General features: G+C 39.9%; 1 protein-coding gene and 1 long non-coding RNA gene across 10 annotated transcripts; one reads left to right on the forward strand and one right to left on the reverse strand.

Annotated features, from left to right (window-relative positions):
• The first annotated feature begins 38,085 nt into the window (after positions 1–38,085).
• LOC148027615 (uncharacterized) lies at positions 38,086–44,821 on the forward strand. Of its 9 annotated transcripts, none has more exons than XR_015692614.1 (4): positions 38,086–38,219; positions 38,344–38,820; positions 38,894–39,144; positions 39,363–44,821. It is a non-coding gene; the product is annotated as an uncharacterized LOC148027615 (long non-coding RNA). The 9 variants fall into 9 exon arrangements; XR_015692613.1 differs by lacking the exon at positions 38,086–38,219 and having other exon boundaries at positions 38,511–38,820; positions 38,894–39,449; positions 42,503–42,625; positions 42,772–44,821; XR_015692616.1 differs by lacking the exon at positions 38,086–38,219 and having other exon boundaries at positions 38,511–38,820; positions 39,363–39,518; positions 42,499–44,821.
• LOC148027616 (uncharacterized) lies at positions 38,511–44,301 on the reverse strand. Its single transcript, XM_087689323.1, has 7 exons — positions 43,573–44,301; positions 43,316–43,478; positions 43,156–43,232; positions 42,993–43,032; positions 39,069–39,132; positions 38,918–38,987; positions 38,511–38,836 (listed from the first exon to the last, which is right to left on the reverse strand). The coding sequence occupies exons 1-7, from the start codon at positions 44,299–44,301 to the stop codon at positions 38,516–38,518; spliced, it is 1,464 nt and encodes a 487-aa protein (XP_087545449.1). The 3' UTR covers positions 38,511–38,515.
• Positions 44,822–72,089: the final 27,268 nt, after the last annotated feature.

Genomic DNA, 72,089 nt, shown 5'->3' on the forward strand with positions numbered 1-72,089 from the left:
TTTCCGCGCGTGCAGGTCGACAACCTCCTCTTGTCCTCACGCGAAGTTTTGTGGGGGGGGAGCCCCCAAAGGGCACCCCCCACTTACTATGTCTTTTCATTCCACAAATTTTGGCCTTTCTTGCGGGCGGTCGGCCGGTTTTGGGCAATCTTGAGCATCCGGCATCGAAACTGAGTTCTGGAAATTTCTGTGAGTTCGTCTCGGACCCTCGAACAGGCCTGCGGCTTTACTAACTGGCACGGGCACACGGAAAAATTATGAAAATTCACGGAGTGTCGCATGGGCGCCCGTCAAGCACTTAATGCTTAAAATCGTCCTAGGTCGAGCTGCCGCCTTCGTGGTTGAGCATTTTCCCCCGCATTTCCATATTTTTCTCCTATTTTTAGGCATGTTCCGGGGCCTAAAATCCATCCTTCAGGGAGACTTGGGGAGGAGTGGATGTGGCTGAAAGAGAGCAGAAACCCACCTTGTGGGGCACAGAAGATGCCATGTTCTAGCAAGATAAAGTTTTTGAAGTGCCTAGATATGTGCCTGCCTATGAGTGCCAACCCACATGGAGAAGGTGCATCTGTGACGTAAATATGAACACTTAGCTAGCATTTTGTAATACCATGCCCTTCAAGCGGAACAACCCAATGTTCATGCAGTACCCTCAAAGAGTAGGAGTGGATTTTGACCCCAATGTCCACGGCCGATACGACTTCCCTATAATCTACAATGCTAATTGTACTAAGTCTGAAGAGGCCCTCATCTTCACACCCAAAGATTTGGAGGACTCTATAGTCCGTTTTGTAAATGAATTTTCCTCGTGCCCCGACCCTCCTTTCATTAGCACATGTAATTACCTTAGACTACTTAGAATACTACTTAGGCAAGATCCCAATCCACATGAACATGGCCTTCCAACCCTCTATTTTGATCCCAATGCCATAGACAACTACGCCATGACTTGATTGATGATGCAACCTGCTCTTCTCCCTTCATTTTGCTCTTCCCTCCTTGAAGATATGAATGATAGCCGCTTTATGCGTTGCAATCATCCATTTCTTTCTATGACCACTCTGCAAGTCCGCCTGAACCTCAAAGGGTACTTGCAGAGTAGGCAATTCTTGAATAAATCTCATAGACTCCCATCTCCACCTCAATCTAATGACAAAGACTAACTTCTGTCATGACTATGTAACTCAAAAAAAAAAAAAAAAAAGAGAGAAAGAAAGAAAGAAAAGGCAAGAAAGTACAAAAAAAAATTATAAAAAAGAAAAACAAAGAGAATGGAAATGGAAGGAGAAATCACATGAAGACGCAGCGAGCTGCACTACAGAGACCACAGTCACTGCATCTAGGGGTTCTTAAGTTAGGTACATCTGGTGGCCTCGGTCGGCCGGCTCTCTAACCCTCTAGCCCTTTTTGATCCCCCACTATACGTGCTTAGGGCACCTCAAGGGCAGGACATACCTAGGGAGGTAACACTTGCCTACGGTTAGACCTGTCTCCCTAAGCCGCAACCATCGCACCTCACTTTCGCACACACGGGGTCCTCAATTATGGGACATCACCCAGGCTTGCAGTCCCAACTCCCCGTTTCACCAACACAAGCACAATGCACTACACAGTGAGGTAAATGCTCTCGCTAGGTAGAGCACGCCTTCTCTTTTCAAGTACTCTTGGATGCTGCAACCGCCAACATCGGAGTCCCTGCCATCCACTCAACATACCCGCGGTCTCCAACAACACAATCAGTGCCAAGCTCCTCAACCACTACCAATAAACACAAGGCCCCATCATCCACTTAGGCAACCACTCTTCGAAGCGCCAGACCCTCAACAACAAAGCCCCGCAAGTGCCATGGGACTAGCACTCGTCTAGCAAGGGAGTAATGTTAACCTCAACTTGAGATGGAAGCAAAAGAAGTCAAATGCAAATGAAAGTGAAGAAGCACGATGGAGAACGAGCAAAGGTGCAAGGTGGCCTCTAAAATCAAGTTAAAGGCAAAAGTGCATTTTTAAGTGAAAGGCGCTCCGAAACTTTTGTAAAAGAGCGCCAGGCTCCCTTGTATGAAAATTGTAAAAGGATAGTAGACGAGCATAGGCTAAAAAAATAGGCCAAGTAGAAGGGAATGGAAAAGAGGACCTTGCCACAATGACCAGTCATGTAAAAAAAAAAGGGGATGGGTGCCCATGGGATTTTAGGGCATATATATAAAGTTCAAAAAGTGAATGAGAGCTCATTCTTTGGTGTGTGGCAACAAGAAACTCTTTTTCTTTTCTTCTCTTTACTTGCTTGTGTGTACTTGAGAGAGAGTGTGTGTGAGAGTGTGAGGGTGAGGGATCAAGGAGGTGAAGCTCTCCACCATCCCCTCTCTTTTTCTTCTCTTCTCTTCTCTTCTCTTGTCTCGCACATAGCTATGGAGGATGGAGCTTGGAGGTGGAGGCTTGAGGATGCTTAAGATTGCATCAAGAATCGTGGAGCTACCAGTGTGCTTGAGGGAGGAGGCAACGCATTTGAGCATCAAGATAAGCTCACTACATCCCAGTAGGATCAAAGGCACATCAGCTAGGTGAGAGATTGCCATAGGTGCTCGCTTGAAATGCTTGAACAATAAATGGTCCGTAGGTCTTAGCGGTTGAGCTTATGTTTGCCTTTACAAAGAGTAAGTCATCGAAGTTGTAGGATATTGTGGAATGTCTTATGGATTTCAGGGAGCCAAAGGAAATTTTGGCTTAAGGAAGTGACATTGAATGTATATTTAAAATTGATACAACTTCCATCCCTTCTTGGTATGTAGCTATAATGCACTATCTATGTACAGGGGATTTGGAGCTGCTTTATCAAAGTCTAAAAAGAGAAAGATTAAGCAACAGGCACTACGCTTTTCGATTATAGCGCGAGTCTTGTATTGGAGAGGAGTAGGTGAGATTTATCACTATTGTGTAGTACCCGATGAGGTATCATTCATTCTTGAGGAGTGCCATGACTCAGTATTTATGTGGGGGACATTTCGTGGGACAGCTTACTACCCATAAAGCTCTTTGTGCTGGATATTGATGGCCATCGATTTTCCAAGATGCTTTCAATTATGTTAAGCATTGTGATGTTTGTCAAAGACACGATGCCAGGGAAAATCATAAGCAACCTCTAAACCCTATTTTGGTTACGTTACCCTTTGAAAAATGGGGTATCAATTTTGTTGGACCAATATACCCTTCATCAACTATGCGTAAGCGATATATTATTATAGTGACTGACTACTTTACAAAGTGGTCTGAAGCTTGAGCGATAGTGAAGGATAATGCTAAGGAGACTGCCAGTTTTATCATGGAGCTGATTGTTTGTCGTTTTGGTCCACCTAAGAAGATAGTATCTAATCGAGGGACACACTTCTTGAACAAGGCTATAGTAGCCTTGATGGAAGCTTTGAAGATTAAGCACAATAAAACTACCCCATATAATCCTCAAGCCAATGGCCAAGTTGAGAGTACAAATAAATAGCTTGTCGAAATCTTATCCAAGATAGAATTGAAAAGTAAGCGCAATTGGGATAAGAAATTGTATGTGGCAGTGTGGACTTACAATATGACATTCATTAAGAGAGCTACAAAGGCCACACCCCATTTAAGATGGTATATGGGAAAATGTGTGTTTTGCCATTGGAAATAGAGCTACCCACTATGCGTTTTGCCCTCAATCACATTCATTGGGAGAGGTGAAAGCATTACATGAAAGCTATACTTCTCTTGCATATCTTAATGAGGTTGCAGGCTTTACTACATCAAGAATTAGGGAAGAAGAGAATGAAAACCCTTCATAATCTTTGGGCTAAGAAGTATAAATTCGTGAAAGGGCAATTGGTGATGTATTATGATGCTCGGCATGAGCTATTTCTTGGTAAATTATAACCCAAATGGGATGGGCCATACAACATTGTACGTATAGGAAAGAACGGCTCTATAGTCCTTTTAGCAAATTTGCATGGGGTAGAGTTTAAAACTAAAGTTAACTTTAATAAGCTGAAGCCTTACTATTTGTAAGGGCTAATGTTGGGCTTGGTGCTTGTGCAAGTCCTTCATGATTCAGCTTTAACTTGTAGTAGATACCAAGACGATCGGATAGGACGAATCATTCCTTATCTTGAGCATCCATATTTAGAGCAACGTTACTACCAAGGTCGAGTGATCTGGTGGAGTAAAGGTTATTAAGTTATTGAGTGGCAAGACAGATCTTTCACATGGGAGCTGCCACCATTGTCATAGAATTTTGACTAGCGTTCCTATCAAGTTCGGCGAGAAAGGAGGGATTATTATACATGTTATACATACTCTCTCTCAGCTTGATTTTGATCATCATAAGTACAATTGAGCTGATTAATATGGTGTGGCCTATCACTAAAAACTAGGTCTATACTTTGTATTTTGACGGAGCTTCTAGAGGACCCACTAAACATGAGAGCATTGGGGTGGTCATTAAAGATCCCCGATGTCGGGTTGTCGTGAAGATGGGAATATATTTAGGAATTCTTTTACTAATAATATGGTAGAATATATAGCCTTGATCACAGAGTTGAATATAGCCCGATGTAGTGGTATCCACCGATTATTAGTGAAAGGCGACTCGCAGTTATCAGTTGAATGGGACCTATAGTGTGTAAGATCCCATCTTACAAATGTACCTTCGTACAACCTTGGATATATTGCATATTTTTGAGATAGTGACTTGTCAACTAGTTCCTCGACAAAGTGGAATCGCTTTGCGAATTCCCTGGCTAATTGTGCTTTCGTTGAAGATGTCTTTTTTAAGTATGGTCCGGGGGAGCTCTTACAATTACCTTCTAACATTAGCCCTAGACTACTTTGGGCTCTTCTTGCTGACACGTCCTATTTTGGCTGCCAATGGTTAGTTTGGATTATGAATTAGGTAGCAATTGAGCACCTCCTTGTTTTGTCATGGATGCATAGGATTGTTTATCATCATATTCATCAGACACCCCTTGCTATTTATGCAAGAGATTTAGCTAATAACCTAATGCATTTAGTATAGAGCCTAAGGAGCCCTTATCCTTGGTTGATAATCTTTTGCTTTAGTAGAGTGATGTTAGGACCAAGGATTTATTTCAACTGTCTGTTGCTTGATGAGTGATAGTGAAGTGGATTATCTCATAAGGCCAAGAGGGCCAATTTGTTGGTTGTGAACTGTTATATTCCTTGAGGCCAAGAGGGGTAGTTTGTTGGTTGTGAGCTGTTATATTCCTTAAGACCAAGAGTGCCGTCGCCTTTCCGAGTTTTTTCCTTAAGCTGATAGTGTTATATATATGTATGTGGGGGTTATTTTCTTTTCATTTGTTGGGGACCAACAATCAAGGCATGAAGTCCCAGGGTTTGGTTAGATATATGTGGGGGAGATTTGAGTAGTTGTCTACCTCCTGTCATGACATTGTCAAGCATTAAAGACTTATTTTAGAAGGCCATCTTAGTGGCCCTATTCTACTAGCTTGCTAGGCAGCTGTTTTAGGAGTCCCTACTAGTGTGAGGTAGTTAGCAAAGCCTGCCAAAGTATATTATAATTGAAAGATAAAACAATACAAAGGTGTGTAAAAAGGGGTTCTAACCCCTTAAACTAGAACAGAAAAGAAAGGAAAAACTTGTGTCTTCTTAGGGCTAGCAGCTAGCCGAAATAAAGAAATAAGGATGGTTGGAGTGAAAATAAAAGTGAGTGGGACAGAAAAGGATTAAATGCCGTCTCACAAAAGCTTGGTAGGTTATTGGGTACCGAGTCAGGAGCTGAGGCCGATGTCTTACGCTCAGCTCCCTCCTTTTTACATGATGCCCAAGTATGGAAATTTGGCAAGAAAGTGTGTTAAATGAAAATATATGATGACCAGGCTATAGGAATCCTCACCTAGTAGGAGCTCATGGTCACGTTGTCCTAGTTAGGTATGTAGTTCAGGCCACCACTAGGATGACCTCTTTGGCGGTTCTTTTAGCCAGTCTATGTTGGAGCAGTTGGTTAGCGACTTGCTCTAGATCTCTGGATCCCTATCAGATTATATTGGGTCTATCCCTTGGTGGATTTTCATGCCTTGATTTTGTCAAGGGGTAGGGTGAGAGATGTTCTTGTGCTTTGTTGAGTATTTTGTTTTGTGGCAGCTTGATGCTTTTTCTGGTTGTTGTTTGTGCAGATCAATTCGTGCAGGCAACATCACCCTATCCCATGGTCGCTAATGAGAGCTAAGTTTTAGATCCATTTTTTGAAGCAGGAAAGAACAAAACCAATTTTTCATGCAAAATGAAACGGTTGTGGATCGATGAGCTAGAGTTTTCCTAGATGGAGTTCAATGCTAGGAACCCAATGCAAGTCTCGGTTCGTCAATCAGAGTCTGTTTGACTCCCCATTATTTAATCCCTGCAAGGTTTTCACCACGTTATGAAGCAGCTATGTGATCCGGGAGCCAAAAAGTGCATAACGGTGGCCAAGTTTACAGATTTCGATGACACGAAGCCCCGACCGTCTAGGCGGATCTCGAATCGGAGTTCGTTGGGCCTCCGTTTAACAAAAAAACCACTTTGGCCAAGCATGAACACAAGAAACTTGGACTCATTTAAATCTTAAGCTTAATTAAGCTTATGAGAAATGAAGAGGTGCATTTCATGAAACGTGGGGGGGAGGGGGCACCGTTTTTTTTTTATTTTTTGCACTCCCAAAATCATTAAAATTTTTATTTTCTTGGTTGTTGATGATGAGGGGAATGCTCAAGGTAGTAGAATCCTCAATTTTCTCACCCTCTATCACAAAAAATGAATTAACAACAATTGACGTATTTCTCTCTCCTCTCTCCTCTCTCCTCTTATTGTATATAATCATGGATTAGTGTTTGAGAGAAGGGGATGGACAGAGAGGGAAGATTTCGATCATGAGATGATGCAGGAGTGCAAAGGGATGTAAATTGAGGTTGGATGGATCGTCAACGGACATTGAAGAGCATTAGCAGGCCTCCAATTTCAAAATATGTACGTCATAAGGCACGATTTCATTGTGAGTAAGTCATCAATTTCATCGTTTTATGATAACTTTTGGTTGAAAATGATTGGAAATGATTGTATTTGATTGCCAATATTTTGATTTATCAACCATGTTAAAGAAATAACAAAAATTTAGTCGTATAATAATTTTATGCTAAACATGCAAAACTTGAGACTATGCAGTTTAAGAGGAATTATGTGTTTTTTTGGGTTTTTTGTCATGTGTATGCTATTCCTATGGGTTGAAACATGATAAGAAAATCATTCTCAATAACATCAATCAATCTAAATCAAAAAATCAATAAATATTAGTAATTTTCTATAAAAAATAGAAAAAAATAAGGAAAATTTGAAAAGATAGGTTTTTTGCATCCGAAAAATAAGAAAAAACAAGAGTTATGTTTGGAATATATAGTAGAGCTGAATGATGAGGTTTAGCCTCAGTTCATCCCTATCTCTTTGTTAAATTGGGTTATTATCGCTTTCATAAAAGAAAAATATATGAAAAATATGCCTTAAACCTACCAATGAATGCAAAGCTCTAAATGGTAGGGGAAAGGGGATTGTTGAGTGTCTAAAATACATTGAATTCTGATGTTTTATGATGTATTTCATATAGGGTTCATTGTTATCTAAAATTAAAAGAGTCTAGTAGCACGAGAAAACTCGGTTCTAGCCCTAAGCAACGTAGCAATCACAGATTAGAAGAGAAGCATGAAAAGAATTATTTTTGCACTTCCACAATGTTGATTATTAATGAGTAAACTTGTTTGAGCATGGTAGTCATACACAATTGCATTGCACGCACCATATGGTATAATATCGTGGATGCATAGCACCTGCTTGTATGAGCAATGACCTACGTGGAGACCTACGTGGAGAGTGCGAGGTATCCCAAGCTATAGGGTTAGATATTCGATTCTTTGGGGGATATTCGGTGAGGTTTATCTATTATCCCCTGGATCAATCAATTGAAAGAGTGGAGTTTATTTCGGATATGTTCTATATGTTTACTACACATCTTCTTGGGGCCAATCCTCGAGGTGTAAGAGAGCCATAATGGAGCTACGGTGATTAGTCGATGGGTGCTCCCTTTGTGTGTACGTATGTGGTGTATAACACCAGCATGTTTAGGGACTCCCTCTAAGGAGTGGTGGGAAAGAATTATTCGTTGGACTACAAATCGTACAAACACAAAGTCCTTAGATGCTCCTGGCTACGAGGCTATGTGGGATGGTTTTAGGTAAGTAGTAGAGTCCCTGCTAGTGCCATCATAGAGCTAGTGTCGCGCACGTTTTAGGTCCCAACAACAAATAAAAAGTTTTTAATGTGGATGTAGAGTAAGAAGACTCTTGTTTCTCATCTATGCTACATGGAAAGATTGTTTGCTCAACTTGCAATAATGAGTGAAGATGTTTGTGTTAGATATGATCAATGCCCCACCCTCATTAGGTGCTACCAATGATCCATGGTGCTCAAAGTTGTAAGGCCCCCATTATGAGGAGAAGCCAAATGTGAGCTCGGACATTGGTTGAGTCCTGACTTGTATATCAGATGAGGTCTATGTGACCGGATGGCAAAAAGGTGACCATTGTGGGTCTAATCTTTGGGTTAGACAGAGTGGTTAAGCTAGTAGTAACTCGAGGCGCATTGCATCGAGTTGCGGTATAAGGGGCAGTGGCCCCCCTGGCAGGGGTCCGGGGGCAGCGCCCCCGGCCCGATGGTAAAGGGAATATTCCGTGGCCGACTAGTGGAGGCTCATATGGTAGGTCGGTCAGCAGGCCCGGCGGTCAGCAGGCCGACCTAACGGCCTTCACGGGCTATAAAAGCTAAACCCCTTCACAGCCATCTCTCACTCATCTTTCACCCAGTCAGAGTTGTTGTTCCACCTAACCTTAAGCTCTTCACCTATCTTCTGTCTAGATCGCCATCTAAGCTTCACACAGTGGAAGCGCACGGGTGGACAGAGCCATCTTTGTATCAGTTGTTTGGAGTTAAAGAATTTACTGATTCTTCTCTTATCTGTTGTGTACTCTCTATCTCTTTCTCAGATTCTGTTTGCTGCGCCGTGTAATATTTTACAGTTTGCATCCAAGTGTTACTGAGGAGTTTATCAAAAGCATATGAATATGTTTCAGCCACCTTGATCAACATGCCAAAGAAGCCAAAGTTTGTGGACATCAAATCCTCTCTCCTTGAAGCGGAAGAGAAGATTAAGAACAAAGAAGAAGCAATCAAGGACAAAGACAAAGAGAAGAAGGACATAGTTTGTGATTCTTATCACAAAGTTGAGCCTATCGAGAAGATTTCTTTGCTAGAAGAAGATCACAAAGAGCTAGCATTGCAATTGTTCAAGAAGATGAAGACCATGAAGAAGAAGAAGAAGAAGAAGAAGATGATGATGATGATGATGATGATGATGATGATGATGACACTCAAGAGTAAAAGGACAAGCCTCATTAGTCCTTTTATACCCACTATTCAGATTGGCTTTTTTAGAGCATTGTATGTACTTGCCCTTATGTTCTTATCATAAGCCTTGTACTCTTCATATGTAACCTATGCACTATAGCCTCTACACACTTAGTGAGGCCTTGTAAGATAGCCTCTAGCTTATATAGTTGTTTTTTCCATGTCTACACTTAGCAAGGTTCTACTCGTGAATATGCAATCACACCCATATGTGCATCTTTGTATGGAACAACTAGGCAAGGAACATGTAGTGTAATCTAAGAAGAACTGCCTTGTATCCCATAGGTATAGTGAGGAGAAATGGAACAATCCTGTAACTATAAAAGAGTGTACTTGATAATCATTTGAATGAAAATGCCATTGTACTTCATACTTTCAATTCTTGTCATGTCTACTCAAGAATGTTTTTATGAGTCCAAGAAAGTTAATATTGGAATCTAATTCACTTGAGTAACAGTTAGTGTGTCTAGTCCATATCAACATGTTTCTTATATTTTACTTCCAACCTCCATAGCTAACCTTGCTCAAGATCCGTGTTTCTAAACATGGTATCACATCCATTGTGAGTATGGTTCAGCTCAGCTCTGTGCTCCCCTAGCTCCCCACAACCTCTGGTCATCTTAGCTCTAGCTAATGCCTTCATCTCTCACTCCATTTTCACTCTACCTCTCTGGACTGCCATAGCCAGCCAACACCCTACTCTGTTGGATCTCTTGGATCTTTGAATAGAAGTCATATCACTTCATGATTTCTTATTGGGGAACCTTCCTCTACTCTTAGAAATATACTTGTTCATGGTCATACATTCAATGCTCTACATATTGTCCATGATTCATCCTTTGGTTATAGGGTATTTAAAGCTTGTTATATAAGCTCTCTCTCAACCAAATCTTGTGGCAAATGATCGCTATTATGAGCTGCTATAATGGAAAAACCTGTTCCATATCCACAAATCCTAAAGGCAGCCATAGCCATTCTCACTAAAGCTCAAAAATCTCTTCATTCTCTCACTTCCCTTAGCTCAACCAAGTCACTGCCACTCTGATTTGTTGTACTACTCAATTTCCAACCAAGCTATCAGGAAGAAGAGGATTCAACTCAAAGATTCAAGCATCAAGAATCAACATCAAGCTTCAAACATAGTATCTCTTGATACTCAAATAGTGTTGATTAACACTAATGCTCTTGTATCCTTTGACGCAATCAGTCTCCGCTCTCTTACTGATCTAAACACATTCATTGTTGATGATCCTTGGTCATATCATGACAAACAAGAAGTTTTGAATGTGTATGCAAAGTAAGATGACTCTTGTTACTCATTTATGCTACATGGAAAGATTGTTTGCTCAACTTGCAAGAATGAGTGAATATGTTTGCATCCAAGTGCTACTTAGGAGTTTATCAAAAGAATATGAAGATGTGTCAGCCACCTTGATCAACATGCCAAAGTTGAAGTTGATGGACATCAAAAGCCTCTCTTCTTGAAGTGGAAGAGAAGATCAAGAACAAAGAAGAAGAAATCAAGGACAAAGACAAAGAGAAGAAGGACATAGTTTGTGATTCTTGTCACAATTTGGGCATATTGAGAAGATTTGCTTCACTAGAAGAAGATCACAAAGAGCTGATATTGCAACTATTCAAGAAGAGGAAGACCATGAAGAAGAAGAAGAAGAAGAAGAAGAAGAAGAAGAAGAAGAATAATAATAATAATAATAATAATAATAATAACAACCACAACAACAACAACAACAACAACAACAACAACAACAACAACAACAACAACAACAACAACAACAATAATAATAATAATAAGACACTCAAGAGCAAAAGGACAAGCCTCATCAGTCCTTCTATACCTACTATTCGGACTAGCTTTTTTAAAGCATTGTATGTATTTGCCCTAATGTTCTTATCATAAGCCTTGTACTCCTCATGTAACGTATGAACTACAGCCTTTGCACACTTTAGTGAGGCCTTATGAGACAGCCACTAGCTTTATAAGGTTGTTTTTTCCATGTCTACACTTAACAAGGTTCCACCCATGATAGCCTCTGTATACTCTGTGTTTTTATGGTTGTGATTGAGGAGGGGTGTTGAGAAATATGCAATCACACCCATATGTGCCTCTTTGTATGGAACAGTTAGGCAAGGAACATGCAACGTAATCTAGGAAGAACTGCCTTGTATCCCATAGGCATAGCGAGAAAAAGTGGAACCATCCTGCAACTATAAAAGAGTGTACTTGACAATCATTTGAATGAAAATGCCATTGTACTTCGTACTTTAAATTCTTGTCATGTCTACTCAAGAATGTGTTTATGAGTCCAAGTCAATTAATATTGGAATCTAATTCACTTGAGTAATAGTTAGCGTGTCTAGTCCATATCAACATGTTTCTTATATTTTACTTCCAACCTCCATTGCCAACCTTGCTCAAGATCCATGTTTCTAAACATGGTATTGCATCCATGGTGAGTATGGTTCAGCTCAGTCATTGCTCCTCCAGATCCCCACAACCTCTCTGGTCAACTTAGCTCTAGCTAATGACTTCATCTCTCACTCCATTTTCACTCTACCTCTCTTGATTGCCATAGCCATCTAGCACCCTGCTCTGTTGGAGCTCTTGGATCTCTCAATAGAAGCCATATCACTTCTCAATTTCTTCTAGGGAAACCTTACTCTACTCAAGACGCTCCCTCTTGTTACTTCAATTGATGACATTAAGCCTCTCTAACTCCAACATTGTGTGGTTTTTCCTTTCACTCTTAGAAATATGCTTGTTCATGGTCGTACCCTTAATGTTGTGCATACTGTCCATGATCCATCCTCTAGTTATAAGGTATTTAAAGCTTGTTATATAAGCTCTCTCTCAACAAATCTTGTGGCAAATGATCGCTATTATGAGCTACTACAATGAAAAAACATGTTACCTATCTAGAAACCCTAAAGGCATCTAGAGCCATTCTCAGTAAAGCTCAAAAATGTATTCATTCTCTGTATATGGTTGTTTTTTCCATGTCTACACTTAGCAAGGTTGTACTCATGACAGCCTCTGTATACTCAGTCTTTTTATGGTTATGATCGAGGATGGGTGTTGAGAAATATGTGATCACACCCATATGTGCCTCTTTGTATGGAACAGCTAGGCAAGGAACATGCAGCTCAATCTAGAAAGAACTACCTTGAATCCCATAGGCATAGTGAGGAAAAGTGGAACCATCTTGCAACTATAAAAGAGTGTACTTGACAATCATTTGAATGAGAATACCATTGTACTTTGTACTTTCAATTATTGTCATGTCTACTCAAGAATGTGTTCAATTAATCTTGGAACCTAATTCACTTGAGTAATAGTCAGTGTGTCTAGTCCATATTACCATGCTTCTTGTCTTTGACTTCCAACCTCCATAGCTAACCTTGCTCAAGATCCATGTTTCTCAACATGGTATCATATCCATGGTGAGGATGGTTCAGCTCAGCTCAGTGCTCCTCCAGCTCCCCACAACTTCTAGTTAGCTTAGCTCGAGCTAATGACTTCATCTCTCACTCCATTTTCACTCTATCTCTCTTGATTGCTATATCCAACTAGCACCCTACTTTGTTGGAGCTCTTGGATCTCTCAATAGAAGACATACCACTTCATGATTTCTTCTTAGGAAACATTCCTCTACTTAGAGAGTCCCTCTTGTTACTTCAAACGACAACATTGAGCCTCCCTAACTCCAACATTGTGTGGTTTTTCCTTTCACTGTTAGAAATGCACTTGTTCATGGTCATACATTCAATGCTATGCATACAGTCCATGATTTATCCTGTGGTTATAGGGCATTTGAAGATTGTTATATAAGGTCTCTCTCAACCAAATCTTGTGGAAAATGACATTGTTATGAGCTACTACAATGGAAAAACCAGTTGCATGTCCAGAAACCCTAAAGGTAGCCACAACCTTTGTCACTAAAGCTAAAAAATTTCTTCATTCTCTCACTTCCCTTGGCTCAACCAAGTCACTGCCACTTTGATATGTTGTACCACTCAGTTTCCAACCAAGCTATCACCAAGAAGAGGATTCAATCAACTTGAAGCTTCAAGCATTAAGAAACAACATCAAGCTTCAAGCATAGTATCTCCTAATACTTATATAGTGTTGATTGACACTAATGCTCTTGTGCCCTTTAACATAATTAGTCAAAGCTCTCTTAGTAATCTAAACACATTCATTGTTGTTGATTCTTGGTCATATCAATGACAAACAAGAAGTTTTTAATGTGGATGCAAAGTAAGATGACTCTTATTACTCACTTATGCTACATGAAAATATTGTTTGCTCAACTTGCAAGAATGAGTGAAGATGTTTGCATCCAAGTGCTACTGAGGAGTTTATAAAAAGAATATGAAGATGTTTTGGCCACCTTGATCAACATGCCAAAGCTGAAGCTCGTGGACATCCAAGCCTCTCTCCTTGAAATAGAAGAGAAGATAAAGAACAAAGAAGAAGCAAGTAAGGACAAAGACAAAGACGGGCATAGTTTATGATTCTTGTTACAAAGATGGGCATATTGAGAAGATTTGCTTTGCTAGAAGAAGATCATAAAGAGCTGACATCGCAACTGTTCAAGAAGATGAAGACCATGAAAAAGAAGAAGAAGAAGAAGAAGACACTCAAGAGTAGAGGGACAAGTTTCATTAGTCCTTCTATTCCCACTATTTAGACCAACCTTTTAAGAGCATTCTATGTACTTGCCTTAATGTTCTTATCATAAGCCTTGTACTCCTCATGTAACCTATGCACTACAGCCTCTACACACTTAGTGAGGCCTTGTGACAGCCTCCTGATTTATATGGTTGTTTTTTCCATGTCTACACTTAGCAAGGTTCTACTCATGACACCCTTTGTATACTCCAATGTTTTTATGGTTGTGATTGAGGAGAGGTGTTGAAAAATGTGCAATCACACCCATATATGCCTCTTTGTATGGAACAAATAGGCAAGGAACATGTAACTCAATCTAGAAAGAACTGCCTTGTATCCCATAGGTATAGTGAGGAAAAGTGGAACCATCCTACAACTATAAAAGAGTATACTTGACAAACATTTGAATGAGAATGCCATTATACTTTGTACTTTCAATTCTTGTCATGTATTTTCAAGAATGTGTTTATGAGTCTAAGTCGATTAATCTTGGAGCCTAATTCACTTGAGTAATAGTCAATGTGTACTTTCAATCCTTGTCATGTCTACTCAAAGATGTGTTTATGAGTCCAAGTCAATTAATCTTGGAACCTAATTCACTTGAGTAATAGCTAGCATGTACTTTCAATTCTTGTCATGTCTACTCAAGAATGTGTCTATGAGTCCAAGTCAATTAATCTTGGAACCTAATTCCTTAAGTAATAATCGGTGTGTTTAGTCCATATCAACATGCTTCTTGTCTTTGACTTCCAACCTCCATAACGAACCTTGCTCAAGATATGTGTTTCTCAACATGGTACTTATAAATGCTTAGGCACTGTTTCATGATTAGAGAATGTTTTTTTCTAGAATGCAATGAGCATTGAATGCTCAATCCAAAATTTGTGTACTACTTGATAAACAATTTATTGGCTATCCATAACGTGAGAGAAAGGTTTTTATCACTGCTAGTAATTGTATAATCAAGCATTAATGCATGTATGACTATATATTGGTTTTTTAGAGGTCAAGACACATGTCCAATATGACTTGAGGCTATTATGAGCTGAAAATTTCCATGTTTTAGTAGAGAATATGCTAATGGTTATTCGCTAGTTATTGGTTATAGACTGCTTATCTATCCATTGTTAGACAGCTTGTTTGCGTAAGGCGTATGCAGGAGATGTAGTCCACGTGAATAGGCTATCATGTCTAGATGCCTTGCCACATACTTGGGGAGTTTTTTGACATGTCTGTAAGCTAAAATTTACTATTTTTGTAGAATTTTACTGTCATAAAGTTAGTGGACTGAAACTATTCTACTTTAATGGTGAACTTCCTATGCATCCAAAATGAAAGGGTTGGAACCTTCATGTCTACAATATGCTCAGATGAGCTGACCTAAACTAATTGAAGGGTACAAAATGATGTACTTGTGTTGAGTGGATGCTATAATACTTGGTCAGTGAAAGATTTAGTTGGTTCGCAGGGAGTCAAGCACTGGCAGTTGAGGACTGCAGTAATACATAGAGCTGTAATCATGGTAGATGCTGACAAGATTGACAATATCACTTAGATAGTGGGTGAAAATTTGGACAAAAATAATTATGCTATCTGGAAACCCCACATGGAGAACTTTCTCATTGGGAAAGGCTATTTGGATCTTGTGATAGGTGATGAAGTTGAACGTAAGCTTCTAGATAGACATCCAACTCCTGAACACATCAAAAGACACATCATGGTTGGCTTGAACATGCTCGTAGAGTCTTGCACTAGCTCTCATTGTGCATTACGGATGCAATGGTCATGCAAATAATGAATTGTAAGTCTCCTACAGATGCTTGGGAAATCTTGATGAAGTATTATGGCATTACCACTAGTGCACGCAAAATTCAGCTAAAGCAGAAGTTCAACACCATGGAGAGGAAAGGATGGTCCATACAGGATTATTGTCAAGATTGTGGGAGAGAAGGAAGGAGTCTCGCTTGAAGCTTTCTTGCTTGCACAATGGGGGAAGACACACAAGGGTGGAGGCTGAAAACAGTTTTTTTCTTCTTAGTTGTGTAAGCCAAAAGAACTCAAGTACAAAGAAATAGAAGAACCCTATATATGGGTCTCAAACCAAACTCAACTAACTAAGGTGGCATACTAACTGAGCCATGAACTAGAGTAGATAAGGATAGCTATCATGTAGCTATTATTCATGGGCGGTGTACCAACCGCGTCTACAACTGACAAGTCGGTGACATAAATATACAACAGTCACCCTGGCGTATCACGAGTGGAGCTCGATATCTCAACACTCCCCCTCGAGCTCAATCCCAATTCCTGCACACCAAGCAGGTCTCTGAACTTGCGCAGCTTCTCTGCGCCCAATGCCTTCGTGAATATGTCAGCTACCTGATCCTCTGTGCTGACATAAACTAGATCAATAAGACCTAGTAAAACCCTCTCTCGCACATAGTGATAATGCACCTCAATGTGCTTTGTTCTAGCATGATAGACTGGGTTATTTGCCAAGTGTATACTACTCATGTTGTCACAATAAATGACAACTGGCCCATCTGTAGACTGATGCATATCATAAAGTAGCTTATGCAACCAAGCTACCTCACATGCAGCCATTGTTGCACCCCTGTACTCAGCCTCTGTGCTCGACAAGGCAACTGTAGGCTGTTTCTTGCTGCTCCAAGTGACTGCAGCACTCCCAAAAGAGAATACATATCCACTGGTAGATCGTCTATCAGAAATACTACCAGCCCAATCAGCATCAGTGTATCCATGCAACTGTATCTGAACCCCAGTCTCATAAAATAGTCCATACTGCAATGTGGACTTCACATACCTAAGTATGCGTCTAGCCGCATCCAAATGTGGTTTCCTTGGAGCCTGCATAAACTGACTTACCAATCCAACAGCATAGCTCAAATATGGCCTGGTAATAGTCATATAAATCAAACTTCCTACTATGCGTCTGTACATAGTAGGGTCTTCTAGAAGCTCACCTGCATCTGTGCTCAGCTTCACATTTTGCTCCAAAGGAACTGAAATAGGCTTACAGCCTGTCATCCCATATTTGGACAGCATGTCCAATCCATACTGCCTCTGCAAGAGCTGTATCCCACTTGGTGATCTAATCACCTCAATGCCCAAGAAATAACGCAGCTCTCCCAAATCCTTCATCTCAAACTTCTGCTTCAATAGCATTTTCACATGAAGGATATCTTCATCACTGTCACCTGTCATAATCAAATCATCAACATAAATGACAAGCAGCATAATACCTTTCTCTGTTTTTCTCACATAAAGTGAGAAATCTGCCTTGGAAATCTGAAAGCCAATAGTGACAAGATACTGTCCTATCTTGTCAGACCATGCTCTAGGTGCTTGCTTCAAGCCATACAAGGCTTTCTTCAACCTGCAAACAAACTCAGGATGAACAGCATGCACATAACCTGGTGGCTGCTCCATATAGACCTCTTCTTGCAAATCACCATGCAAGAAGGCATTCTTTACATCCATCTGATGTAAAGACCATCCCTTTGATGCAGCCATAGCAATGACTGCTCTTACGGTTGCCATCCTTGCAACCGGACTAAATGTTTCTTCATAGTCAATGCCATATGTTTGTGCATACCCCTTGACTACTAATCTTGCCTTGTATCTGTTCACAGAACCATCAGCATTGTGCTTCACCTTATAAACCCACTTACAGCCAATTGCATTCTTACCTTTAGGCAAAGGTACTAACTTCCATGTAGCATTTGCTTCCAAGGCATCCATTTCTTCATCCATGGCTTTCTCCCATTTTTCTTTTCCCATGGCTTGCTCAAAAGATGTGGGTTCTGGTTCCTGTATCACTTTGACCATATATGCATAGTGAATGGCTGTAAATCCATCATATTTCAGCCTATCCACAGGATACCTAGCTCTTGTAGACCTGCGCAAAGTAGGTTCACTCCCAGGTGCTCTCAAAACATCCCTGGTCTTCCTTACTCCAGGTGTAACAATAGAAGGAATACCCAACTCATCATCAATGCTCTGTTCTGAGCCACTGGATTCACCATCCACATAAGAGTGACCTGCATTCACATCAAACATGGGCTGATCAACCTTCTCTTTTCCTTTTCGTGATACCTGCATACCACTATCTGCATTGCTTTGAGAAGATTCTCCTGATCTCAATCTGCCTGTCCATGGCGAAGAATGTGAACCACTGCTAGAGGACGCTCCAGGTCCACTAATATTTTGTGACTGCTGCTGTGAATTCTGTGTAGCATTACCATTTTGTGCATCTTCATCATCAATCACATTTACTGGTTTATACCAGCTACTCATCTCATCAAAAACAACATCTCTGCTCACTGTAAACTTACGAGTAGAAGGGTTATAGCATCTATACCCTTTTTGCTGCAGAGAGTAACCAATAAAGATGCACTTCTCAGCTTTTGGATCCAACTTGGATCTCAGCTCATCTGGCACATGTACATAGGCAATGCAACCAAAAATTTTCAAATGAGAAATATCTGGTTTCCTACCAGTATACCTCTCCTCTGGAGTCATTCCATGTATTGCTGCAGTGGGAGTCATGTTCATTATGTAGACTGCTGTAGCAACTGCTTCACCCCAATAAAAATCTGGCAAGTTTTTTTCATTGAGCATGGCACGAGATACCTCTCCAATATGCCTGTTTTTCCTTTCTGCAATTCCATTTTGTTGTGGGGTATAACTGCATGAATATTGCTGCTTTATGCCATGCTCCTGCAAGAACTTTGCAAACTCATTTGAGAGGTACTCTCCCCCTCCATCTGACCTTAGGCATTTTATCTGCAAGCCTGTTTCTTTTTCAACCATAGCTTTAAGAGTTTTGAAATGCCCAAAAACTTCACTTTTCTTTTTCATAAAATACACCCAAACTTTTCTGCTATAGTCATCAATAAAACTGACAAAATAATGACAGCCTCCAAGAGATGCAGCTTTAGTTGTCCACACATCAGAGTGACAGGCTTCACATACCTTATGCATTTCTGCAACCTTGAATTTGGGCAATCCTGCAACAATATTTTGGGCCTGCATTGATTTAAGTCGCTGTACATTAACATGACCAATGCGTTTATGCCAGATATCAATATCTGCAACTACACCGGTCCCATGTGCAAACATTGCTGCACTCAATTCAGACATGTCTGCATCCAATGTAAACATTCTGCCCTTCTTCTTTCCTTTTGCTATCAAGCGACCTTTATTTTTCATATCCTCAACAAAGCATCCATGAGGATTAAATCTGACCTGCAAGCCCTGTTCAACCATTTGACCAACTGAAACCAGATTCTTGGTGATATTCGGGACATGAAATACATCGGACAGGTATTTCTTTTTCCCACCCTGCATAGACAATGGAATTTTTCCAATCTGCACAATAGGATGTGCAGTATCATCACCAGTCTCCACAAATCCTGGTTTTTCCATTTTCCTTGCATCCTCCATCCATTCTGCATGACCTGTCATGTGGTTTGATGCACCTGAGTCAACATACCATACATCATTGCTTTCTTCTGCACTTGTCATAGAATTGTTCATGTGTTGCACCATGAACAAATGCTCATTTCTTTCATCACCCTGTCTACTAGAAGATGCATAATTTTCTTGTTGCAGTTTTCCATTCATGATGTCATTCTGCTTTTTATAGCAGTCTTTAGCCATATGACCCATTTTACCACAGTAGTAGCATTCAACATTACTGTTTGCATTTTGGCCTCTTTGCCATCCACCACGACCTCTTTGGCTCCCCCTGCCTCTAGAGTTACCACGTCCTCCTCCATAGGACTGGTTTTCTTGAGTTTGCTGCATATTCTGATTTCTGCCACGGCCTCCAAATCGGCCTCCTCTACCTCTGCCTCTACCTCTTCCAGCATTTGAGTAGAAGACAGCTTCTTTTGAAGTTCCTCCTGAAGAAGATGCACCACCATTTCTCTGTTCCTCAGAAATTAGAAGAGCAATCAACTCCTCAAAATCAGGAAATCTTTCACGAACTGAAATGGATGTCCGAAACTGTGCATAATCCTTTCCTAGACCATTCAAGGTCACGGAAACTAAATCATCATCTTCCACTGGCGACCCAATGGAAGCAAGTGCATCTGCAATCTTCTTCACCTTCATGTGGTAGTCGTTGATGCTCATACTTTCTCTTTGCACATTATGCAACTCTTGCTTGAGCTGCATTTTCCTGGCTTGCGTATTTGTGCTATACATTTTTGACAAAGTATCCCATGCCTCCTTTGGCGTACTTGCATCCTGAATATGCACAATCATAGAGTCTAAAATACTGATAGACAGCCAATACATAACTTTCCTGGCTCTCTCATGCCATGTTTTAAATGCCTGCATTTGTTGTTGATTGGGAACATCAGGAAGAACTGGTTCTTCTTCATTTCCTGCAACAAATTCCCAATATCCTTTTCCCATAAGGAAATTCGTCATTCTAAACTTCCATGCCTGGAAGTTGTTCTTGTCAAGCTTTTCAGTGACAATCTGTGAAAGAGAATCAGACGCCATTACAGAATACTGCAATAAATTCTGTCACTGCAAGAAACACAGCTTCACCCTCACAAGGGCAAATCTGCAAAATTGGCGAAAGTGGTATTTGACCACACAGTCACTTCCTAGTGACGATTTTGCATAAACAGGAACCAAGGATGATTCTGAAACTCCCAATGTCTCTGCGCACAAGCATACGATGCAATTTCTACAGTAACTTTTCACCGACCTGTAGAACAGTGGTCGCACAGCATAAAATTGAGCCTTTTCTTGAGTGCGTGCAAAAAACTTCCGTCTGCAAAACAGGCCCCGAAATGGCCTCAAATCAAAAAAACAAGGTCGCCGAGGGCTAAAGGCCTTCCCCGCAGCATATACTGCCCTCTTGCTTCACCGCGAAGGGCGTCTCAACCTGAGACAATGCACTCCTGCAATTTCCGGCTGTGCTACCTGCAGAGATCTGCTCCCAAAACAGGAAATGAAAGCAACACTGCTCCTCTTACCAGACCACCGCGAGCTTGGCTTGCTTTCTTGAGCTCCTTACCACGAACAAGGCTCTGATACCATGTCAAGATTGTGGGAGAGAAGGAAGGAGTCTCGCTTGAAGCTTTCTTGCTTGCACAATGGGGGAAGACACACAAGGGTGGAGGCTGAAAACAGTTTTTTTCTTCTTAGTTGTGTAAGCCAAAAGAACTCAAGTACAAAGAAATAGAAGAACCCTATATATGGGTCTCAAACCAAACTCAACTAACTAAGGTGGCATACTAACTGAGCCATGAACTAGAGTAGATAAGGATAGCTATCATGTAGCTATTATTCATGGGCGGTGTACCAACCGCGTCTGCAACTGACAAGTCGGTGACATAAATATACAACGGTCACCCTGGCGTATCACGAGTGGAGCTCGATATCTCAACAATTATGTGATGGAGATAAAGACTCTTGCAGATCAATTCACAACTATTGGAAATGAGGTTGAGGATGAGGATTTGGTTGCGATGACCTTGAATGGTCTTGGACCTGAGTACAAGTCATTTGATACATCTATATCAGTGAGATTTGAAATGCCTGACTTTAATGTGCTAGTTGTATTGCTTATTCATGAAGAAGTGAAATTGGGTTTAGTTACTAGTTCTAGTAGTAAGAAAGGCAGAGATGTAGTGTTTTACTCAAATTAGAGAGGCCATGGTAGCCATGGTAGGGGTACTTCCGTGATAGAGGGATTCAGCAACATGCATCTTAGAATATGCAAAATCAACAAATACGTCATGCAAGAGGTGGTGGATACTCCTGAGCAAGGGGGATATCATTCCAAAGACAGGATCCTAGCAATCACAAACTATGCATGATAATGCCCCCAAGAATAAGGACTATCACTACTGTGGGAAATATGGACACATTGCTAAAGAGTGTTGGAAGAAGCAAGCAAATCAAAGAGGCAAGCAGCAGGGACATTATGCCTCATCCAATCATGCAGAGCATGAGAGTGGTGACATGTTATTTGCTATGACATATGTATGGAATAAGGCTAATAAGCAAGAAAAATCAGATGATGTATGATATATTGATTCAAGAGCATCAAATCATATGACACACATGGTGAGTGGTTTTTGAAGAAATGAAAGCAGGTACAAATGGTCATGTATGCACTGGAGATGTCACCCAGCATGACACAACTCATACAAGAGTAGTTCCATTGGTTATGCCTAATGGCAAGAAGAAGAAATTGTATGATATTTTTCATGTTCCTTCCATCATGAAGAATTTGTTATTGGTTGGCCAAATGGCTGAACAAAACCTACAACTACGGTTTAACAAAGATGGTTGCTTTATTCAGCAATATGGCAGAGTTTACAAGCTAATTGCAAAGGGCAAAAGACATGGCATAATGTTTATATTGGATGCAAATATTCCTGAACTGGAAGCTACAATGTGTGCTCATGATGATGAAGTGCCAGAGACGTAGACATTTGGTATAAACACATTGGCCACATAAATCTTTAGAGGTTGAAAAATATGCAACAAAAGGCTATTGTTTCAAGTTTGCCAAAGTTTAAATATGTTGATTTGGGACACATATTTTTATATTGTCAATTTGGAAAACAAGCCCACTTTCTATTTGTCACACATACTCAAAACAGTAGTAGACCCTTAAAGCTTATTCATTTAGATGTATGGGGACCTACACATAATGTATCTCTTGGAGGAACTAGGTATTACGTGACTTTTGTGGATGATTTCAACAGGTACACTTGGCTATACATTCTGAAACATGAAGATTAAGTTCTGTACAACTTTATGGATTTCAAATCTCATGCAGAGAAAGAGTTCTCAATTGTTATGTCTCATGCCTACAGTCTGATGGTGGTTGTCAATATATGTCAAAGGAGTTTGACAAGTACAACATTAACCATGGGATTAGGAGATAGTTGACATGAAGCTATACTCCACAACAAAACGGAGTGGCTAAAGATAGAAGAACATGGTGATTATGGAAGCAGCTAGGGCAATGTTGAATGAGAAAGATATGCCTCTTTCTTACTGGGCTGAAGCAATTCATATGGCTATTTATGTCATGAATTGGACACCTACAGTTGGTATACATGAGAAGACTCCATATGAGTAGCTTTATGGATATAAGCCTGATATTAGACACTTGAAAGTATTTGGCAACGTTGCATATGTCCATGTACTTGATGAGAAACCAAAGAAGCTTGATCTGAAAGCAGTGAAGGCAGTCTTTATTGGTTACTCGCAAGAATGGAAGGCTTATAAGTGTTATGTTCCATCTACTCATGAGACCTTGATCCATCGTGATGTAGTATTTGATGAGCTAGTATCCTGGTATGGTGCTAAGTAGGTATCAATTCATGATGAGTCTTCACAAATGACATATGTTGAAAATGGAATGCAATGCACTACTACTATTGGTGGACATGTGCATGATGTATCTACTAGTGTGAGTCCTTGGATAGGTAGATTGCACAGTCATGGATCACAGTCCACTGACATGGATATGTTAATGAGGGGGAGATTGGATATAGACAAAGGCAAAGGGAAGGCACTTGATGATGTAATAGGTCTGTTGACATTAGGGTATGATTCCACTCTGATAGTCTAGATAGTGAGTTTGGAATACTTGCAATTATTACACCTAATGTTAAATAGAGGTATATACTACCTCATTAGAGAGTGGAATCACATAGTGCACCTCAGTGCTACAAAGATCGCAGAGAGAAAGAAAACTTGTTGATAGATTTACTTATAATGGGTACTCAACTAGACACTATGTATACATGATAGAAGTGATGAAGTACAAAGAACCCACTTCATTGCTGAAGCAGTTAAGGACAAGATTTGGTGTAAAGCAATGGATGAAGAGTATGATGCTTTGTTGAAAAATGGAACTTGGGATTTAGTTAAGTTGCTTGAAGGCAAGATGTCTACTAGATGCAAGTGGGTTTACAAAGTCAAATGAAAATCAGATGGCTCGCTTGAGAGATACAAAACCAGGTTGGTTGTGAAGGGTTGTGCTCAATAGTATAGGCTGGACTATGAAGAGACTTTTAGTCCTGTGCGCGAAGATGGCAACTGTACGAATTGTCATTACATTAATTGCATCCAAAGATTGGAGTCTATATTAGATGGATGTAAAGAAAGTTTTCATGAATGGTGACTTAATGGAAGAAGTCTATATGGATTAGCCAAAAGGATATGCACATGCTGAATATCCATCTTATGTTTGTAGATTGAAGAAATAATTGTATGGACTAAAACAGGCACCACATGCATGGAATGCAAAAATCATCTCATTCTTACAAAATCTTGGATTTCAGATGGGTAAAGCTGATCATAGCTTATGTACTAAGAAGACAAAAAATGGCTATGTGATTTTGGCGGTTTATGTAGATGACTTGGTCATTATAGGTGATGACACACAGGGCATTGATGAGATCAAATCTATGCTGCAGCAGGAAGAGTTTCAAAGAAAAGATATGGGAGAGTTGAAAATTTTGTTGGGGGTAAAGGCGCCTTCGCCTAACCGCCCGTGTATTACTAGACTGACAGTATCTGCACTTGCACACTACAAGGCGGCGGGCGCCCATCACTATCACTTAATTCTTTATTCTTTTAGTGACATTTGAATAAAGGGAAGGCGGGTCACACATTGTGACTGTTGGAGTTCCCACATTTGGAGTCTCTCTCTTTCTTGCTCTTGCTCCATCTGCTATAGCTCTCACCTCCGTGCTCTCTTGCTCGATCCTTCTTACCTTTCAACTAGTATAAGAGCTTGGTTCTTCGAGGTCTTGAATGTGGTCAAGCACTCTTTCTGCATTCATTCGAATACCTACACTCTTGTCTTCACTCTTGGCAGCCATAACCACACCTTTTGAGCTTCCGTTCGGTCTCATCCTTCTTGGGCAAGCATTGGACCTTCTTGGGCAAACTCACGGCATTCATCTACATGTATTGGAGCTCTTATTCCACTCTTTATTTCAATCCACAGGGTTTGAAGAACAGGGCAGCCATGGCTTAGCCCATGAAGGTTTGGAACTGAGCTTTCTCTCTTCTATGCCTATTGAGGCCTCTTGGGAAGCTTCTTTGGGAGCCATAGAAGCTCCCTAACCATCAAGTAGTGCCCATATCCCCCAGCAACATCAAAAAGGTGATTTCAATAGGTTGCACCATTTTCTCAGCTTGTCAAAAACGTGGCCTTCATCTCTAGCACCTCTTTAGGCCATTGGCACTACACAATCTCATTTGAGGCATATGAGCATGCTTCAACCATGGCATTGAAGGCTTGAGATTGGCATTGACATTTGGGTCTAATATGCTTCAGTTCAAGACTATCATAACAGTCCACAGGCAACCCCAAACAGTGCTACATTGGCATTTGATGTTTATGCTTGCTTGGTACTAGCTATTGATGCCATTTGGTACCCGAATCATGCTCGGATGTTATGGGAAGCTATGCATATGATATGCCATTGATTTGGTGCTGATTTTGGCCTTGTTTATGCTAAGTTTGACAGTGAATTTACTGTTGTAATAGAGCAGGGCTGAAGCTATTTAACTTAGGTTATGTTAGGCCTATTGGTCTCGGGTGCTTCCCGTGGATGCTTGTTATGACTATTTGGATGCAAATGGAGGTTGGAAAATGTATTGGATGGTTCCGGAATGTATTTTGAGCCTCGTTTGAGCTCCATATTGGTTGGCACTTACTTGACATTGGTCTATACTGGCATGCTTTGTGACAAAGATTATACCTGTGGTCTATGCATGACCCATTGGTACATGCTTTGAAGCATATGTCAATGATGCATGCTACCTACATTGTTTGAGCTTCTTTGCCACTTGGAGCTTCAGTTGGGATTGTACTTGGATACTTTGGAACCTCTTTTGGATGTTTCTTAGCTTGTCAGAGATTGACTTGGGTTTGTACATGATGTACTTGGATGCTATCAAATGCTTGACCACTTACATGCTCTTGGTGCTCTCATGATGTACGGTCTTAGCTATGAGATGTCTTATGCATTTACATGCTATCTCTGAGCTTGGTTGCTCATTTGCCATCGAATTTTGTGGTAGTGGGAGTTTTATGCTTATGGTCTTGGATTTACCCAGAGCTTGCGGGTTATGCATTTGAGCTATTACTTAAGATTTGAGATTGGGATCTCTTACACGTCCTTGACTATGATATTTGCTTGGTAGATGCTTCCATGCATGCCCTTGGTTGCTTATGAGTTGATTTGATCCATCTTCATTGAGCATACACCAGGTCTTGGAAGTGGTGTGTATATCTTGCTTATTACTCAGGGGATGTATCGATTGTACTGATGGACTCTCTTGACACATTTGGGTGTTTGGCTCATGTTCATTGGCTGTCATAGTGCCTCTGTTATGCCCGCTTGATGCAGGATTGGACTTGGTAGTCACTGTTGTTATTGGATCTCTATTAGCTCACTGTTTGCTCTCATTTACTCCCTACTGTCATTTATTACAATAAGCTATTTTATGTAGATTGTTATGTATTTATTGGGCTGAATCATGTCATTTTGATGTACTATTGATAGCACTTGGTGGGCAACATCATTGATCACTTGTACTTTGCCATTTTGTCTTGGTTTGCTCGTGGTTTGCTTGATGATGCAGGATATCATGTGTCTTTTGCAGACTCTACATGGAAAATTACTCGTAGAGGCTTGTACTTATAAGAGGTGCCAAGTCTGGCAGCCTCTACCCCTTGGTTGTATCTGGTTCTACTCTTGATCATGTTTTGGTAGTGGGTTCTATCCCACATGTATCTCTTTAGCATGCTTGTTTGGGACATATGTCTCTTAAAGGAATGAAAATGCTTCGTGCTTTGCAATATATCCCGCCTTTTGACTCTTCTGACTTTGCGTCATGTGATCATTGTTTATATGGCAGGTAGACTAGGAACTCACATAAGATGTCTGGTATGCCACGTATGGGTGAGCCATTGGCTCTTGTGCGTTCTGATGTTTGTGGACCCATGCCCTATTAGTCAGTAGGGGGTGTGAAGTACTTCGCTACATTTATTGATGACTTTCCACTTAAGGTTTGGGCTTATCCCTTAAAGCAGAAGTCTGATCTCTTGGCAGCAGTATTTCAACGTTGGCTTGCTTTAGCCGAGAACCAGTCTGGGCATAGGTTGAAACGCCTCTGGACAGATAATGTGGGTGAGTATGTCTCACGTGCTTTGGAGCAATTTTGTGATGAGTGGGGTATTAAGTGTTAGTTGACCACCCCTTACACCCCTCCCCAAAATGGTATGGCTAAGCGCATGAATAGGACTATCCAGGAGAGAGTATGCAGCATGCTTATCCATGCAAACTTACCACAGGATATCATCTCTAGGATCCGCAGGCACGGAAAGTCATCCACAGCCATGATGTTGTGTTCCATGATGACAAAATGCATAGGCAACCTGAGAAGGTAGTGAAGATACATAGGGTTATCTTTCAGGAGGAGCTGCCTGCTCCCGTACAGCTAGCTGGACAGCCTGCAGCAACAGTTGGTACTCATGGCCAGGATGTTAGACATAATGTTGGACAAGCAGCACAGTCTGCAGTGAGGCATTCTACTAGAGATAGATGCCCTCCTGACCGCTTTGAGCCCTCTGTGCACTATGTCTTGATTACAGATGCAGGAGAGTCTCTCGCCTATGATGAGGCTATGTACAGGGGTGACAGCCACTCCTGGGAGAGGGCTATGTAGTCTAAGATGGACTCCTTACATAAGAATCATACTTGGGATTTGGTTTCCTTGCCTAGTGGCAAGAAGGCTCTACCATGCAAGTGGGTGTACGAGTTGAAAAGTACCCATGGACATCTCGAGCCAGTGTACAAGGTTAGATTGGTAGAAAAAGGTTTTAAGTAAGTAGGAACATGGTGTTCATTTTGATGAGGTCTTCTCTCTTGTGGTTAAGATGACCACCATGCACTTGGTTTTGGCTTTGGTTGCATAGCTTGACTTGGAGTTGTATCAAATGGATGTCAAGACGGGATTCTTACATGGGGACTTCCATGATGAGATTTACACGGAGCGGGCTAGGGGCCTTGAGCCTAGCAGGGAACATCTAGGGTGCACATTGAGAAAAAGTCTTTATAGCGTGAAGCAGGCACCTAGGGAATGGTATCATAAGTTCGATGCATTTATGCAATCACAGGGCTATAACTGTAGTGCTATGGATCCGTGCTTGAACACGAAGAAAGCCCGTGATGATGGATCTATATTGATTTTGGTACTCTATGTGGATGACATGCTTTTGGCAGGGAAAGCTCATGATGAGCTAGATGCTCTTAAGGCTCAGCTCAATAAGAGCTTTGAGATGAAAGATCTAGGACATGCCTCTCATATTCTTGGTATGCACATTACACATGATAGGCATCAAGGATTACTCTATCTATCACACAGAGAGTACATTCATAAAGTCACTGAGCGCTTCCGTATGCAGGATGTAAAGCCTATTGGATGTCTCACTGCCTTCTCATGTGAAGGTATCATAGGCCGATTGTCCACAGACAGAATAACAAAGAGCCGAGATGGGCAAGATTCCCTGTGTATCCACAGTGGGCAGTCTTATGTATGCCATGATAGCCACCCATCTCGATATTGCTTTTGCAGTTGGTGTTGTGGCACGTTATATGGCTACACTTGGTAAGAGGCATTGGGATGCCGTAAAGGGTATCATGAGGTACCTGAAGGGCACTGTTGATATGCGCATATATTATGGCAGCCATAGGATATATGAGTCATGGGATACCCTAACTCTGACTATGCAAGACATGTAGATAGTAGGAAGTCCATCTTTGGCTATGTGTTCACTTTTGTTGGAGATGCTGTTTCATGGATGTCTAGGGTGTAGAAATGCACGACCCTTTTTACTAGAGAGACCGAGCATGTTGCAGCCACTGAGACTTGCAAGGAGGCCATTTGGTTGTGCTGATCTTAGTATTGTAGATGCTATCCCTACACTGCATTCAAATTCTATGAGTGCTATCCAGTTAGCCAAGAATCCCGATCTTCCATGCAAAGACGAAACACATTGAGGTGAGGTATCACTTCATTCATGGGGTTGTTGAGGACAAGTCTATTGACCTTGTTAAGATCTCAACTGACTAGAATCCTACAGACTTGCTCACGAAAAGCCTCTCTACAAAGCGCTTTGCCTTTCTTAGGAAGTTGATGGGCGTGAGATGACGTCTTTCCTCATCCTCTTGTATCTATGTACATGATGTATTGTCTTTGTTTTTCTTTTTTTCTTCTTACGCCTCACTTAGGAAAAATTGCCTTTAAGTGGGAGGTTGTTGGAGGTAAAGGCACCTCCGCCTAGCCGCTCATGTATTACTACACTAAATAGTACCTGCACTTGCACACTATAGGCGGCGGTGCCCATCACCGTCACTTAGTTCTTTTTTTTTTGTGACATTTGAATAAAGGGAAGGCCGGTCACACATTGTGACTGTTGGAGTTCCCACATTTGGAGTCTCTCTCTCTCTCTCTCTCTCTCTCTTGCTCTTGCTCCATCCGCCATAGCTCTCACCTCCATACTCTCTTGCTCGATCCTTCTCACCTCTCAAATTTTCCTTGGTATTGAGATCATATGGACACGTCAAGAAATCTGGATATTGCAAAAGCAGTATGCATATAATATGCTAGAAAAGTATGGTATGTTGGAATGCAAGCCCATGGATACTCCACGAGAGTAGAATGTCAAGTTGACAGTTGATACAGAAAATGAGATTGAGAATGTGACTATGTAGACAGATGGTTGGTAGCTTGACCAGATCTCAATTATTCAATTGGGTTGATCAATCAATTCATGTGATAGCCAAGGAAACCTCATTTAGATGCAGTGAGAAGGATTATGAGGTATGTGAAGGCTACATTACACTATGGGCTATTCTTTGAGCATGGTAAGACTCTTGAATTGATAGGTTACAGTGATGCGGATTGGGCGGGATATGCCTACAACAAAAGATTGACAAGTAGATATGCATTTGGTCTTGGCAGCAACATGATTAGCCGAAGTAGTAAAAAGCAATCCAATATGGCTCTCTCGAGTACTGAAGCAAAATACAGAGGTGCAGCCTTAGTTGCATGCGAAGCTATATGGCTGGTTAAGATATTGGATGAATTGGATGTATGTATGGATAAACTAGTCAAGCTATACTGTGATAACATGAGTAGTGTGCTTCTTGCCAATAATCCTATTTATCATGCAAGATCAAAGCACATAGAACTGCATTACCATTTCATCAGGGAAATGGTACTTGGAGGTAAGATAGATCTTATCCGTGTGAAGACAGAAGACCAAGTAGCAAACATCTTTACCAAATCACTTGGTAAGGATAAGTTTACTCACTTCAGATTGCTACTTGGGATACATGATGTGACTTGAGCTTGAGGGGGAGTGTGAAGAATCAAGCTATGAGAATATACTAACTCTGTCTAATTGTAGGTTAGTTGGATGATAGGCGTGCTGTAATAATGTCAGTCAGAACTAGCCATACTTAGTCACTAGGTCTTAAGGGGGAGTGTGAAGAATCAAGCTATGAGAATATACCAACTCTCTCCAATTGTAGGTTAGCTAGATGACAAGTGTGTCATAATAACATCGTCAGAACTAGCCATACTAGTCAGTTAGTAACTAAGTCCCTTTACATTGTTATGTAGACTTAGGTCTTACTTGATATTGAGTATGTAGGATAGTAGAAAAATGAAGAAGACTGAAGAGAGAATTATGCTCTCTATGCTCCTTATATGTCTATCTGTCTCTCTCCCTTTCTCTGAATATTCAAAAAAATGGATAGAATGGATGCTTCTCAACTCAATAAGCACTCAATGAGGCTCAATTAAGCCTTGGAAAGCTCCTTGATAAGCTAGGAGCAAGTTGGAACAAGCCGAGAGAAGAGAAGACTCAATGCATACCTCAGGAGGAAGAAACAATGTTTGCTATGAAACCTTGAGTTGAAGCTTTGAATCTAAGCTGAAGCAAAGGATGAAGAAGCTTCTCAAATGCTTGCTTTGATACCAATTGAGAGGTACAACTTAAGTGGAAGCACACAAGTGGAAGCAAGATCTACGGCAGATGGAGCAAGAGAGCAAGAGAGAAACATTGCATGTGGGAACTCCAACTGTCACGATGTGTAACTGGCATTTCCTTATTCAATAGTCACTGAAAGAATAAAGAATAAAGTGATAGTGATGGATGCCTGCCACATGCAGTGTATAGGTGTGCAGTCACAATGTGTGAAGTAAATACTGGGCGGCATAGGTAGAAGCATCTTTACCCCCAACAAATTAAAAAAGCTTGAGCTTTTATATGGTTTATAAGCACACATTGACATTCAATTACAAGACAAGGTGCTCTAATGCTAGAGGATGAGATACATGACACTTTGGAATGAAGAATCCAAAGGCAAGAATGGGTTCATGGAAGACTATATGCTTTCCACAACATTGTATAGAATAACAAAGTAGATAAGTGAGAATCATGTATAGTATTGTTAACTGTCAAGATTGTGGAAGAGAAGGAAGGAGTCTCACTTGTAGCTTTCTTGCTTGCACAATGGGGGAATACACACAAAGGTGGAGGCTGAAAACAATTTTCCTCTTCTTAGTTGTGTAAGCCAAAAAGAACTCTCTTACATAGAAATAGAAGAACCCTATATATGGGTCTCAAACCAAACTCAACTAACTAAGGTGGCATACTAACTGAGCCACGAACTAGAGTAGATAAGGATAGCTGTCATCTAGCTATTATTCATGGGCGGTGTACCAACCGCATCTGCAGCTAACGAGTCGGTGACATAAATACACAACGGTCACCCTGGCATATCCCAATTCCTGCACACCAAGCAGGTCTCTGAACTTGCGCAGCTTCTCTGCGCCCAATGCCTTCATGAATATGTCAGCTACCTGATCCTCTGTGCTGACATAAACTAGATCAATAAGACCTAGTAAAACCCTCTCCCGCACATAGTGATAATGCACCTCAATGTGCTTTGTTCTAGCATGATAGACTGAGTTATTTGCCAAGTGTATACTGCTCATGTTGTCATAATAAATGACAAAACTGGCCCATCTGTAGCCTGATGCATATCATAAAGTAGCTTATGCAACCAAGCTATCTCACATGCAGCCATTGCTGCACCCCTGTACACTCAGCCTCTGTGCTCGACAAGGCAACTGTAGGTTGTTTCTTGCTGCTCCAAGTGACTGCAACACTCCCAAAAGAGAACACATATCCACTGGTAGATCATCTATCACAAATACTACCAGCCCAATCAGCATCAGTGTATCTATGCAACTGTATCTGAACCCCAGTCTCATAAAATAGTCCATACTGTAATGTGGACTTCACATACCTGAGTATGCGTCTAGCCGCATCCAAATGCGGTTTCCTTGGAGCCTGCATAAACTGACTTACCAATCCAACAACATAGCTCAAATCTGGCTCGGTAATAGTCATATAAATCAAACTTCCTACTATGCGTCTGTACATAGTAGGGTCTTCCAGAAGCTCACCTGCATCTGCGCTCAGCTTCACATTTTGCTCCAAAGGAACTGAAATAGGCTTACAGTCTGTCATCCCATATTTGGACAGCATGTCCAATCCATACTGCCTCTGCAAGAGCCGTATGCCACTTGGTGATCTAATCACCTCAATGCCCAAGAAATAATGCAGCTCTCCCAAATCCTTCATCTCAAACTTCTGCTTCAATAGCATTTTCACATGAAGGATATCTTCATCACTATCACCTGTCATAATCAAATCATCAACATAAATGACAAGTAGCATAATACCTTTCTATGTTTTTCTCACATAAAGTGAAAAATCTGCCTTGGAAATTTGAAAGCCAATAGTGACAAGATACTGTCCTATCTTGTCAGACCATGCTCTAGGTGCTTGCTTCAAGCCATACAAGGCTTTCTTCAACATGCAAATAAACTCAGGATGAACAGTATGCACATAACCTGGTGGCTGCTCCATATAGACCTCTTCTTGCAAATCACCATGCAAGAAGGCATTCTTTATATCCATCAGATGTAAAGACCATCCCTTTGATGCAGCCATAGCAATAACTGCTCTTACGGTTCACATCCTTGCAACCGGACTGAATGTTTCTTCATAATCAATGCCATATGTTTATGCATACCCCTTGACTACTAATCTTGCCTTGTATCTATTCACAGAACCATCTGCATTGTGTTTCACCTTATAAACCCACTTACAACCAATTGCATTCTTATCTTTAAGCAAAGGTACCAATTCCCATGTAGCATTTGCTTCCAAGGCATCCATTTTTTCATCCATGGCTTTCTCCTATTTTTATTTTCCCATGGCTTGCTCAAAAGAAGTGGGTTCTGGTTCCTGTATCACTTTGACCATATATGCATAGTGAATAGCTGTAAATCCATCATATTTCAGCCTATCCACAGGATACCTAGCTCTGGTAGACCTACACAAAGTAGGTTCACTCCCAGGTGCTCTCAAAACATCCCTAGTCTTCCTTACTCCAGGTGTAACAATAGAAGGAATACCCAACTCATCATCAATGCTCTGTTCTGAGCCACTGGATTCACCATCCATATAAGAGTGACCTGCATTCACATCAAACATGGGCTGATCTACCTTCTCTTTTCCCTTTCGTGATACCTGCATACCACTATCTGCATTGCTTTGAGAAGATTCTCCTGATCTCAATCTGCCTGTCCATGGCGAAGAATGTGAACCACTGCTAGAGGACGCTCCAGGTCCACTAATATCTTGTGACTGCTGCTGTGAATTCTGTGCAGCATTACCATTTTGTGCATCTACATTATCAATCACATTTACTGGTTTATACCAGCTACTCATCTCATAAAAAATAACATCTCTGCTCACTGTAAACTTACAAGTAGAAGGGTTATAGCATCTATACCCTTTTTACTGCAGAGAGTAACCAATAAAGATGCACTTCTCAACTTTTGGATCCAACTTGGATCTCAACTCATCTGGCACATGAACATAGGCAATGCAACAAAAAAATTTCAAATGAGAAATATCTGGTTTCCTACCAGTATACCTCTCCTCTGGAGTCATCCCATGTATTGCTGCAGTGGGAGTCATGTTCATTATGTAGATTGCTGTAGCAACTGCCTCAGCCTAGTAAAAATCTGGCAAGTCTTTTTCGTTGAGCATGGCACGAGATACCTCTCCAATATGCCTGTTTTTTCTTTCTGCAATTCCATTTTGTTGTGGGATATGACTGCATGAATATTGCTGCTTTATGCCATGCTCCTGCAGGAACCTTGCAAACTCATTTGAGAGGTACTCTCCCCCTCCATCTGACCTTAGGCATTTTATTTGCAGGCCTGTTTCTTTTTCAACCATAGCTTTAAGAGTTTTGAAATGCCCAAAAACTTCACTTTTCTTTTTTATAAAATACACCCAAACTTTTCTGCTATAGTCATTAATAAAAGTGACAAAATAATGGCAGCCTCCAAGAGATGCAGCTTTAGTAGTCCACACATCAGAGTGGATTAATTTCAATGGCTTCTTACTCTCTTCAACATGTCTAAGAAATGGTTTCCTTGCCTGTTTTCCAAACTGATAGGCTTCACATACCTTATGCATTTCTGCAACCTTGAATTTAGGCAATCCTGCAACAATATTTTGGGCTTGCATTGATTTAAGTCGGTGTACATTAACATGACCAATGCGTTTATGCCAGATATCAATATCTGCAACTACATCGGTCCCATGTGCAAACATTGCTGCACTCAATTCAGGCATGTCTGCATCCAACGTAAACATTCTGCCCTTCTTCTTTCATTTTGCTATCAAGCGACCTTTATTTTTCATATTCTCAACAAAGCATCCATGAGAATTAAATCTGACCTGCAAGCCTTGCTCAACCATTTGACCAACAGAAACCAGGTTATTGGTGATATTTGGGACATGAAATACATCCGACAGGTATTTCTTTTTTCCATCCTGCATAGACAAAGAAAAATTTCCAATCTGCACAATAGGATGTGCAGTATCATCACAGTCTCCACAAATCCTGGTTTTTTCCATTTTCTTTGCATCCTGCATCCATTCTGCATGACATGTCATGTGGTTTGATGCACCTGAGTCAACATACCACACATCGTTGCTTTCTTCTGCACTTGTCACAGAATTGGTCATGTGCTGCACCATAAACAAATGCTCATTTCTATCATCACCCTGTCTACTAGAAGATGCATAATTTCCTTGTTGCAATTTTCCATTCATGATGTCGTTCTGCTTTTTATAGTAGTCTTTAGCCATATGACCCATTTTACCACAGTAGTAGCATTCAACATTGTTGTTTGCATTTTGGCCTCTTTACCATCCACCACGACCTCTTTAGCTCCCCCTGCCTCTAGAGTTACCACGTCCTCCTCCATAGGACTGGTTTTCTTGAGTTTGCTGCATATTCTGATTTCTACCACGGCCTCCAGATCGACCTCCTCTACCTCTGCCTCTACCTCTTCCAGCATTTGAGTAGAAGGCAGTTTTTTTTGAAGTTCCTCCTGAAGAAGATGCACCACCATTTCTCTGCTCCTCAGAAATTAGAGGAGCAATCAACTCCTCAAAATTAGAAAATCTTTCACGGACGGAAATCAATGTTCGAAACTGTGCATAATCCTTTTCTAGACCATTCAAGGTCACAGAAACTAAATCATCATCTTCCACTGTTGACCCAATGGAAGCAAGTGCATCTGCAATCTTCTTCACCTTCATGTGGTAGTCATTGATGCTCATACTTTCTCTTTGCACATTGTGCAACTCTTGCTTGAGCTGCATTTTCCTAGCTTGCGTATTTGTGCTATATATTTTTGACAAAGTATACCATGCCTCCTTTAGCGTACTTGCATCCTGAATATGCACAATCATAAAGTCTGAAATATTGATAGACAGCCAATACATAACTTTTCTGGCTCTCTCATGCCATCCTTTAAATTCTTGCATTTGCTGTTGATTGGGAACATCAGGAAGAACTGGTTCTTCTTCATTTCCTGCAACAAATTCCCAATATTCTTTTCCCATGAGGAAATTCGTCATTCTAAACTTCCATGTTTGGAAGTTGTTCTTGTCAAGCTTTTCAGTGACAATTTGTGAAAGAGAATCAGACGCCATTACAGAACACTGCAAAAAATTTTGTCACTACAAAAAACACAGCTTCAACCGCACAAGGGAAAATTTGCAAAATTGACAAAAGTGGTATTTGCCCACACAGTCACTTCCTAGTGACGATTTTGCATCAACAGGCAACAAGGATGATTCTGTAACTCCCAATGTCTCTGCGCACAGGCATACGATGCAATTTCTACAGTAACTTTTCACCGACCTGTAGAACAGTGGTCGCATAACATAAAATAGGGCATTTTCCTGAGTGTGTGCAGAAAACTTTCACCTCCAAAACAAGCCTCGAAATGGCCTCAAATTAAAAAAATAAGGTAACTTAGGGCTAAAAGCCCTGGCCCGCAGCATATACTGCCCTCTTGCTTCACCGCGAATGGCGTCTCAATCTAAGACAATGCACTCTTGCACTTTTCGGCTATGCTACCTGCAGAGACTTGCTCCAAAAACTGAAAAATGAAAGCAACACTGATCCTCTTACCAGAACACCGCAAACTTGGTTTGCTTTCTTGAGCTCCTTACCACGAACAAGGCTCTGATACCATGTCAAGATTGTAGGAGATAAGGAAGGAGTCTCACTTGTAGCTTTCTTGCTTGCACAATGGGAGAATACACACAAAGGTGGAGGCTGAAAACAGTTTTCCTATTCTTAGTTGTGTAAGCCAAAAAGAACTCTCTTACATAGAAATAGAAGAACCTTATATATGGGTCTCAAACCAAACTCAACTAACTAAGGTGGCATACTAACTGAGCCATGAACTAGAGTAGATAAGGATAGCTGTCATCTAGCTATTATTCATGGGCGGTGTACCAACCGCATCTGCAGCTAACAAGTCGGTGATATAAATGCACAACGGTCACCCTGGTGTATCATGAGTGGAGCTCGATATCTCAACATTAACTGCAATGGAAGTTGTTGCACGTGCTTAAGAAGAAAGCCAGAAATGCTCATGGATGGAGCAAAGGATTTTGACATTTCATCACCTTAAACCTTACAATATTCAAACATGCTTCTTATAAGTGTTTTAACTCTATTGGTCCACAAGGAGGAGAAGGATACATAAAGTTAATAGTTCAATCGCTTTCTGTCAACCTCTCATTAAATTTATACCAACATCATTATATGATTTGGTATAGCCGCAATCAAATGAAAGTTGTGTCCAATTATCTAGTCAAATTATTGAGTCCTTCCACGGGTATATGAGTATTTTATCTACAAAATTAACTTATGGCACAAAATAAGTATATGTACCTTTGTTCCATTAATAATCTTTCTCCCCCTTGCACATAGCTATGAGTCATCATATTACCTGAATATTGAGGGGATTCCTTGGTAGAATATTAAAGCTTAGTGAGTTCCTACCCATTGTTCTGCTTGTAATGATGTAACTATTAGCCTTATTTGATTGATTCACATGATTGAGCATGCATGTTGATATATGAATTGTGATCTTTATCACCTTAGACATGTGTAAAAGATTTGTGCGGTCAGGGAACCGAAACCTAGGGTTTCAAGTGAGGCACCCATAATCCTCAACCCACACTCAAACCACTAGGCTATGTGAGTCACCCATCGGCAATGTTTATCGCCTTGTATTAACAATAAACTACGTTCTTATTTATATAATAGTTGAAAATTGTGGGAATCAGAATGTTCCGGATTCCCGAATCCTTTTCTCGAGCGCGGGAAATTACAAGCAAAAACTCTCAACAGATCTTTTTGATAACTTTCTCTCTCCGTCTGTTCGTCTGTGTCTCTGTTGGGACTGTACGTACGAGCAAAGCTTCATTACCAGCCAGCGTAGCAGACGGATGAATGGCTGCCCCAATTGCTTCGTTGTCTCCTCCCATGGTAAAGAACCCGCCTTCAAACTGATTGATTGTATCTTATGTCAAAATACCTGCACAAAACTGCTATATTCAGTTGATTATCCTTCATCACCGATTAAGTCTGGGCGATCATCTGCATGCAACAGATCCCTCCAAGTGAGTACTTTATCTGCATCTATTACGTGGTTTCACAGCCGCATGGATTTCGCCACTGGACACGAATATTATCTCAAATCATGCCACATTTGGGGATAGTATTCTGCGTATATTCAAATTTCCCAGTGCGGCTGCACTGCATTGAGACCACATCATGATTCCTCAAATCATTTCATACTCTGATGATGTTGAGATGGTCTCATTTTGTGACACGCTTTGATCTAACCGTGGCCGTTTGGAAGATGAAAGCTCTGGCAAGAAAAGTTTGGGCCCATTTGATGTCACAAGGTCTCTGTTAGCTTCAACTACTTCACTTGAAGCTGTTGCGACAGCATCTATTTTATTCTCCAGACATGCCATGTTCTCCATCTGCGGAATGGTAGGCTGCCCTTGTTGGAAAGGGCCTGCCTTATGTTGCTCTTCGAACATCTTCTGGAGATGTTTGCCCTGTTCTTCGATGCGAAGCTGTAAGTTTCTTTGTGCCTGCATACAGTCTCTATCAGTAATCTTTTGAGCTACTCTCAGTTGTGGTGTCCACAGATAACTATGTGAAGACACGGATACCTCTAGCTGCTCGTGAAGCTGCTTCTGCATCTCCATCTGCAGTTGCAATGCTTCGGTCATCTGTGTTGCTCTGCAGAGGAGAGATAGCTTATGTTTAGGCATCTTAAACATGGCAAGAAATTTAGAACATCCGTGATAGCTCAAGACATACGTAGTTGTGTCCAAGACAGCAACTCCCCCTGCTGCACTTGAGCTTCTCTTTCGGTCCATGTCATCTGCAATTGAAGGTATACATTACACATATGGCTGCAAGAATCTTGTAGAACAAAAACAAAAAGGTGTACTAGGCACTGATATTTGAAATGGTACTGCACATGGATAATTCATTTCAAAACAGTTTAGATGTGTCTTTTTGGATTGTACATTCTTTATGTGTGTTCCCTTCCTTGTAACACTCACCAACTATACTCTATTTGGCTTTGTGCTTTGCCTTTGGTTCCCTTAGGCCTTGCATTTTATTGAGAAAGGGATTTATGTTGCTTGCAACTGCACTAGAGCAATGGAGTCCTTACCAACTCAACGCTTTATTCGGGTGTGCCAATCATTTTATGTTCTGGTTTCTACTTCTTTCAACGATTTAGCAATGTATGTCTCAGCCAAGGTATCTACTTTTATGCTTCTCATTGTCACAATGTTATTTGTTCCGATGGCATACTAGTCTTCATTTACTGTTTCACATTACTTAGCGAGTTCATAGCACCAATGCTATACATGAGATTGTTCGGCTTACTTCTACTTTTGAGGATGATAGACGAGTTAGTCCATCCTCCTATTCTCATTGTGAGTGTGCAGTAAGGAAGCAAGAAGGAGAGAAGAAGAATGCAAATGATGAAGGAAACAAAAGAATGATCTGGATGAATGCAAAAGGCAGCTGGAAACAACACTCCCTGCATGTGTGGTCACTGTCAGGTCAATGAGGGCATGCACTTGACTGCAGAAGGCAGGGGAGAGAGATTTGACTGAAGAGAGAAGAGATGCTGATGGTGGCTGGAGAAATGACTGTGGCAGCATGGAGAAGAGGGGAGGCTGATTGCAATAATCATCACAATCAGGTGGAAGGCTATAAATAGCCTGTGGATCAGCAACTGGCTGACCTGCTGCCTGGGAAAGTGGCCATAGAATAGATGGTGTAAAAAATGGCCAACTTGGCTTGTCGATCGCCATCCTGGTCAGCCTGCCCAGGCTGGACGGCCTAGGGCTGTAATGTGCTGCCCAGCATGTATGCAATGAAGGAAGAATAAAACGTGACTGCTGCTGAGTGCCATGTGAACTGCTGAACATGTCTCCTGTTATAGGAGAGTGAGAGCATGATGGATAAGACCAAGGACTGATGTGTGCAAGGCTGGAAATTGCTAATCTCCTCCTGATCTGCCTATGATGAAGGCTGTTGTCACACCAAAAAGACTGAACGGCAGAGTGTGTCAAAGCTCTATATGTCCTTGCTGGGCTCTGACTGGGGCTTACAAGCAGAGAGATGACATAGAAATATGTTTCCGTACAGCCCGTCCCATATCTTGGGTTGTTGCTGAAGGCCAAAGAAACAAAAAGATGGAACACCAAAAGGGAACAACTCGCAGAAGAGAAAACTCAAAAGCCATGACAACCTTCTTAGAAGACTCCAAGGTTTTGCAATGGATCCAAGGGTAGTAGATAATCTGATGGAAAATTGGAACATTTTAATGTTGATACAGTTAGTTGAAGATGAAATCTAGTCGAGTAGCATGGATCCCTCTCTAGATGAAAACTAGAGGAAATGGGTTGCTTGGATATGCTCATGGAAGAGGAGAGGTTTCTAATGGGTCACAGAAAGGTATCGAATTGGGAATGGATGAGCCAAATCTTTGGCCCAAGGAGATTAGAATAACAAGGAGCAATTGAAGGCACTGAAAAGCACTCTTGTTAGAGATGAACACAACTCCTACATTCTGCATGGTCATTTAGTATAGGTGTTAAAGGGGATTTGAACCTAGGTCAGTGGCTTAATAAAGCAAGTGGTTTACCATTAGGGTAGCGACTTGATTGCGAAAAAAAGAAAAGAGATGAACATTAGGGACTAAAGGGCATGAGATATGCATGCTAGCAATGCGAAAGGATAGCTTGGAGAAAGGGAAAAGTGGCTTGGAGAAGGGGAAAATTTGAGCAGAGGCAAATGCCTTTCCTTCCAAGCTTCACATGGCAGCAGCTAAAATGCTGCAGCCACACTTGGGTGCAGCAGCTCTGCACGCACATGAAACTATGTCTATTCAAGCACACAAGAAATACCTTCAAGCATCACTAAAACGAGAGAAAAGTAACCCATAATCCCTAGCCTACTGCTGCCTGCATACAAACTCAACAGGTGGTACAAAAGATTGCTGCAAGGAGAGAGAATAGGGTTAAATGCATCTTGGTCATTACAAACATGCTAACAGGATGGGAAGGCTATATTGCAATTGAGATTGAAATTGAAATTTCACCTTTGCTAGACCCTTATGCCGTTACAAGGTATGAGTAATAGTCCACCACTACATCATTTTCCTTTCATAGCTTTTCTGTGCTTGCTAGTCTCAAGAAATGCACAATGCTCAGCTCCATCTCTGAACGAGGGAGAATCCTAGTTCTCTGCCCCTTCAAAACCTGGATTTGACCGTATCATCCATGCCACCTTCTAAAGAACAGAGTTCTCATCGCATTCAACTTCTCCACATACATGATAGTGTGCACATTCAATAAGGTGCTTGACCGTATCATCCATGCCACCTTCTAAAGAACACAGTCCTCATCCCATTCAACTTCTCCACATACACGATAGCGTGCACATTCAATAAGGTGCTTGAACCACCCAAGCTGTCTGCATGGCATGCCATTGTGATGTAATTGGCCATTGTCTACCCATCTTACTCAACAAAGCTAAAGGCTGGTTCTGTTATATATAAAATCACTCACTCTAGATATTACAAGAGAAGTCTCTACAATCTATTGGCAAGAACTAACTATGCAGTATGAGTAATTGACCTCTACTCCCTTCATCTTGTGCTTTCAAACTTGTATTTCTACTAAGTCCACATACATCACTTAACCTTCTTCACGTGTTCACACTGTTTCACTTTGAAGTGCTGTATATGAAAATAATGAAAAATCTTGCAATTATAACCTTCACGCATAATGTGGCAGTTTGCCCACTTGGTAGGGTACATTGCAATTGCACAGCGACCAGTACAGTTGACAGACCTGTTTTTGGGCAGTTTCAAACAGACCAGTCACCAGACCTGTTAGACCCACATATATGATATTTTTGGTCAGCCAAGTTTGCGGCTTTTATGCTTGGCCAAATTACTAGCCTACTGGTCAAGATAATTTCAGATCTTTTAGAGGCACTTGCCACTCAGTCTCACATTATCCATTGGACTGAGACCCATATGACCTAGATTTCTGATTGTATGATTAGCCTAGTCTAGCAGCCATTGTGCATTGTACTTAACTATCTATCCTTGGATGCATAGTCCCACCCAGACCCTTGGGATATGACTTTGTATAATTAGAATTCAGCATTCTATTTCTTTTCACATCTGTGAGTTGAGTTTGTTGCTGTTTTGTGATAGTTAGGGTTTCAACAACTCGGCAACCCCCCAAAGAAAAAGGACAGCTAACTGGACTGGAACGTTGGAGTTAAATGGGCGTATTTTGTTTGTGGATGAGCCACCACTGGATGATCGGACAAATTGTGAGGTAAGGACTATTACATTAAGCATGTTTCAATAGCCAAGTCACCATGCCAAGCACAACATTGTTCAAAGTGTGACCAGTTTTGCCATGCCAAGCAATTCGTTAACACTAGGTTCAGATTGCTCTACTCAACATTCCCAACATTGCAGACATTGGTCTCTTGAATTTATGGTTTCACTATTTGGGCGCATCAATGGATCGATTGACTCTTTTATATCTCTTGTCCAACATTTCAAGTTAAACATATCCTTACTTAAATAGCTTTTTTAACATGCAGAATACTAGTAGTTTTTCATAAACCACGTGATGATTCTCATTTAGGAACCTAAACATGAAAGAAGCAGATTCAAAATAATTGGAATACATTTACCTTTACTGGATTGTGGAATATCTTTTGTCATTCGATACTTCTGTTATGAGAAATGAAAAGAGCCACTTTTAACGTGAGAGTAATGTTTTATCATAAATCTTGAGAAATTTTCATGCAAAGTACATCAATCATAGAGTTTGGTACAACATTTAAGTGCTTCAACCTGCAAATGGCTCTTAACATGAGATAACTGAAGTCCTGGCACATCCATTAGCTTTAGAACACACTTTGGGGTTGCCTCTACATTGAAGAGAACAAATGTTAATGGTCTGCCGTGAAAGTTGAAATCAACATGAAGCATACAACACATTGTTTCTGCTCACTTTCTGCACCACCCAACTCATTCACAGCCTTCAAAAAGCATTTATGGAGCTCAGGAGTCCATCGTAGGCGCTGCTTATGATTAGCACTATTCAAGTTTGAAGGATTGCCCGGTGCTGAAGCAGTTGCAGACCCATGTGTCACCTGGCTTGAAGGCTGCCCATGCTGCCAAGAAGACCATGTTCAGCATGCAGATGACAACTCCACAAAGATTCAATTAGCCAAAAGGAGTACAGATACTGATGATCCTGAAACTTACTGATTTGCTTGCGTTCTCTTTAGAGCTGTTTATGAGGACGTCTGTCCAAGAGGCTATTGGATCGTCATCAGATACAAACTTATGAGAGCAAGACCATTCTAGACACGAATGGTGGTCAATGCAGGTTTGGTTAAGGTCCTTTTTGTCTGGTTGAGAACAACTCGTGTTGCTGGATAAGTCATCAAAGTCCAAAAAATCCTTGATGTCTAACTGGAGCTGCTGCTGTTGATGTTGAAAGCAAGGTTGCGAAAGGGGCTCTTGTGGATGGTAGGACAGTGAGGATCGTGGATGTGGCTGTTGGAGGTCAGGCTGCTGCTGCAAGACCTGATGTTGGTATTGCTGCCTTGGTTGATGATGATGATGGTGGTGGTGGTGGTGTGGATGTTGCTGTTGGAGATGACTATGATTGCAATCATAATGCTGCTGCAGCAACTGCTGCTGCTGTACGTGTGGGTGTTGCTGTAGGTAATTATGATGGGACAAGCACTGTGATGGATGCAGCTGGTAATCTTGTTGTAGCTGCTCTTGATGACAGCGTGGTTCCAATTGTATCTGTTGGTAGGGTGGGACAAGAGAGATGGGGTTCTTGGAAACAGAAAGAGGGTGCCCAAAAGGGTTAAAGTAAGGGCCAGGAGGGAGTGATGACAGGGGAGTCACATTGTGAAGGAAGTAAGGAAAATTTTGGAGCTGTTTCTCCTGCTGTTCTTGGGAAGGAGTAGCTCTGCTCATCTTTCACAGTGCCTCTCTATCTCAGCCTTCTAGCCTGCATGGCATTCCTTCAATTAGCTTAAGCTTTATGTCTGTGAGTTCCTTAGTTGTGTGATGACTCTGTGTCCTGTGCTTCCAGAATTGAAGTCCTATGTTGAGTCCAAAAGATCATCGTTTGTAAGCGCTTTGGCTGCGACAATGTTGATTGATATGTGCATACAGCAGGCTCTTCCAATGCTTAAATTGCTGAATTGAGCAAAGGTAGTAGAGCTTCCGAGGCAGAGCGTGACAGTCTTTGGTAACCCCTCTCTCTCTCTCTCTCTCTGCCCCCCTTCGCCCCTTTTATGATCGCCGTCATAAGCTCAATGCAAAATTCCATGGCGTCTAATGCTGCCCATTTCAAGGTTTGGGCTGATATTCGCACCTTCCTCTTTCACAGACACATGCACAATGGTAAATTTGTCAATCAGCCCTTTATTCCCACTCATTCCTCTGAGAGAGAGAGAGAGAGAAAGACCGGGGGGGGGGGGGGGGGGGGCGCGCTCATCAAAATCGAGCAATTGCGTAGATTCTACGGAGAAGAGATTCGTCCAATCCATAGCGACTCTCTCTCTCTCTCTCTCTCTCTCTCTCTCTGGGTCTTCCCTGCAGGCCGTCCAGCTACTTGGGTTTTTATGGCGTGCCCTTAGAGCTTCCTCAAGAGGCAATAATGAGATCCTTTAGATGGCGGTGGATCTTTGCCAATTCGTAGGTAATCTTTGTTTCCTCACCTTTGACTTATCTCGTTATAAATATATGGTTTTCTGCAAGACACGGAAAATGGATTTGGGCTCTTAGCATCCATGTATAGAACAAACTATTAGACTTGCAAATCTCATTGCCTTCTGAAAAACCAAAAACAATAAAGAAGTGCGAGGGAACAAATTCCATGGTAAGCTTACCTACACTTGAGTAGCCTCTTTGAGACTTTGTTACAAGATATAGTTATATTATTAAAGGTATTGATTCTCATTAACCGCATGCTAAAAAAGATTAATGCTAGGACTGAAAGTGTATCTATTTTCTCCATTTCCTTTACTTCCTCTTATCAAAGGCCAATGTGATGAGTAAGGATTAGTTGCTCCAAATTTTAGCATGAAACTAATATCACCTTGCCATGAGAAAGTTGCATGTTTTTTCCACCATATTTTCTCTAAGAAACCTCAATGTAATTCCCCTACCCCGTTGCTTTTGTCTACTCAACCGTGATAGCACATAGTTACATATGATCATTTGTATCTAGCCTTTCAATCATTCACATGTGTTTGTGGGTTTGTTTGATTATTACCATCAATTTTCATGTGCTTCTTATGGATTCAAACCTTATTGTATAGATGTGGAATCGATCCCTAGTATCTAGGATATTAATAATGTGCCTTTTCTTAACTAGTACAAGGACCTTTATTCCTCAACTTTACATCATAGGCATGAGACGAACAATGCCTTGTTTAGAATAGTTAAACATTTTGTTGGTTGTGATGCATGGTGTTTATGCTTGTGCTTTTGTCATAAGCGTTGGTACCCATGTCACACACACACACACACAGAGCTTGTGAAGAGTCCAATGAAGCTTCTTTTTATAAGGTACCATCCAAAAGTTGGTTGGGTATTGTTACATTTTGGAAAAGCATTATTGAATGGTGTGGACAAAATTGTTTGTATAGTCTTCTAGCACAATCCTTGTGGGTAATTAATTGAGCCTTAAAGATAAGGTTCTTACCTTGAATAATTGTTTTGACAAGTTCACTTTGGTATATCCAAATAGAAATAAGATTTGATATGCACGTTGCAAAGTCAAAATCCTTATTTTGAAGTTGTTTGTAAGTATGAAACTATTTGTGTGTGAATCCCCTTTGTAGTCTTATGCACATCCAATGCAAATGGGAATCTACACTCGAATAATCCAATTATATATTGGTAAGGCTAGGATTGAAGGGCCCACCATCCAAAGTCCTCTAACTTGTTACACAAAGGGCATGGAAAAATGGTAAGCTCCATGGAATGGTACTATTCAAATTAACCATCCTAAAATAATTGTGAAAATTTAAAAATATTAATGCTTTAGGGAACAACAAATATAAAATATGTTATTTATATATATTTCATATCAATATGAGCTAGAAAAGTTTATAAATATTTGATTTATGACTTTCTTTTCTCCATCAGTTATTACATTTAATACCTTTACAATTTGAAATCTTTAAGGTGCTATTACAATGCTACTCTAGTATACGTAAATTTAGTACGGTTCTCTTGTGAGTAGGCTTTGTATATATTATCCACAATTATAGATTGTTATTGATGCTTTTTTGTTTAGTTGCATGTTGGGTTAACTATGAAATGGCATATTAAGGAAGACTTGTAATGGTTCACATGCATTTTGACTCTTATTTCATTGTTACAACTTTTCAAAAGGTGAAAAAAAGGATCACAAAATGTTGTGCTTCATAGGGGTTAGGGCTTCCACTTTCTTTGGCAAAGTTATCTCTCACATATCTAGCTCATACTAAATCTCCATATTGACCAAGGTTTCTTCACTCAAGTCCATGAATGTTAGAGGGGAAAGGAAGATTTAAGAATGGTTATAGTAGGCTCACTATATTCTACCTCTTTAATTGTAGTTTGATCTTTTGAGAGAAAAGATAGTGTTACAATTTAGTAATACTCTCTTAGTACTCTTCAAGTCATTTATTTCATTTGATCCATCAATCTCCCAATATATTATGTTGAGAAGAAAGTGTATAAGAATTTATAGATTGTACTAAGAATATTTCAATTTGTTGGGTTGTTAAATAGCTAACTATGAAATGGCATATTAAGAAAGGATTGCAATGGTTCTCTTACATTTTGACTCTTAATTTTATTTCATTGTTATAACTTTTTGTAAGGTGAAAAAAAGTGGACTATAAAATGTTATGCCTCATAGAGGTTGGGGCTTCCACTCTCTTTTGCAAAGTTATCTCTCACATAGCTAGCTTATACTCAACTTTCACATTGACCAAGCTTTCTTGACTCAAGCCCATGAATGTAAGAAGGCAAAGAAAGATTTAAGAATTTTTATAGTAGGCTCACTATATTCTAACTCTTTGTTGTTGTTTGATCTATTGATAGTAGTAATAGTCTTACAATTTAATGACGTTCTCTTGGTAATCTTCAAATCACTTCTTTCATTTGATCCATCAATCTCCAAATATACTATGTTGAGAAGAAAGTGTGGATGAATAAGAATGGAGAAGGAAAGATTTTGCTTTGATTTGTGCCCCCCCTTCCCTTTTCTCTCAAGCAAGGCTCAAGTTACCTCAAACTTTGCACTTAGGGATGGGCATGGATGTAAAAAGAAAAATAATGCAAGTAAGAAAATGAAGAAGAGAAGCTTCTCTCACGTCATTCACACTCACTCTCTCAAGTTTTGGCTATGGTAGAAATAAAAAGTAAAGAAGAAAATAAGAGTCTAAGTTTGCATACATAATAGTGAGTTCTCTATCCAATTTTACATGTTTTATACATTAGGTTCATTTCTTATCAAGTGTAGACTCTAAATTGGGCTTTTGGGACTTGCTTGTGGAATTTTATAGTACATCGCAATGAGATTTTTCTATTTAGATTGTGAGATATTTTAATTTAATGCACATAGGCTTACTAGATGTAATCTTACTTACAGGTTCATACAATTTGCATGAGGATGAGCCCATTGCTTAGATTTTACAATTAACATTCTTTATGTATTGTGAGTCTCTAAAATTAACTTGTTATTTTTTTGGAGCTTGCCTTGTTCTCTATTTATAATATTTATTTATTGATTGTCATTATTTTTAGGAGTTACTATTTTTGATAGGTACTAGTTATCAAGAGATACTTTTAATTCTCTTTAGTTTCTCTCAAAGCTTTTTTTATACTCGCTTGTGGAATTTTATAGTACATCTATGAGATTTTTCTATTTGGATTGTGAGATATTTTAATGCACATAGGCTTATTAGATGTAATCTTACTTATAGGTTCATACAATTTGCATGGGGATGAGCCTATTGCTTTGATTTTACAATTAACATTCTTTATGTAGTGTGAGTCTCTAAAATTAACTTGTTATTTTTTTGGATCTTGTCTTGTTCTCTATTTATAATATTTATTTATTGATTGTCATTATTTTTAGGAGTTATTATTTTTGATAGGTACTAGTTATCAAGAGATACTTTTAGTTCTCTTTAGTTTCTCTCAAAGCTTTTTTTATACTTTTGGACTTAATCAATGGCCACGCAACTAGTTTTACAATTTTTAAAATTGGTTAATATTTGTTTCCTTTTAAATAAATATTAGTTCCTCGGTAGTCATTATCAAAGGTTGTATACTAATTCATACATCATAGGCATAGAATGGTGGCACATGAGGATAAATATTAGTTCCTCGGTACTCATTATCAAAGGTTGTATACTAATTCATACATCATAGGCATAGAATGGTGGCACATGAGTGGTGGAGAATGATAGGGAAGCAATAAATGTTATTGATGGTTATGTAGTATATATTGTGGAATGTGAGAAATGGAATTGGTTTGTTATGTTAAATGATAGTTTAGACAATGGTGGATGATAAGAATTTGTTGATGGTATTTTTTTCGGTTGGTAATTTAATTAATGACTTCATTTATAATGTATGTGATTCAAAGTTTTGAAGAGGAGGAATTGCAAGGCATGGAATAATGAAGAATTTGATTTTGGAAGTAGAGAAATGTTGGGAATAAAGGTACGTGTTTATTTCGCATTGTATTTACTTTATATATCAAGATTGCATACATGTACATTGCAAATGGTGAGTGTCCATAACTATTATTTTATTCTTTATTTTTCCAATGACTATTGAATAAGGAAATGTTGATTATGTATAGTGATTATATGGAGTCTTCACATATGATGTCTCTCTCTTTCTCTTGCTCATATGCTCCATTTGCCATAGCTTTTGCTTTCACTTATGTATTTTCACTTAGGCTTTATCTTTTAATTGATATCTGAGTCAACCATTTGAGGAGCCCTTTCATTTGCTTCAGTTCGGATTCAAAGATTTAGCTCAAGGTTTCATAGTAGGCATTGTCTCTTTCTCATGAGATATATATTGAGTCATTCTTCTCTTGACTTGTTTTAGCTTGCTCCTTGCTTGTTGAGGAGCTTCTCAAGGTTTAGATGAGTCGTGTTGAGTGTGTTGATTGAGCTAAGGAGTAGCCATTCTATTAATTTTGAGTGGATAGAGTATGCTGTAGAAGTTAGATAATTATGGTAGCTTGGCAGTAATTTTGTATTTTGGCCATAAATTTTACATATAATGTCAAGATTTGAGCACTTAAGAGTTGATTTTATACATTTTTCAAATTTTTGTTTCATTTATAACAAAACAATTTTGGATTGGATAATAAATAGTGTTCTCCATTATGCATATTTAATATCTCAGTGATGTTATTTTGGTGCTCGAATATTATGATTATGCTCAAATATTATGATTATGCTTTGGGATGCTAGTTAGATTGGTTAAAGCTTAATTGGCTTAGTTTTCTAGAATTTTATTATCATAATAATAGTTTGGATAGCTAGCTATTGATAGTAACTTTATATCTATTGAGGCTTAATGTTATTCGAATAAGCTACTTACATGCATTAATATTTAGGATTGATTTTTAGACTTGAAAGTGATTATGGATGGCTTTACCACTCGAATTCAAGTTACATTGGATGCTTTGGAATTGGCTTTATGGTTCAATTGCTTTAGTCATTGACTTAATGGATTTGAAGATTGATTTGGGTTTTATGCTCTCAGATATATCTTAGTTTTCGAATGGTCATATGCTCGATGCCTCGAGCTTGTATTACTCATTTGATATTTGAATTTGCTTTAATGGGAGCTACTTGTTGGTATTAGAGTTGTGGATTTTTTATATGGTTGAGCTTGGATCTTTGAGATAGTGGAACTCTTGGTTTGTATATATACTCTCTTGCATGTTGTTGGATGTAGTTACCTCTTGTGGGATGACTCCATTTTATATGCTTTGAATATTGATATTATCTTTGTTAGTAGCCTATCAATGATATATATATTTATAGAATGTATATTTTATTAACAATTTGACTTTGTGATTATCTTTGATATTGGTGGTGTATACTTATTTATTGCTAGTTGTATTCTTTGTATCTTGATTGATACTTGGATATTCTTAGTAGTGAAAGCTTTGTTTTTTCACTATTTGCTCATAGTTGGATTAATAATAAACATTGTACTTTGGTGGTCTATTACTATTTGCAGTTAGTGGATAGCTTTATACTTTGGTATTTTCTCATGTTTTGTCCTTGATTTGGTTGAGTTTTGGGAGTTGATTTGTAGTCATTTATAGTAGTCAATTCCCTTATATTCTACATTAGTATATTGTCATTACGATTAGTTTTTCAAATGAGTATTATTTTCAATATCAAAAAGCTTGATGGTACAAATTTTACTTATTAGAATACATAGATATGGTAGGTACTTGTTTAAAAGAAGTAGGTTGAGCCTTTGAAAACCAAGAGTGTAAAGCTTGAAGGCATTGATTACGATACTTGAATGAATTGGATGAGCTATGTAAATCCACTTTTATATTGTTATTGTTTAAATGGATTTATTTCAATGTTGTGGCACTTAAAGATAATGCTTGATGGTTATGAGAATATATATATAATCTTTATGATAACAAAATCTTGCTTCACAAATGTATTGGTTAAAACAGCTCATGGATCTTTACATGAAAGTAGAGACTAGTATATCTACGCATTTGAATGAGTTTTACTCAATTTTCAATTAGTTGGCTTCACATGGCAATGAGTTTAAGGATAATCTTTCTCTCTTGTTTTTGCTTTCGATACTTCTTGAGTCATATGATACTTTTCATAGTGCCATGTGTGTTAATATGCTTAAGGATGGTTTTTGAAACTCTAGCTCATAAAGAAGATAAACAAGAATAATGTAGATGTACTCTATACTTTTCTTATGCATTGATTGTTAGGGATAGGTATGATGGTAAGAGCAATAATGACTACCATGGTAGACTCACAAAGGCAATCTCACTAGTAGTCTGATAAGTATAAGGAGAAAGGCAAGGATAAACCGTAGGATAAGTTCAATGATCATAGTATTGCTCTTAGTAAGTCTAATATAAAAATTGAGAAAATAAATGCATTAGAGTTTGAGTTTGATAATGATTACATCTTGATAGCTTTTTCTCTTTGATGCTAGTCAATTTGTTGATGCTTTATTCACTTTTTCTCAATCGAGTATTTCTTTCCATGTTACCTTGCATAGAGATTGGTTTCATTCATATTGTAGTATGATAGGTTCTGTGAGACTAAGAAATAACTTGGCATTGGATATTATTGGCATTGGTGATGTTATATTGTAGTTTGCTTTAGGTAACACTTTTATTTTGCATGATGTACGTCATGTTCTGACTTTGATCAAAAGTCTACTCTTTGTTGGGAAGTTGGATGACATAAGATATCATGCATCATGGTGATTCCATATGGAGGATTAAATGTGGGAATCTTGTCTTGAGATGCCAAGATTAGTAGCCTTTATCACTTGCTTGTATTAAGGTCTATTGACCATGTTTTGGATGTAGTTGATATACCACATGTATCTTTATGGCATTGTCGCCTTGGGACACATGTTTTTAAAAGAAATAAAAATATCCTCATGTTTGTAGTATCTTCCATCTCTTTATTATGAATGTTTTAATTCATATAATCATTGTCTTTATGCTAGGCAAATAGGAAAGCTATCATAAAAAGTTTGGCATTATACATATGAGCTCCCAACTCTACCACCAGCGGAAATGGTATTGGAGGCTGCTAAAACCACATTTCGACAGAGGTGAAGCCAACGAGATGGGCAAGATGGGCATGCAGCTTCCAGCAGTCGAAGGAGTGTAAGTCACACCAATGATATAATTTGGATCTCTCTCTGCAAGGTGGCGCAATGTTGAAACAGCAGCTTGTCTCAGAGAAGGCTTTTGTAAGATTGTAACGAGTATACTGACGCCTTTGGGTCGCAAGCTTTCAAAAACACCTGTTGCAACCAACTGCAGTGATCAGACGGCTCAAGCACTCTGCCGCAAACAAACGAGTGCTATAGCGAGGTAGTTGTTCTCCTTCTTTACTCTCGCGCTTCCTCTGATTCTCAAAGCCCGACTAGTTCTAACATAGGTCATGAGGATCATGCCCTTCCCTTCTCGTCGACTCCCCCTCTGTCGAAATGTGGTTTTAGCAGCCTCCAATACCATTTCCGCTGGTGGTAGAGTTGGGAGCTCTTATGGTGATTATCGTAATGCTGTTGAGGTTTCAAGCAAGGATGAGACATTTGTTGATGGAGAGGAAGGAGATCAACGAAAAGAAAAACAAAGCTCTACTACGAGAGGAATGCCAAGATCAGAAGACAAAGATTCATTAAGAGTTGACGTAATGCTGCGACAACAGAAGGGGAATGAGAGTGGATGAAGAGGTCGCGATCGTGTGAAGGAACGGCGGACTGGGAGGGGCTTTGTAGTGAGGCATGAGAGATTTGCTGAGAATTACCGACTGTACTCTCGGAGTCATTTTACCAAGGGTCTGGAACTAATGGTGCTGCTTCTGGTGAATAATAGAACATGCTTTCATCAGGAATCAGAGAGCCGTATCCACACGCCCGCAGTAGCAGCTGTATCGGCCCCTCCGCTCAAAGACGTGCTGAAGCTTGCGTTTATTGAGGCCCTCGGAGATCTGAGGAAGGAAAAGAAGGAAAGGAACATTTCATATTACGGCTTTTGGTGATTTTTCACCCCCCCCCACTGTTCATGACCTTTGTCATAAAGAAAGGAGAAAGGAGACGAAGGTTGATCGTTTCTGCGACCCTTCTCCAAGGAAGCAGCAGCTCCTTCATCGTTTCCTTCCTCCCGATTGTCACCTTCTGCAGATTTGTTAGAGCTCTTCATTTAATCAATAAAAAGAGAAGCTAACATGACAGTAACAACAGAGGCGAGAGTTGGATTGTGGTTTCCAAGCCTTGGACTTAGACAAATGTACCCGAGCATTGCTTGTTTCAGCAGGACAAAAGAGTGTCTTCTTCGAAGCGGTGTGTCATCTAAGCAGGATTGCAGGTGCATATTCTCTTACAGCATGCAAGGTGCAACACTTGGGAGTTTTTGAGGTTGTGTAATTGAAGCCTAGTAGCACAGGGCAAGGCAGCAGGGCAGATGACAGCAACTGATTATTATTCAGAGGCAATCAAGCCTAAATTGGGCAACTATTACCAGTTTGACAGCACCTGAATATTATTCAGACAGAACTTGCAAGAGAGCACGAAGGAAGAAAGGAAGGAAGGCTAACCAAGGCTTAAAGACAGAGGTGGCCAAGGTGTCCATGAAGGTGCAGGGGAAAACATCAATCTCTTTGTATTCTGCTGCTCTGCTGTTCCTCTATGGAAAATCATGAAGTACATGTTTGAGAAGAAATTTAAGGATGTAACCAGCAAAGCACATAAACAAAGTGGCAGCAGCCTTGAGAAGACTTCATAAAGGAAACCAGGTCTACCAGAAATTTTCAGTGATATTGCAACCTGATGCCTATGAAGTCATTAAAAACAAAAAATCAGAAAACATTAGCAAAGACTTATTGCTCGTTTGATCATGCAATGTCATGCGAATTTAATTTCTGTATTGGAATACAACTAGCACCTACTGATGCTTCTCAGACTGACATTTAAAACAAAACCTTTTCAAAGAGGATTATTCATATGTTGAATCTTCTATCCTGAAATTATTCAAAGTCCTCAGTGGTCGCGACTTGGCTTTCGAAAACCCTTCGACATCTTTGGTGAACCCGACGTGAAAGCGTCGCAGAAATTTCAGGATGGGAGACACTTCAGCCTCTATTTCAGCTTCCTCTACAACTCCTGCTGCCTCTACTTCAGCTCCATCAATGACTGCTGTGTCAAGTACTTCAACGGAGGATCTAAAACAGATTTTGCAGAATATGTCTATGTATATGCAGCTCCAAAATCAGCAAACACAAATGTATATGCAGCAGCAACAACAATTGCATCAACAGCAGTTGTCTCAACAAAGGCAACTCTATTCGGAGCAGGAGAATGCAAACAGCGCGACTAAGGCTATTGAAGCAGTTGAGAGTGAGAAGAAGCTATTTGACGGGCGTAATGTTTCAGCATATTTGAAGACATATGAGATCAAGATGGGGTTCTTTGGAGTTCCTGCTGGACTTATGAGTAAGTACTTCCTTCGACTTGTCACACCTGCTTTGAGGACAAAGGTGACTGATTTATATATTCAAAATACACATTGGCAAGATTTTAAGAAGGCTCTTAAAGAAGAATATTTCCTTGAGGACTTTGGTATGGCTACTCGACGGTCATTCCGAGAGTGGGTCTACATGCCAAACAAAGGTCTTGCTGCTTCGGAGTTGATTCGAGAATTCGAAGAAAGGTATAGTCAGCTTGATGCTATTGAACAAAGAGCATTGGATGTTGAAAAAGTTGAACTTTTCTTGCAAGCTGCAGATCCTGCTCTTCAAGAAGAATTGGGTGAGCTTCTTGAAGATCGTACGAAGCCTATGGGTCTTAAAACTGATTGGCAGGATGCTTAGGATGCAGTTTCGACATTGACCAAGAGGAGGATATGGAAGACTCGTCTACAGAATGGTTCCATGACACCTACATCATCATCAGCTCCTATGCCTACTTCTATTCCTGTTATTTCTTCTCCTCCTCAGCCAGTTTCTTGGCCTATGCCAGTGCCTACTGTTTCTACTCCACCTATTCCTCCTATTCCACGACCGATGCCTACACCTTCTGCTCCAAACCCATCTATTCCATCGGTGCCTACCTCTATTGATGATATAATCAAAGGAATCACAGATTTGACACTTGAGTCAGTCAAAGCGGAGTTGGTGGGTAAGTTGAAGGAGCAGTTTGCTTCCACTGTGCCTGCTACTTCTTCTAGTGCTCCTATTGCACCTAGGAGTGCTCCTAGTGCTTCTAGGAGAGATCGGAGATGTATTTGGTGTGATAGTACGGAGCATCAGCATTGCAGGGATTGTGACTCTTTCCAGGATGCAAGGAGGCAAAATTTGGTATATTGGGGGCAAGATGGTAAGATTTGGTTGACTGAGACAGGAGCTCCACTTGCTACCAACTTTGGTAAAGGTGGAATGAAGAAGTTAGTGGAGGATATGGCTGCGCGTACTTCTTATGTGGCAGCTAGAGGTGATGCTTTTGCATATGGAGTACAGATTGAGAAGGGATCGGAGACTCAGTCCGCACTATGGACTTATGCTATGGAGACTGCAAACAAGGGGAAAATTCAGCAAACTGTTTTGACTAGCGCAGGCTCTAGCATCAGATCAGAGACAGGATGGGACTCGCCTGTTGACAGGTATTCTATTTATGCTTATTTGGCTAAATCTCATGGTGCAGATGTATTTGTTGAGGAGAAGCGTAAGAGGGATGAAGAAAATCCAAGTGCAGCTAAGAAGACTAGAGGGGGTGAGTTTGTTACTCCACCTACTGCAGGACCGTCTTCACGATCAGGGCCAGATCGACAGATGGAGGATGCTCAAAAGAGGGAAAAGAGGCAAGAGCCTAGAGAGAGAAAGCAGCCAGGATTCAAATTGATGTCCGATATTGAGACATCTACAGACATGAAGAAAATCTTTAATGATAAGATACTTGGCAGTGAGGTGACTTTCACTATTTCCAAGATTTTGGGCATCTCGAAAAGAGAGTTTCAGGATCAGTTTCAGGAGGTCCTGAAGAGGAAAAGACATGCATTGTCTACCACTGATACGTAGGGAGTTTTGATTGGAGAGTTGGATGAGGATGATGATGAGGTCATGGTTGATAATGCTTCTGTTTTGCCGCAGGTAGAGAAGAGGGTTCAGCCTATGCATTATGCTGAAATTGATGAGCCTGTTTTGATACCGCGTAGTCACTTTTCGCGGAGCCATTGGGCTAGGGCAACTACAGAGACGATGGTAAAGGTTGGAGAAAAACAGGTGCCTTATGTTGCATTGGTTGATCATGGTTCAGAGATTAATCTCATTGTTCGTGGAGTTTATGAGAGTAACAGATGGCCTATGGATGTAGAGCATGGATGGCGTATGAGAGCTGCCAATAACACTGCAGGTGATTTATATGCTGCTTGCCCTAGTGTCAGGGTTTCTATTGGTGATGTAGAGGAGGATTTTCATTTCTTTGTGCAGGATTCATGCTCGTATCCCATAATTCTTGGTCAGCCATTCATTACAGAGATGCGCATGGAGACAAAGGTCATGGATGATGGATCTGCTTATGCACGGATTCGCAGTAAAGATGGTATGAGAGCAGTTCAGTTTATGACTGTATGTGTGAACCATGTTAGAAACAGGGATACTCTCAGAGATGCACCCTTACCCACTGTGAGGGATTCGGGTTTTCATTAGGTACCGCCGTTTCGCGAGACGACGGTGGTACAGAAGAGAGGAGATTGGAGTTCTCGCCTCCTGGCAGCAGTGTTTTCTCCTCCGGTTATGTTGGGATTTCAGCAAACAGTTCAATGAGTTATCAGAAGACTTCTAGGTTTCCTAGAGCTGCCAGGCAGTATATATGCAAGAAGGAGAAAAATTTGAAAAATGCAGGAATTTTGGAGGATGATGAGCACATAGATGGTATATATGACAGTGTGATTTGTGCAGATACGATGACAGAGATGAGAGATATGCTGAAAACTGATATGCTGAATTGTCATGGTAATGTATTAGTGCAATCCCTGGACATGTTTCATGAAATTGCAGATTTTGTGTCACAGATTGAGTCAGATGCTGAGGAAACTCAGCAAAGAGTGTTGAGTGCTGAAGAAATTCAGCAAACAGAGTTTCCAGCTGGTTATGATCAGCTTTCAGAGAGACAGAGGGCTGAAAATTTTCAGCCAACAGAGTTTACTGCTGAAATATTTCAGCATTCAGAGTTTGGGGCTGTTCCTATGCAGTCCATAGAGCAGAGGGCTGAGAATATTCAGCCATTGGAGTGCAGAATTGCTGATTTACAGCAAGGTTTATGTAATGCAGAAGTGCATAATGAAGCCAGGGTTGACACGAAGTACAAAACTGTGGATAAGAAGGTGAAGCCGGTTGCTGTACCGCTTCCACCTGACAGTGATCAGCAAATAGAGAGGGCTGCTAAACAGCAAATTTTGAGGAATCCAGAGCATATTGGTCATAAATTTTCAGCAGAGACACTTGCTGAATTGAAAATTGGAAATGGTGATTTCTTGTTACCCATGGAGAAGCAATGCTTTCAGGAGATGCTTGAGCGTCATGGAAGGGGATTTGCTTTTGTCCCACATGAGATTGGATGTGTGAATCCTGATATTGTTGCTCCTATGGTTATTTTTACTATTCCTCATATTCCATGGAATCTCCGACCTATTCCAGTGCCTAAAGCACACTTGCCAAAGCTGATTGATTTATTGAATGAGAAGATCAGGATGGGAATCCTTGAGCCTTCATCTGCACCATACTCAAACAGGTGGTTTACAGTTCCAAAGAAGAATGGTACTCTTCGATTTATTCAGGACATGCAGCCAGTGAACAGGGTTACTATCAGGAATGTTGGTATAGGTCCAGTTGTGGATGAGTTTGCAGAGGCATTTGCTGGACGTGCCATCTATTCTTTGGGTGATTTGTATTCAGGTTATGATCAGTTTCAGCTGGCTTTGGAAAGCAGGGATATAACCACCATGAGAACTCCTATTGGGCTTGTCAGGATGTGTACCTTGCCTCAAGGTGCTACTAATTCTGTTGCGCATATGATGAATGCCATGCATAAGGTCCTTCGTGATTACATACCTCAGCTTACTATGCCTTTCTTGGATGATGTGCCCATTAAGGGGTGTGCAGAAGAAGAGAAGAATGAGAGCCTAAATGAGCAGGGATGCAGATACTTTGTGGCTGATCATATTTCAGCATGTGAGAAGATTTTGGCCAGGTTAGAAGAAGTAAACTTGACACTTTCAGGGCAAAAATCTGTTTTTGGAGTGAATGAGGTTGTCATTGTTGGGCATATGTGTGGATATTATGGCAGGAAACCTTCACCTGATAAGGTGAATGCTATAGGCAAGATTGCTGAGTATTGTTCTACTACTTCAGAGGTACGGAGATTCATTGGTGCTTGTGTGTTTTATATGATTTGGATACCTCATTTTGCACACATTGCAGATTGTTTGTATCAGCTGCTTCGAAAGGGGCAGAAATTTTATTGGGATGAGAGCCACACTAGAGCCATGCGGAAATTGAAGAAGTTATTGCAGAATGCTCCTACTCTCAGGAAAGCGGATTATAACTGTGATAGGCCTATTGTATTGACAGTTGACACTAGTCCAATTGGCATAGGTTGGGCTGTGGGTCAAGATGATGCAGATGGAAATAGGTATGCTATTCGCTTTGGGGCGAAAGTCCTAAACGAGAGACAGAGGAGGTATCCGCAAATAAAAAGGGAGTTATTGGGGATTGTCACGGCTCTCAAATGTGACAAGGAGTACTTTATTGGAGCTTCAGTTGTAGTAGAGACAGATTGCTTGCCATTGATTGGTATGATCACGAGTTGCTCTACTCCGGATATAGCCATGTTGAGATGGATTGCATACATCAAGTCATTAAATCCGGAATTTAAACACATAGCAGGGAAGGATAATCCAGTGGCAGATATGTTATCTAGAGCCAGATATGATGATGAGGAGACTCTACTTGCAGAAGAGGATGATGCAGAAATTTCAGCCACTATGGTTGATCATGTTTGTCATGTTTATGAAATTGTGGCTTTCACAGAAGAGCTCTATGTTGGGGATTGGTTGCAGATTGGCAGGTACCTTAGTACACTAAGCAAAAGAGATGAATGGACAGATGAAGAGTTCAAGAAGATCAGAAGGAAAGCCTATGGTTATTTTCTCAAGGACGGATTTCTTTGGAAGCATCCGAAGAAAAGAGGCGGATTACCTTTGCGGGTTGTCTGCGATAGAGAGTCACAGTTACAGGTGATGAGGGAGTTTCATGAGAGTCCTTGGGCTGGTCATAGAGGAGTATGGGCTACTTATGAGAAGATCAGGGAGAAATATTGGTGGAAAGGCATGTATAGAGATGTTTCTCACTTTGTTGAGACTTGCAGAGACTGCCAGATGTATTCAGCAGTGCGCCATAGAGATGAGCTTCACCCGACCTATCCACTATGCATTCATTATAAGTGGGTAGTTGATTTGGTTACTATGCCTATAGGTCTATGGCAGATGAGGTACATTGTTTTGGCTAGAGAGGATCTTACCAATCATGTTGAGGGTAGATCTTTGAGAACGAAGACCACTAGTGCAGTGTGTAAGTTCTTATTGGAGGAAATTTTCTGCAGGTATGGTTGTGTGGGTAAGATCACTGCGGATCGTGGTGAATTGGATGCTGATGAAGCTAGGGAGTTTTTCTCTCAGCTAGGAATCAAATTGGCTCTAACCACAGCATACAATCCAGAGGGAAATGGGAAGAGTGAAAGAGGGCATCCGCCGATAGTGAAAGCATTAGCCAAAGCATGCAGAGGACGAATTGGAGAATGGCCGAGACTTCTATCATTTGCTTTATGGGCTGATCGTACGACTCATAGTGTTACTACAGGATATATGCCTGCAGAGTTGATGTATGGTCAGAAACCTGTTATGCCGATTGAGACTTGTGCTTTGACTTGGTCAGTTTTACCTTGGCAGGAGGATTTGACGAGAGAGGAGCTCTTAGCTCTTCGGATTCGACAGTTGGAGAGGAGACCTGAGGATATTCAGCTAGCTATTGACAGGTTGAAAGTTGCTAGACTAAGGAACAAGGACAGGTTTGATAGCAGGCATCGCTTGCGGCCTAGAGCAATAGAAGAGGGAGATTGGGTATTGGTCTTTGATAGCAGCCTTGAAAATCAGCATACTGCACTTCGGAAGATGGTGAAAAGATGGTTTGGGCCATACATAGTCAGACATGTCTTTGATAATGCAACATATGAACTGACAGAGTTGGATGGGACAGTGCTTAGAGTGCCAATTGCTGGAAAAAGAATCAAGATTTTCAAGAAAAGAGATGATGAGGATTATGCATTGGAAGAATTTTCAAGAGAAGAGCAACGACAAGAAACTCCAATGGAAGAGACAGATGATATGGCTGAAAATCTTGTTGATCTACCGGAAATGCATAATGAAGAGATTGATTTGTTTGTGGATCTTGATGATAATAATCATGGGTAGTTGGCCCATCCGGAGGATGCGCAGGATTAGAGGGGGTGGATGTCGTATTGCTGCGCATTCGAGGTGTGAAAACCACCCAAAAGTTGTACATGAGATTTGTTACTTTGTACATACTTTGACGTAGACGTTGTGCTTTGCTTTGCTTGAACATTTTTCTTTCAGTTGGTTCATGTTCAATTTTACAGAAGAGACAAGCGCTGTTTGGGATTGAATCTGATATTTGGTATAAACAAATTAGAAGGAGAACGGGTTCTAGATCTGCAATGAGTATGGTTTTTCCGAGCTTCACAAGTTGTTTGCTTATGCTGAAGATGCAAATGGTATCAACAAGGGAGTTTAAGAAGACCAGTGAATTTTTAGATGAACATGAGGCTCATGTGTTGTCCTTGATCATGGAACCACTGCTTGCCAAAATTCATTAGCACTATTGTTCATGTACTCAGCTGAGTGGATTTTACAGAACAGAAAAGTTTGAACCTTTGACATGCATTCAATATGCTTACACACACATGTGATGCTGAAATTGTGCTTTTCTTCCGAGTGGGAACACTTTCGATTGAGGTTCTTTGGCATTACAGCTCGCGGCTACTTTGGGCCTACTCTTCCTTGGTGCTTTTCTGATTCTAGAGGGAAGCTAATTTGAGAGAAAAAAAAAAAGGGGAAAAGAAAACACGAAAGAAAGAGGAAAAAGAGGGGATTTTTGAAAAGCTAAAGAAGGAGGGAAAAAAAGGGGAACAGAGGATACGAATGAAGAAAAGAAGGGGAGCTATTTTGAAAAGAAAAGAGGTATTTTGGGAGGGAGGAAAAGGCAGAAACAGAGGGGGGAGTCGACGAGAAGGGAAGGGCATGATCCTCATGACCTATGTTAGAACTAGTCGGGCTTTGAGAATCAGAGGAAGCGCGAGAGTAAAGAAGGAGAACAACTACCTCGCTATAGCACTCGTTTGTTTGCGGCAGAGTGCTTGAGCCGTCTGATCACTGCAGTTGGTTGCAACAGGTGTTTTTGAAAGCTTGCGACCCAAAGGCGTCAGTATACTCGTTACAATCTTACAAAAGCCTTCTCTGAGACAAGCTGCTGTTTCAACATTGCGCCACCTTGCAGAGAGAGATCCAAATTATATCATTGGTGTGACTTACACTCCTTCGACTGCTGGAAGCTGCATGCCCATCTTGCCCATCTCGTTGGCTTCACCTCTGTCGAAATGTGGTTTTAGCAGCCTCCAATACCATTTCCGCTGGTGGTAGAGTTGGGAGCTCTTATGGTGATTATCGTAATGCTGTTGAGGTTTCAAGCAAGGATGAGACATTTGTTGATGGAGAGGAAGGAGATCAACGAAAAGAAAAACAAAGCTCTACTACGAGAGGAATGCCAAGATCAGAAGACAAAGATTCATTAAGAGTTGACGTAATGCTGCGACAACAGAAGGGGAATGAGAGTGGATGAAGAGGTCGCGATCGTGTGAAGGAACGGCGGACTGGGAGGGGCTTTGTAGTGAGGCATGAGAGATTTGCTGAGAATTACCGACTGTACTCTCGGAGTCATTTTACCAAGGGTCTGGAACTAATGGTGCTGCTTCTGGTGAATAATAGAACATGCTTTCATCAGGAATCAGAGAGCCGTATCCACACGCCCGCAGTAGCAGCTGTATCGGCCCCTCCGCTCAAAGACGTGCTGAAGCTTGCGTTTATTGAGGCCCTCGGAGATCTGAGGAAGGAAAAGAAGGAAAGGAACATTTCATATTACGGCTTTTGGTGATTTTTCACCCCCCCCCACTGTTCATGACCTTTGTCATAAAGAAAGGAGAAAGGAGACGAAGGTTGATCGTTTCTGCGACCCTTCTCCAAGGAAGCAGCAGCTCCTTCATCGTTTCCTTCCTCCCGATTGTCACCTTCTGCAGATTTGTTAGAGCTCTTCATTTAATCAATAAAAAGAGAAGCTAACATGACAGTAACAACAGAGGCGAGAGTTGGATTGTGGTTTCCAAGCCTTGGACTTAGACAAATGTACCCGAGCATTGCTTGTTTCAGCAGGACAAAAGAGTGTCTTCTTCGAAGCGGTGTGTCATCTAAGCAGGATTGCAGGTACATATTCTCTTACAGCATGCAAGGTGCAACACTTGGGAGTTTTTGAGGTTGTGTAATTGAAGCCTAGTAGCACAGGGCAAGGCAGCAGGGCAGATGACAGCAACTGATTATTATTCAGAGGCAATCAAGCCTAAATTGGGCAACTATTACCAGTTTGACAGCACCTGAATATTATTCAGACAGAACTTGCAAGAGAGCACGAAGGAAGAAAGGAAGGAAGGCTAACCAAGGCTTAAAGACAGAGGTGGCCAAGGTGTCCATGAAGGTGCAGGGGAAAACATCAATCTCTCTGTATTCTGCTGCTCTGCTGTTCCTCTATGGAAAATCATGAAGTACATGTTTGAGAAGAAATTTAAGGATGTAACCAGCAAAGCACATAAACAAAGTGGCAGCAGCCTTGAGAAGACTTCATAAAGGAAACCAGGTCTACCAGAAATTTTCAGTGATATTGCAACCTGATGCCTATGAAGTCATTAAAAACAAAAAATCAGAAAACATTAGCAAAGACTTATTGCTCGTTTGATCATGCAATGTCATGCGAATTTAATTTCTGTATTGGAATACAACTAGCACCTACTGATGCTTCTCAGACTGACATTTAAAACAAAACCTTTTCAAAGAGGATTATTCATATGTTGAATCTTCTATCCTGAAATTATTCAAAGTCCTCAGTGGTCGCGACTTGGCTTTCGAAAACCCTTCGACAGCGGTAAAGGGTATTATGAGGTAATTGACAAGCACTACAGATATGAGTATATGTTATGATAGTTAGGATATTACAGTCATATGTTACATTGACTTAGACTATGCAAGACATGTAGATAGTAGGAAGTTCACCTTTGGGTATATCTTTACTTTTGTTGGAGGTGCTATTTCTTGGATGTCCAGGGTGTAGAAATGCATGGTCTTATCTACTACTGAGGCAAAATATATTGTAGCCGTTGAGGCTTACACAAGGAGGCTCTATGGTTAGGCCATCTAGTTGTAGACCTTAGTATTACTGTCACTCTTATCTCGAATTCAAATTCTATGAGTGCTATTGAGTTGGCTAAGAATCTAGTCTTCCATTTAAAGACAAAGCAAATTGAGGTGTGCTATCACTTCATTAGGAAGGTGGTAGAGAATAATTCTATTGACCTTGTTAAGATCTTGACTGACGAGAATCTTGCAGATTTGCTCACTAAAAGTCTCTTAGTGGAACATTTTTCCTTAGGAAGATAATGGGTATAGGATGAGATTATGTTTATTCCTTAGCCTATTATACTTTATGTACATTTGTAATTTATCATTTTTCTTGTTCTCTTCTCATTAGAGGCACATTTGCCTTTAAGTTAAGTGGGAGGTTGTTGGGGATAAATAGGCATGTGTGTATGTCGCCTTATATTTACTTCACACATTGTGACGACACACTTGTACACTGTAGGTGACGATGGGCGTTCATCACTGTTACTTTATTCTTTATTCTTGCAGTGACTATTGAATAAGGGAAGGCCGGTCACACATTAAGACTGTTGGAGTTCCTACATACTATGTCTCTCCTACTTGCTCTCTTGCTCCATCTGCCATAGCTCTTGCTTTGCTCTTGTTTTCGCTTGTGTACTTCCACTTTGGCTCTACCTTTCAAGATAAAGATTTAGATTCTTCATAAACTTTAATGCTTGCAATTAAAGCCTCACATGTAGTTACTTCTTAAGGAAAGTGTTAAGTTTTTTATACTTAGGAGATAAATCTACTAAAACTTCCTAGGTATGTATTACAAATTGACAATCCAATCTATGGATAGGTTGTAGTTTAAATAATATGTGAGTGCACATGTTTACCTAGGCTAATACATGAAATTTATTCACAATTTGGATCAAATTTACATATTTATCCAACCTTTTTTTCCTTACAATCTTTTTCGTGGCTTCCTTTTTTTCATCACATTGACATAATTTTATATTCATTAACAATGGATATTATCATTACCACAATGACAACCTTTAACAAGAAGAAACCAAAATAAGCTATCTTCCATGTTTATGTACTAATCCCTTTGGTTGCTACTTATTAAAGGTTGTAATTGTAGTAATGATAATATCCATTGTTGATGGATATAAAAAGTCTTGTTGATGATGAGGAAAAGAGATTCATAAAGAAGATTGTAAGGAATGAAAGGTTATATGGGTGAACATGTAAGTTTGATCTAAATTCTAGTTAAAGTGTATGTCTTTATTGTAACTCAATACTAATTGAGATGGCAATTGGGTTATAAGAAATCTTCTTATTTTGGAAAAGGTGTAAGTGACTTGAAGGGTCAGGTCTAATTAGTAAGCAAGAGCTTCTTAGATATGTCCTATCCTTGATATACATTGAGTATGTTTGGGGTTAATGAAAGTGGTATAGGGGGATAGAGATGGAGCCTCTTGATCAAGGCTATTGATGTCTTGAACTTGAGAGCTTGTAGGCATAGTGTGGTGAGCATGAGTGCATATTTAGTTCTCTTTGTATTTTTTACTCTTTTAAGTGTTGTGCAACATCATTATATTAGACTTTTAGCCTTACCTCCATGGGATTTGAAGTACATACACATGATAGGATTAATCATTTGGCCCTTGATTGAAACACATGCACTCATGGGTACATACAAGATGATGGGAATGGAAAAGATAGTGGTTTAGATTAGGAAGCTAATATTGTCGAAGAAAAATCAAGCTCACTAAGGGTATGCTTGTAAATGTCTTTGAGTTGATTGGAGAATTATTGAGTCTCCTTCTTGTTCTCGTTGAGTGTGCTAATTTAATCAGAGGCAATGAGGTGCATGTCTTTAGCTATAAGCTCGATCAACCTTAATCTCCTCAACCATGGTCCTATGTTTATTGAAGATGTCTTCGTGATCTTCCCATGAGATATTCATTGCTGTTGTTATTTCCATTATGGACTCCTTAGCTTGGTTGAACCCTACAAGTTCTTTGCCATATCATGCAAGTAGGATAATCATGTTTTTCAACTTCTTGATTAGGGCTAGTGTTATTTGTTTTGTTTTAGATGGAGGGTTTGGTTGGGTTTAGTACCTCTTTGCACTTGTGTTGAAGATTATGTTAGCATGTGATTGGGGCAATAGTGCCTTGGCTTATGTAACTATTGTATGTGATTGGTACAATAGTGCCCTTGTGCTCAAAATGGGACATTTGGCACCCATCTTAGCATGGTATGCCATCTCTTATAGGTTTTATTGCTTCTAGTTATTCTCTTTCTTAATGTTTCTTGTGTTGTTTCCTCTTTTCTATTTTGCCTCTTGTAGCTTTGTCATTAGTTATTGTCCTTTCTTGTTGGATGGTACCTTGGGTTGTTGTAGTTGGTCTTTCTACTTGGCATGGTTGCCTTGACTAAAGGTTGCAATGATTGCTGCACTTGGAAGGGTTGAGCACACTCTTTTTGTAATATAGTCTGCATGGCATCTTATTTGAAACTTGAAATGCCTACAAGCAACACTTCCATTCCAAAATCATCATGTTTAGGTAGTATATATTACATCTTCTATTTTAGTGGTCATCATGATCTTGGCAATACATAAGGCTTTCTCTCATATAGGTTGATAATAGCATTTGTTAGCATAAGCTTGGATTGTCCAATTTGTAATCAAGCCTTGTATATGAGGGTATGATGAGTAGCTCCTTCATTGATGAGAGTGTTATCTCCTTTGAGTGTCCAATGCCTTATCCCTTTTGAGTAGTGCTTCGTGCCTTCATTCATGGTCGGACATTGTTGATAGCCCTTCTTTGACTAGTGAGTGAAATATTGGTCTCTCAATAGTTCTTGATCTCCTTGGGGCTGGTAAAGGTGTTTCACTCCACATTCTTAGAGCACTCTGGTCTAATACCACTCCTTGATCTTGAAGCTCCCTTTGTGCATACTTCGACCAATTGTTTGGTTTTTTGATCATATCTAAATGATGTCTGGGATGAATATACTCTCCTACTTTTGCATTCTTAAACTTGTAGGTTTTGGGTATTGATGTAGCACTCTCCATGGTTGATATCTATTTACATGAGGGCAAAGTGGTTGCACTTTCGCTTTTTAAAATAATATTGGCAATTTATTTTCTATTGGCTTTCTTTTTAGCATTCCTCTTTCATTTGAGCTTCATCCATCATTGATGTATTGGAAAGGCTTTCTCATTCTTCTTGCTTTGAGCTGTTGTGATGACATGCAAGGGAATCAAATTGAGATCTTTGTTGAAATACTCAACTATGAATAGAATCAAGGACATTGATGGTACTATTTCCTTACTTGAGGATGCTTTTAGCTTAGGGTAATTTGTAGATACACAATGCCACACTCTGGGCATGCTTGTTATACCTTGTTCTCTCTATTTAGGTTGTTCTTTTTGAGACATTTTGAAGCTACACAGCCCTCTTTCCCTCTTTGCCAATTTTGTTGTAAGTGATATAAGGTTTCATAGATTAAATTACTTTGGGTGCCACAAGTCTATAGTTGGGAGAAGCATGTAGTGCAAATGGGGCTCCTCATCTATGTTATGATTCACCAAACATGGATGATTGTTATGAGGATTATAGTAATGCTATCTCTTAGATGTGCAATAGATGGTTGCATTGTGATGCTTAATCTTTAAAGAAAATCAAAGATCTAAATAGAACAATAGAATCACCGCAAGATGTATGGGTGGGAAAAGAGGTGATCACAAAAGCACAAAACTGCTAGAAGAGTATGTAACTCCATAAAGCTCAAAGGAAAGGTAGAGCATCTAAATCTTTTATCAACCTCAAATAATGGACTCAATATATGAGGGTGAGTCTGTTGTACAATTTATGTCATATACCAAAAGTAACACTCTTCATTCCATGAGTGAAATACATGGGGGAATGCGAGTTATTTGGGATGGAATACATAAATGCACTTTTCTTATTGGACATAATAGCCCCTTCAAATCTTGACAACTAGCTATCGAAGGATTCCCTTTCTCGACTAAAATTTTTGCTAGGAGCACATAAATTTCTAACCCACATGTGAAATAGCCTTGTGGAATCTTTTTTAACCTTAAGGTTAAAGATGAAGCAATATTAAGAAGGAAAGAAGGGAGGGAGGGGGTGAGGGCAACCAAACAAGTGGCCATCAAGTCAATGCCCCCCCAATCAATAATTCAAAATTAAAAAAAAGGGGATAATGAAGGGGGGGGAGGTGGCCTGAGCAAGTCACCATGATGGTGCCCCTTTTCCCTTCCAAAATGGATATATATATATATATATATATTACCCCTCTCCCTCCATCAAGTCGACACTCTCTTTTCCTCCCTTTTTACAAATTAAAAAAAAGCATATAATAAGAGAGAGAGAGAGAGAGAGAGAGAGAGAGAGAGAGAGAGAGAGAGAGAGAGAGAGAGAGAGAGAGAGAGAGAGAGAGAGAGAGAGAGAGAGAGAGAGAGAGAGAGAGAGAGAGAGAGAGAGAGAGAGAGAACCCTCTCTCCTCCTATCAAGGAGTACACCCCCCCAAATTCTTACCATTAAAAAAATCTCAAGAGAAGTGAGAGAGTTGTACCTCACTCCCCCCCTTTCCCTCTTCCTAACTTGTTCTCAAATTCTCCTTTGGATTTATCAAATATCCTAAGGATATTATAAACCTTTCTTCTCCCTTGCTTGACACATCAAGCATCTTCCAATTTTTAATTGGAAAATTTCAACAACTCTTCTCCCCCTCAACAAGAAACTTCTAATATGAAATTAGGAAACAAATTACCCACTTGCCAGCACATTATTCTCCCCTTAAAATAAATCTTGATATTCTATGAGACTTGAAATTTTTGCGATAAATCCAAATCTCAAAAATCCATAGCTAATGATACATTAGTTAATCCCAAAAAATATTTTAACCCTTCTCATGCCACCATCTAACACATCAAAATGTTGATAACATAGGTAGTTGATCCCCTCTCCTTTCTCCTCAACTTTAAATAGGATCTAGATTGTAGAGAATTTGGCAAGTGAGTTAGATGACGGCGAACCTATGTCAGATAGGGAGCGATATTAGTATAATGATAAAATTATTGAGTGCAAAAAAAAGGAAGTGTGAGTAAAGAAGCAAAGGCAAGGATTCTTCTACCACACAAGGAGAATTACCCTCTCCACCCCAACTATTTTTCCCTACTCTCCATCGACAATGCCTTCTCCAAAGTGCATCAATGTTACCACTCCATTAAGTGAGGTTGGATCATGTAATGTAGTAGGTCCATTATCAGCCTTTCTTAATGTGAGGATAAATATATCAATGTGGCTAATGATAATAATAACTTGAACACCCCAAAGCAAGTAGTCTACTTTCATAAGTATACGAGAAGTAAGGAGTTAGGAAAATTACATAGATTCAAGGTATGTTTTTTAATCATATAACTAGAAAAAAAATTAATAGGAGCATATACAAAAACCACTCATGTAAAAACTAGTTAAGAAAGTATTAGCTATGTGGATTGCACATGTTAAATAAATAAATAAATAAAGGGGGCTTAAGAAATTAATGAATTGCATACAATTATATTAAGAAAGTAAGGTATATCATGAAATAAAGTCATAAACATTCTTGCACGAGGATGCAACAATACATAGGCTTGCCATATATTCATGTGTTTTTAATTTAGACTTGTCATTTGTGTGCATGTAAGAAGGATTAATTACGTTAAAAAATTGAATGTCTACCATATGACACAAAACATATGTTTTATTAATCATCATCTTTGTAAGTGATGTCTTGTTATATTATTTAATAAATGATTTTTATACTTTGGGTTTACTAATAATTCTAGGATTTAAGTGGTATAGGTTATTCATATAGTTCTAGCATTCAAGAGGTATAGGTTATCTGTATAAGGTTATACCTTGAGTAAAGGAGATTAGTGCTTATGTATCCCTATAAAGTAAACCTACTATCATTAATTTTATTGGGATCTTTGTCCATGAGGTTGTTTGGGGCCAAGAGCATTGCGAAACCCATTAGTGAATAGCAATAGTTGCTAGTTGGGTTGAAACTCTACGAAGTTCTTAAAACAAAATTAAGCGAAGATATTCAACCATCAAATCCATGATAGTGTATCCATGGAAGTTCTTTGGTTATTAGATATGTCGACTTTTTCAATCTTAATTTAGAAAAAGTTCATAGGAGAAATAATGTAGCATGGGATTATGGTTATGAGAATCCATTTTCTGTTAAGGACCATACAATGCGAATAAAAAGTTGTTAAATTTGTGATTGGATTTAGCCAATTGAGATGATGAATAGCCTTGCCATTTTTAAACCAGTCCAAATGAAGCTTAAAATAATTTAATAACCCTTAACTTTGAGATGGCCTACAAAAGAAAATAAAAACTTTCTATAATAAGTGCGAAGAAAATTACTAAAAGCATGCAATTCTAGCTAAAAGGATATTTTAAGAACCCCTCAAAGTAGCCGAGCAAATAGTTCCATGAATTGGATCCATTACATTCACTAAAAAGAGCAAATTCCTTTATCACTAATGAATGGTAGAAATATCAGAATGATTTTTTACAAATAATCGTTATTGTTTTGAAAGGATTGATTGGTTACTAATTCATGAAGAAAACTTGATTGTGGTTCACATCCACATTTTGATAAAATAATTTATTCATGCCTAGATAATAGGAAAAATTGAGCAATTGGTACCCCCCCAAGGTCAATTCCTAGGCTTGATTATGTTTTAAGTTTTGCCTATGATCAGTGCCTAGGATGGATGGTCTAGTATGGAAGCTTTTCTTCTATGGCAACATGCAACCATAGGGCTCTACTCTAGAAATAGTTAAATGCATAGTTAGTCCTAAGATGGAGGAGAAATATGTACTAGTGTGATGTGGCAAGGATTGGAAGCTCAGAAATTTGTGGGTTGGATATTGCTCTTTTGGAAAAGAGGGTGGATTTTGTACTTAGCTCTATGAGCTAAAAATAAATATATAAACTATTTGGAAAATATTATCTTCACTATTTTCTTGTTGTGCTTAATGAAGGCATGAAATGAACCTCATGTAAAGATTAATTAAGGAAGCTAGTTTTAAGTTTCAAATAGTGTGGTAGCATGCCTTGTTTAGATAACTAAAGCAAATCACGTTTCAATTGGAAGTTGGGCGGTGGCGGTCCTTGATAGAAGTGGTTGATGGCTAGATGCACCCAATGAGTCAGGTGCTTTTCTAAAAAAGGAACAATTAGGATAAGAGCCAAATCATTGACTTTCCCTAGGGTCTAGTCTTAGAATTGACCATGTCTTGTTTTAGGGGAATGGAGATGAGATTTTACCTCATAAACACAGGGGTTGAGTCCAACTCCCCCTCATCTGCAGCCTAAAGATATCCTTGACAAACAATCAAGCAATGTCAGATTCTTTGAAGGTAGTTTTCATAGGGTGATATCGGCAAACTTAGTCAGCATATCAACATGACTACTAGAATTGATTTATATCTTCCCTACACTATTGAAAGACTAACCAACAAAGTCCATACTGATGCATTCAATTAAATCAATTGCTAGACCAAGGATTCATTTGTCCCAACAACTCTCCCTAGGATGCTCTTGTCCTATTCCAAAAGAAAAAAGAGGAAACCCTCAGACTATGCATCAATTAGAAGGGACTAAATCAAGTCACAATCAAGAACAAATATCCCATTCTCTGAATCGATTGAGCAGTTGGATCTATTGCAAGGAGTAGTGATCTTTTTGAAGATTGAGCTAAGGTCTAGGTATTATCAAATCTAGATAAAGGGTGAAGACATACCAAAGACGGCCTTCAACACCAAGTATCACCATTACGAGTCCATCGTAATGTCTTTTGGGCTGACCAATGCTCCTGTTACATTTAATAGGCTGGTCCATGATATTTTCAAGCCATATCTATGCAATTTTTTTCCCACATTCTTTGATGATATTCTCACGTATTCCAAGGAAGAAGAAGCTCATTCAAGCCATATGTGGATAGTCTTGGAAATTCTTTGTGAGAATAAGCTCTTTGCCATCCTTTAGTTTGATTGTCTCTCAAGGATAGACATTTTGTAAGGCCTTCTCACAATTGGCTTAGCTCCAGGGATCCAAATTGATCTCATGATCCACATATTTTTCTAGAGGTAATTCCATTAATTCTTTGGGGAGACATCAACATACTCAACCATGATGGCTTATCCTTGGCATCCTAGTCCCTTTAGGATTCAACTAGCTTTAGCTAACTGAATCTTCGATATACTTGATTTTCCCTGTGACTTGACCATTTTTCCAAATAGGCTTTTAAATGTGATTTTCCCTTCCCCACAATGTATGTTAGTCTAATTGGGTACTAACCAATCCATTTCTAACATGTAACTATAAACTCCTACTAACATAACTCGAAAATTTACTATAG

This window comes from Lygodium microphyllum, chromosome 12 (assembly GCF_053477565.2).
Source record: "Lygodium microphyllum isolate KBCC chromosome 12, Lygodium_microphyllum_v1.1.10, whole genome shotgun sequence".
NCBI classification, from domain to species: Eukaryota; Viridiplantae; Streptophyta; class Polypodiopsida; order Schizaeales; family Lygodiaceae; genus Lygodium; species Lygodium microphyllum.

Bases quoted from the DNA above. Each gene is read 5' to 3' on its own strand.
- LOC148027616 (XM_087689323.1), bottom strand. From the start codon at position 44,301: ATGAGCAGAGCTACTCCTTCCCAAGAACAGCAGGAGAAACAGCTCCAA. The intron at 43,479-43,572 runs GTAAGTTTCAGG...TCTTCTTGGCAG, and splicing joins AAGAGAACGCAAGCAAATCA to CATGGGCAGCCTTCAAGCCA. The intron at 43,233-43,315 runs GTGAGCAGAAAC...TCTTCAATGTAG, and splicing joins TGAGTTGGGTGGTGCAGAAA to AGGCAACCCCAAAGTGTGTT.